This window comes from Mesoplodon mirus (assembly GCF_964341445.2).
Source record: "Mesoplodon mirus genome assembly, chromosome: 8".
Classification (NCBI taxonomy): domain Eukaryota; kingdom Metazoa; phylum Chordata; class Mammalia; order Artiodactyla; family Ziphiidae; genus Mesoplodon; species Mesoplodon mirus.
In genome coordinates, this window is record NC_138984.1 from 67,040,698 (window position 1) to 67,112,786 (window position 72,089).

Genomic DNA, 72,089 nt, shown 5'->3' on the forward strand with positions numbered 1-72,089 from the left:
CAGGATTCTGACTTTGCTGAAGCAGGATGCTGAGCCTAGGACAACAAGGCAGGGCAGAAGGGAAGTTTGGAGAGGACTGCTTTGATGAGACTACTGTAATTTTCTGTTTTCAAACCTTGCTGGGCTTTGTTGTTTTAGAGAACTGTCTCGAGAGCTCTACTTACAAAGGCAAGTGTCAGCAGACAGGTTTCCAGGGGGCTTGCCAAGTGAAAAATTATGTTCATATTACAATATCTGTCACATCCGTCTAGCCTCATGTGCAGAACTCTAAGCAAGGAAAGGGAGTAGATTTCATTTCTGTAATGTCACTGGAGGCAGACAATAGAATTTTTCACATGGTAGAATTTATTTTTTGTAATTGTAAAATTCTTTTTTAGTAATTATAATACTGGAAGCAACCATAAAACAAAAGGCCTGAGCTGTCTCTGAGAGTATATCACACCTCTCAGGACTCTCTACATGAAATCCAGAAAATAACATAATTTCCTCGGCATCCAGCCTTCCTCATGAAAGAAGTTCCAACGATTTGACTTTGGCCTTGTGCCTATTGGGTGGACATGTTGGGACATTTGTGTTGATCCCACAGACTAGACCAGGGCCATCTGCTCACGACTGCCATACTGACCCATGTGGCCCACCCATGAGGATTCCAAAATGACCCAGAGGTCACTCAAGTGTTCACCCTAGACTGTGACAGTCCATGGGTGCGTAATCCACAGGTTCTGCTCTCAGATGCTGGGTGCCAATTCCATGTGGTTAATGTACTGGTTGGTGTATCATCTGTTTCATTATTACATTCATTTATTCATTTAAGAAATATTACTGAGTGTTCTTTTCATGTCAGGAAGTGTGCTTGAGAAAGTGGAGAGTAGATTGAGGAGGAGTTGGGGGAGATATTTATTACCGTGTTACTTCCTCCCGGGAAGAAGATCCACTCAAGGCTCAAATAGTAGAAGAAGCATTTGGTGCTAGTGTCCCTAGGAAGACTACACATCTCTCCACCATAGAACATCCTCTTGTCTTATGGACTTTGGGTCACTGACTCTTAATTACATTGTGTTCTGTTTATTTATTGTGCCTTGATTGTTTTCTCATCTGCTTAGAAGAGGGTAATGAATCTTTTTCCAGGGAAATCTAGAGGAACTCTCTGCTAGACCACTTTAATGTTTTAATTCAACAATGCTGTACTGAATTCTAGAGATACAAAGAACTAGAATGCCTAGCTCTCAAGGACCTAGGAATTTAGAGGCTGAAATAGAAAAAAATATATATATATATATTTTTTTTTTTGCGGTACACGGGCCTCTCACTGTTGTGGGCTCTCCCATTGTGGAGCACAGGCTCCGGACGCGCAGGCTCAGTGGCCATGGCTCACGGGCCCAGCCGCTCCGCGGCATGTGGGATCTTCCCGGACCGGGGCACAAACCCGTGTCCCCTGCATCGGCAGACGGACTCTCAACCACTGCGCCACCAGGGAAGCCCAAAAAATAAATATTTAATTATGATACAGTCAAGGTATGTGTAATAACACAGCTTTTCTCAGAGTGGATCCCACAGACTTTCAAATCTATTCTCTAAGGTCTGTGAGTCTTGGCACTGGAGAGAGCCTACTGTACTTGAATCTCAGTTCTGCCACTCACTGGTCACGTCATCGAAAGCAAGATATTTTAGCTCCTGAGCCCTAGCATCCTCTCTGTAAAATGAGGGTGCTAGTTGCTAATTTTGTTGTGGAATTAAATGGGAAAAGACACATAATTAATTGATCATTTCCTGTTATACGGTGTACCTGGTGTCTTGTGTGCCTGATTTCAGCTGTGCATCCTCAGAATTACTACTCACTATAGCACAAAAAAAAAACACAGGCACGTAAAGGCAAACACAACCATGACTGATTTATGACAAAAGGGAAATAGAGAGGTAACTATACTGCATACCATTGGCAGAATACACCTAACATTGATTTATTCTCCTCTTTTCTTAGGAATGCCAAATTTCTGCTTAGGAATCCCTCCCATGCTAAACTAAATTCAACACATTCCACTCTAAATTTAAATAGATAAAGTCTAGCTCTAAAATATTTCCCAAATCCTTTGAGGAATGACCCATACCCTGTTTTCACCAGAAGACTCACTATGTATTTTTTATTAACCATGCAGTTGAGACTATTTTTCTGTTACTAAAAATTATAATAAAAATATATGATGGTTTGTTTTCAGATGTTTGCATCTGCTTTTGAGGAAAAGATTTGAATGTGGCAAATGTCACTTCGGCCTTTCCTAGTGGTCCAGTGGTTAAGACTCCATGCTTCCACTGCAGGGGGCATGGGTTCAATCCCTGGTTGGGGAAATAAGATCCTGTGTGCTGTGTGGCGTGGCTAAAAGAGAAAAAAAAAATCACTTCTTTTCAAATACAATAGCTTAAGCAATGAGTTGGTAACTTAATGTGGAAAATATAGCCACCCAAGTAAACCATGGTTACTGTTGAAGGACAACCAAAGGCAATGGAAAATAGAGCCAAAGCAGAGTGTGAACCTGACCCTCTGGGCCCCTTGGGGGTATCCCTAAAGTTCAGATACACCCATCACGTAACCAGAGTTTCCCTCCCAAGGGGGCCATGCTACTGCCAACATTTACCTTTAGAGTATATGGGTATTCTTTTCAAGAGCAATAAACAGTGTATCAGAAAGATCAAACATATCATTCAGCATCTGGTGGATGCTTCAGTGTGCAGAACTGAAAAAGCATGAAGTTGGATTAAATTAGTTATTTTGAATTAACAAATATGCCATATTTCTTCAATTCTAAGATGTCTTCCATTTTAAGACATACCAAGTGTTCAGACGCCAACTTACTTGGGAAAAAACATATACTTTAACAAGAATACAAACAGTATTTTGTGTAAAAAAACCAGCATAGATTTCTCCATACAATTGCATGCCATTTTAATCCTCATCATCAAAATCAATGTTGATCCCAAGCTCTCTTCGCCTTCAGAGTTGAGAGATCCTTCTAAGTCACTTTTCACCACTGACGGTGCTGCTTAGCATCATGTGACGTCTTAATGTTACACTGCACCTGCTGTGATTCACCATACCCTTCTGTCAGCTTTGAATGCATAGTCAGGGTTCCTGCCTACAATGCTTAAGTCCCATATCCCCCAACTACTTCATTTTCTATTTATTCTCAACCTCAGTTCATTCTCTACCTCCCTGATCATTTTAAAATATACTGCCTGTATCACAGAGTTTAGCTCTTAATTGGGTAATGTCTTGTGTTCTTAATGTTTTCATGAGATAACATAAGTAGAAATGCTTTCAAAACTCTAAAATGATTCATAAATATTCATTCTTATTGTTTAAATATGTGCCTCTTCTCCACCCCCCTCCTACGCTCCAAGTTGAAGTCCTTGCGAGAGTAGACTTTGTCTTCTGCCGCCTTTATGCCCTGCACAGCACCTGGAAGACCTCTAGCCTACACAACACATGCTCGTATTGTTTGTTCACTTACAGCAAAGGGCTTAACATGAAGGTGATGAACAGGTTGACATTTCTACTTAAAAAGTAGGTGGTGTTGGTTTGCCCAGGAACTGATTTTACCATGCTTAGTAGCCTATCCCCACACCTGATATGCCTTAGTTTATCCATATGGAGGAAGAGGAGAAAATTAAAATAACCACCATTTCATGATTGTTAGGATTATTCAAATCACCAGGCATAATGGATCCTAACTCAGCTCTGTAGTCCCTGTGTGGGCTTTGCTGTTGCACTCACCTAAGAGAACCATGTGAATTTAAGTACTCTGCAAAATGCTTATATGATGGAGCTCTCACCCATACTTGCTGTGAGTGGTCTTGTTTTCTGCCTCTTTCTTGCAATTAAAAACTGATTCTCAGAAAACGGTAGGATTAGTCAACAGTATTGACAGAAAAGAGAGAAAAAAATAAGCACAAGGGAAAACCTTCAAGAAAGAGATGTTTCAACATAATGTGGATAAATGGGTCCAACTTTTTCCCTGAAAACTGGTTCAAGAAACATTGAAAATCCATCCTTTACCTTCTAAAATTCTTTGCTTCTCCTAGAAACAGTAAACACCTCTTGAGGTTTGTCTCCAATTCAATAGTGCCATAAGAGAATGTGTCCTGGTTTTAAAAAAATACATATATATGTATATATATATATGTGTGTGTTTATATATATGCTACCTCACCCCATAATAGTACAGACACAGTTAGGTTTATAATTGTATTCATAAGGAGCTGAACAAGTTTAAGCAAAACATGACTGTTTACTGCCACCATTTTTCTATGGTCATTCTTGGTAGGTGGTAGGTATTTTTCTCTGAATTCGCTCAGGGTACTGTGTTCTTGTAATATATCTCGAGTAATAATGGCTTATCTTATAGCAATAGGATGTATTGCTTGGCACCATCTGTACCCACTGGATTCTCTAACTGTTGGTGACAGAATGCAAATCAGAAATATTTTGTACAAAGTATGTACTTTGAGAAGAGTGAGAATAGAAGAGGAAAGGCAGTGTGCTCACTAGGAGCATGTTGTCACCTACCAGTCAACTATGTATTCATTCAGCGTCTGCCACATGACCCATGCTCACGTGACATAAACACCAAGAACGTACGTTATTGAATTGAGTTGCTATTTACTGCAACCAACATCTCTTAAATTTAGTAAGAGCTGTTTAATTTTGTTCATTCATCTGTTTAGTTCACCTTCATTTATTATATAGATAAACATCATGTCAAGATCTCACTTACGTACGTTAGGACATTTTCAAATTGGTTTCTAAAGATTGCACTTACTTAAAAACACTTCTCTCTAGCTCTGCTTGGAATTACACACACACACACACACACACACACACACACACACACACAAAGAATCTAATTACCATCTTTGGTTTAGTAAGCCTTCATAGACTTTATTCAGTACAAAAGACACAACTACAGAGGTGAAATTCCTGTTGAATAAGTCAGTCAATGTCCTTTACCACATATTTATTGAGTACATTTTACGTGCTAGGAACAAGTCTAGATTTCAAAAAACAAAACAAAGTCTCTGCTTCCAAAAAGCTTGTATTTGTATATGAGGAGATAGACAATGGAAAAATAAAATGAAATATTAAAAAGTGTACCCTATGGTAATGTTAAGTGCCACAAATGAAATAAAATAATGTGAAAATAATGTGACCCACCTCCTAGAGAAATGGAAATAAAGACAAAAATAAACACATGGGACCTAATGAAACTTAAAAGCTTTTGCATAGCAAAGGAAACCATAAACAAGACCAAAAGACAACCCTCAGAATGGGAGAAAATATTTGCAAATGAAGCAACTGACAAAGGATTAATCTCCAAAATTTATAAGCAGCTCATGCAGCTCAATAACAAAAAAACAAACAACCCAATCCAAAAATGGGCAGAAGACCTAAATAGACATTTCTCCACAGAAGATATACAGACTGCCAACAAACACATGAAAGGATGCTCAACATCTTTACTCATTAGAGAAATGCAAATCAAAACTACAATGAGATATCATCTCACACCAGTCAGAATGGCCATCATCAAAAACTCTAGAAACAATAAATGCTGGAGAGGGTGTGGAAAAAAGGGAACACTCTTGCACTGCTGGTGGGAATGTGAATTGGTACAGCCGCTATGGAGAACGGTATGGAGGTTCCTTAAAAAACTACAAATAGAACTACCATATGACCCAGCAATCCCACTACTGGGCATATACCCTGAGAAAACCATAATTCAAAAAGAGACATGTACCAAAATGTTCATAGCAGCCCTATTTACAATAGCCCGGAGATGGAAACAACCTAAGTGTCCATCATCGGATGAATGGATAAAGAAGATGTGGCACATATATACAATGGAATATTACTCAGCCATAAAAAGAAATGAAATTGAGCTATTTGTAATGAGGTGGATAGACCTAGAGTCTGTCATACAGAGTGAAGTAAGTCAGAAAGAGAAAGACAAATACTGTATGCTAACACATATATATGGAATTTAAGAAAAAAAAATGTCATGAAGAACATAGGGGTAAGACAGGAATAAAGACACAGACCTACTAGAGAATGGACTTGAGGATATGGGGAGAGGGAAGGGTAAGCTGTGACAAAGTGAAAGAGCGGCATGGACATATATACACTACCAAACGTGAGGTAGATAGCTAGTGGGAAGCAGCCGCATAGCACAGGGAGATCAGCTCGGTACTTTGTGACCGCCTGGAGGGGTGGGATAAGGAGGGTGGGAGGGAGACGCAAAAGGGAGGGGATATGGAAACATATGTATATGTATAACTGATTAAATTTGTTATAAAGCAAAAAAATAAAATAAAATAAAATTAAGACAAAAAAAAAAAAGATTGCACTTACTTAAAAACACTTCTCTCTAGCTCTGCTTGGAATTACACACACACACACACACACACACACACACACACACACAAAGAATCTAATTACCATCTTTGGTTTAGTAAGCCTTCATAGACTTTATTCAGTACAAAAGACACAACTACAGAGGTGAAATTCCTGTTGAATAAGTCAGTCAATGTCCTTTACCACATATTTATTGAGTACATTTTACGTGCTAGGAACAAGTCTAGATTTCAAAAAACAAAACAAAGTCTCTGCTTCCAAAAAGCTTGTATTTGTATATGAGGAGATAGACAATGGAAAAATAAAATGAAATATTAAAAAGTGTACCCTATGGTAATGTTAAGTGCCACAAATGAAATAAAATAATGTGAAAGAAACTGGCTGGAAAGTGGGGGGCATGCAGAAGTTCTTATTTAGCCATATTGGTCTGTGAAATTTTCTCTGAGAAGGTCACATTTAATTTGATACCTGAATATGGTGAAGTCGCAATCATGTGCTGGGGAATAAATATTCCAAGCTACTGTGGCTGAAGAGTAACAGACATGAGAGAGAGTACAGGGGGATGGGCTTGAGAGGTAGGCAAGTGCCAGATGATGTAGGGTAAAAATAAATAAATAAAAGATTATTCTGATTACAATGAGGTGGAAAGACTGTGGTCATGAAAACTGTTACAGATGGCCAGGTTAGAGATGGTATTTTTGACTCTGGTTGTAGCAGGAGAGTTCAAATTCAAGGCAAATACTGTCCTTGGAGCAAGAAGTTATACTGGTGAATTAGATGTGGCATGGAAAGAAATTGACAAATTAGAGATAGGATCTTGACCCTAGTAGCTAGATGGATAGTATTACCATTTACTTAAATGTTGAAGCCTTGGTATGCTGAGGATTCTGGGATTTGTGTTGGAGATGAGGAACCACTAGCTATTGGCTCTATTTTAAGTTTTTGGTAACTAGTGGACTTCCAAGTGATGTGTAAAGTAGGCAGTTAAATATGATTCTGGAATTCAACAAAGAAGACAGCGTTAGAAATATTCATTTGAGAATTATAGAGATCATTTTCAAAGCCATGATGCTAGATTAAATCACTTAGGGAGTTAGTGTAGTTATAGAGGACATGTCTGGGGACAGCAGTGTTTAGACAGCTGGGAACCACCTTGAAGTTGAAGGAAAACAAGCCTTCCTCTAAGCCTAGAGAAGAATGTGTTGAAGAAGAGAACATCAAGAGCTGCTAAGAAATCAGATAAGAGGTAGACAAAAATTAACCAATAGCTTTAGCAAGATGTGGGTCCTTGGAGACCTTAATAAATTGAGCCATGACACTGGGATCGACCTGGATTGGATCGAGGAGAGAACGGGGGTAAAGAAGTGGAAACGGCAACTATAGATAGAACCGTATAGCTAGGAGTCTTGCTATGGAGGGAAGTGGAAAAGTGTGGTAATGGTTTGGAGTCACATCAGTGTTTTGTTTGTTTTAAGATGAGTGATGTTAGACTCATGATAGTGGGAATGATCCAGAAAGTGAGGAGAAAGAAATGATACCAAAGGAAAAAGGGAATGTTGGTAGAGCAAAGACCAAGAGAAATTTTGAGGCAAAAGGATCCAGAGCCTAAGTGGAGTGTTTGTTGTGGGTAAGAGCAGGGTCATCTTACCTGTTGTCATGGCAGGAAAGGCAGTACATGAGTGCAGGTAAAAAAAAAAACAGGCGACTTGGTGGCCCCTCCATAGCAAATTGTAATGGTGTGCTCTCTCAAATACAGCAGTTAATTCTTTTGTAAATATTTGCTAACTGTAGATGTTCTTTATTAAAAATCCAATACAGCAGATTTACAGTTGTTAGGAGAGTAGTAAAGAAAATACTCCATATTTTCTCTGATATATATAGCAACTAAAATTTCAATAATAATCCCATTGAAACTATTTTTGTCAAATACAGTGGTGGAAAAATAATTCAAAATAGAAAGTAAAAGCAAGAAGAATTCATCTGCTTGAAAAATATATGAAAATGATACCAAATAATGTTGATCTTCACAAGAAATTCCTTTGTTGTCAGCAGACACATTTTCAAGCCTTCCACATTTTAATTTTTTTAAATAGGGCAACTGTCAATTTTAATTACTCCATCCTGCTTTGCATAATAATTTACATATTTATCCACCAAGAATGCTCTGATAAAGGACAATATCCCATGAGAGATGAAAAGGCTTGATCCTTGAATCCCACTTTTGCATTCTTGAATAGCAAACCCTCTTTTTCAGCAGCAAAACTGTAGTATTGAGAAAGACAGTGGGCCAGGTCAGTGGTTTGCAGTTAATTTTTTACTGTGAAATTCTATTATACAAAATTGCTTGGAGCAACTCTTGTCAACACTGCCCCAGTTCAAACAGTTTTTGTTTTTTAACCATGAAAAATAATTCTTGTCTAAAGCAGGACGACCACAAAGAAGTTTTATCGGCTCCAAATAAGGAAAACTAAGCCAATTTTGAAAAAAAAAAATCGTTCACTATTTTCATTTACTAGTAATTTAAATGTTTACTGTTATCCTTTACTGAACAAATAAAGATTTTGGTCTTTAGACTTCAGGCCTATGCTGTGAGTTGCTTAGGGTTTTGGGAACTCTGGTTGAGGTTTTATTCTTATCTCAATCATAAAGTTCTCTGGGTATGACCTAACGTCTTAGCTCTCTCTTGATTTTCTGCTTCTCTGTGAGTGAGGTATATATATCCTGATAGTGGGATAAACTCACATTCAAACTGCTCTATAATACACTTTCCAGGGTATAGGCTCTTTGCATTGTTTTCTCAATTCCTTCAAGCATAGCACATCCAAAAAGACCACATGGAACCCCAAGAAGATGATCACAGGTAGGCCAGAGATCTTTGTCCAAAACTTGGATGTGACATTAAAGAGCTGGAAACACTTAAGGACCCCATGACATTAATTAAGTGAAATTCCACTGCTAACACTAGCGTTGATGGTTGAACTCCAATTACCAACTCCAGTTACCCCACTGTGGCTCCCACTGCCCATCCATCCTTCCTTCATACCTGACTTTTCACGTCCTCACAAGATAACCAGTTAGTTTGCATCCCCACAGGGCTCAGGCGTCATTTTTAAAATCTGATTAATAATTGAGTGCTTTTCGAAGAATGTTCCACCGAGGTGTAAAGTCTCATGGGTGAGTCTCAGGGTCACTGCTGGGAAGTATTTCTTCAGAGTAACTGAGAACACTCCAGTCCTATCTTTCCTTTGCCAACAGAGCATCTCCATTCCTCTTTATTATGTAAGTTTAGGGTTATACCATAGACTTTATTTTGAGAAAGGATTTTGCTTTGGAAAATCACAGAAATTACCCATATTAATGGAAGTGGAGGAATTAGTCTGTGAATCCTCCTAGGTAGAATTTTCACTATGACATTTTAGAGGCAATGCCTTAACCTTGTGGACCCAAGACAGAGTGGAAGTGAAGGATGGATATTCATGCACAGTTAGTCTCTATATTATTTTAAATCACATGGAGAGTCAGCCTGTCCACCTTAGAGTAAGAGAGGCAAATGTTGCTCCCATGGTAACAATAAGGAAAACGTTCTCTCTGGATATCTCAGAAAATAGCATTTTCCTCCTTTCCCATTTCTTTGGGTCCCTGTTTGGTTTTTGCAATCTTTGCTTTAATACAGTGTGAGGGGTAAAAATGGGAACTTGTATTTTTCTTGGAAAAAAAAACATAGTTAAATAAAAGCTTACTTACAGTGTCTCCTACTTCTCCTAGTGAGTCACAGAAATTATTAATGATGTTTCAGTCACTGAACACCCATACCATGAATCAAGAAAGAAAACCCTAAGATGCAAGGTCCTGTCCCTTCTGTAATGTAGTAGAAAGGAGCAATGGAGAAATAGAAGGAGCTGAAAACATACACAGAACTTTTGTCATCTTTAGGGTACTCTTTTGTTTAATTTTCACTCTTTCAGCAATTCTTTTCATACGTCATTAACCCAGATATTTGCCTTACAAAATCTCAACATCTCACTAGAGGGTAGGGAGTTACTTGTTTGTCCAGGTCGGGGAAGGAGAGAGGAGAGAGAGTGCAGGCTGATTTTCCCCAGCTCACTCTCACACCCCTCCCTTCCAGGGGCAGCTTCATTGATTATTCTGTAAGTCATCTTAAAGCAAGATTCTGGGTCCAGATTTTGGCTTTCACGTAGAAAAAGGAATTCCTATCCTTTGTGGCTTTACAGTTACAGAGCTCCCTACATCTCAATTTCAGTCTGGGGGAGTGGGAACAGAAGCCACGTCATTGGCCTTGGCTGATAACTACATCCAAAGAAAGAGTGGACCTTGCTGCCTGGTGGTGCCCCCAGGATGTAATGTTTTTCTCTGATGTAGCACTTATACAGTCGGGGATGTCTTGCAAAATGGAAGGAATTATCTGTCGGCTGTAATTACAGTGACTCATTGACACAAATGCTGAGATGTGGCATAAATAATGAGAGAACACACAGAAGACTCTTCATTATCAAATCCAGCCCTACGTTCTCATCACGCAGGAAGTGGCCATGGTCACAGACGCCGATGGTGAGAACCTGTGTTTTCCACAAAGCTCCTTGATTATTCCCCCGCCTGGAGGACTGAACAGTGGCTATCAGAGCCCTGACCTATTAGAGTAAACTGAAAAAGCAAACATGAACCACCCTCTAAGATTGCAAACTGGGTGGCGTCAAATGAAAACTGCCGTATGGATGGAATAAATAGGGCATGTTTAGGGAACGTGCCAAAGCCACAGAGCAAAAGGGAACCAAACCAAAGCGTGACTCCAGCAAAAGTTGGGCTGAGCTGCAAAGAGACAGTTACAAAAAACGCAGTCAAATCAATTTTCTCAGTGGTGTAGGTGGCAGCCACTAGGAGCAGACATAGTAGCTTTGAAGTTAGACACACCTGGGTGAGTACAAGGACTTGCTCATGCTCTCACAGCCCCAATTATCTTCTTTATAAAATGGGAGGATAGCAGCCCTTACCTTGCAGAATTTTTGTGAGACTAAAGAGATAATGAGCTTGAATGTAAAGGGTGAGCACAGTACCAGGTATGTACACACTCGGTGAATGAGGGTGTTTCTTGCTATTTTCCATTAAGAATGGGGTGTGGATATGGGTTGAGAGGTGCTTGGTGCAGAGGGGTCCCTAATTTTCTTCTCTTTCTCACACTCCCTCAATTTCCTTCTTCTTTCTTCCCGCCAGCAAGTACATACTCATCCATAGGCTAGAAGTGGAACTCTTATTGAGCGCATTGACAGAAGTAGTTAAAATAATGGATGCTTCGGAGGGAGAACAACATGAAGTTATCGACCACTTAATTATTTGTATAATTCATTCATGTTTACCCTGGGATCAGATACTTAGAGAGGAAATACACTGTAGTCTTAAAGAGCATGGCCTCAGGAGACTGTCTGGGTTCAAATCCCAGCTCCCACTTACTGTATACCTTGCGACTTGGGCACTTAATCTCTCTGCATTTCCAGTTCTCTCTCTCTGTAAAGTGGAGAAAATGATCCACATAATGCTATGAGAATTACATGGATTCATTTTGGCAAGTGCTAAATGCTACTTACTTACTTAGTAAGTGCTACTTAAATGTTTATTAAATAAATAAGTAAACACTAATAGACACAGTGTAGTAGGATGTCTCCACACATAGAGGATAACTAATTAAAATAAAAATTTTACCATTTTATTTTTTCTACAAGAAATGGGCAAGATTTAGAATTTCAGTTAAAGATCCTGATAGTCATAGTAAATACTTAGTTTAACTTTATATCTTTTAGAAGAAAAACCAGTAAGCCTTGTCTGGAGTACTACGAAAAAAGAAATACACACTTTACAATTTTTAAATCAAGAACACTGTGTTCACTATAGCCCAAGTGATGGTCACATACCTATTATATTATGAGGGTTTCTACTTCTTTTGTCCTTACTTCTTATAATATCACCAAATGTCAATTTATTACAGCAATACCTTTAATATCTATCTCATTTCTTTATATTTTTACAACATGATATGAGGACATTTAATGGGTTAAGCTTTTTTTTTTGCTGTACACGGGCCTTTCACTGTTGTGGCCTCTCCCGTTGCGGAGCACAGGCTCCAGACGCACAGGCTCAGCGACCATGACTCACGGGCCCAGCCGCTCCGTGGTATGTGGGATCTTCCCGGACCGGGGCACGAACCCGTGTCCCTTGCATCGGCAGGCAGACTCTCAACCACTGCGCCACCAGGGAAGCCCGGGGTTGAGGATTTTTAAGCCAAAAGTTCAGTTGTAATGCTGGCTTTTATTCCTGAAGTAACTATTTTTCATCATCATGAAGTAGCAACCTGTGTTTTTTAGTTCTAGGATAAGTTCAAGATTCCAAAAGACTTCATCACACAATTCTATATTTGTATTTTTCAGTTGCTTCACATTTGCTGCCAAAGATTCATTCATTTATCCATCCATTCATCAAACACTGAGAATCTATGATATGCTAGGATCTCTGCTAGAAATTGGGTACTAGAGTGAATAATTTTTCAGAATTTTTCTCAATAATATTCACTATGGTTAATGGTTATTTTATATTTTGGGAGCTGGAGAGAGAATCAAATAGAGTCATTAATGGATAAAGTTAATTAGCCTTGAGCAGTCATTTAAAAATCTTGAAATATTCACCTAATTGTGATTTCTCTCTCTGTAGTAAAAGTATGCCATAATGGAAACATTTCCCCTCTGGGAACAAGGAACTCTAGATCCACAAGAGATTAAGGATTTGGGGCAGGAAACACCAACCCCTCCCATGGGTAGAATGGGAATGATGACAAGCAGGCTCTCTCATACTTCTAGCCCTAGGTTCCTAGACTCATGTTTTCTACCTGTTAAAGGCCCAGCACCTTAAAATCGTCACTGATTTGGGGTATATGTCCTGTCCTGAAGGACACTATGCCATTCAAAGTATCATCTTCAAATTCACACTCTATGTGCATCTTCAAAGATATTTTTCACACTGTATCACGCTGGCAGCTTCCGAGTGATGCAGTATGTGATGGGACCAGTGGATTCCATAGTCAGTGTCTACATCTGTACCTCTTTACTGCTTTGTGGGTCCTTTCTTTTGAGGCAATATTTTGTGAGAACCGATGTCAGTAGCTCAAACAATCTCCAAGCCCTCAGATAGGGGTGCTGGCCAAGCTCCTGTGGGCAGGAAGGACAAATAAGTGATAATCTAGGTAAAAATAAATTGCTGCCTTCTGGCAGAGTGAAAGGAATTCAATGTAATCAACCTGCCACCAAGTAGCTGATTGTTCTTGATGGATGGTGCCATAACCAGAGTTTAACACTGGCCTCTGTTGCTGACAGGTTGAACATTAGACAGAGGCAAAGTCTATGTGAGCCCTACCGAGTGAGAGTCCACGGCATTGGCCTTATGTGTAGCCTCCATTTCTGCTACCGTGGCTACTCCATTCACAAGCTCATTGTGCCAGGACTGAGGAGAGAGACTGTCCACTTTGTGGTTCAGTGGCCCTTCTTTGGTGGATGTTTTTTGGTAGGTGTTAACAAGAGCTATAAAGATATTCACACTTCATGCCCACTCCCGTAAGTCTATCTACCCTACCTCAGACCTTCCTGTCCCCAGTCTTCTAATCTTTCTTCTTCTAGGACCTGGATCGAGGAGCCATATGTTTTCTTACCTTGGGCCACTTCTTTTTCCACGCAATGTCAGTGACAAGATCCACCATTGAAAACTGTTTATCATGAGGGTTTCCCTCACTGCTACCTTTCAAGGTCATCCCTAAGTGGGATCAGAAGCAGTTCACTTTCACCTTGCACATGCTATGTTGAACCATCTTCAAACCAAACTCTGCCACTTTCCTCCTCTATCAGCTACTCCTACAGGACTTCTTGTGTGACCAGGGTATCTGAGGGTAAGGAGCCAGTGCAATGGGGGTAGATGACTCTGTCACCTGCTCATGCAGCTTACTTGTGCCTTTTGGTCCTGCTCATGTTAATCATGAATGTACCATTTCTATCTTAAAATGAAGTGCTGCTGGCCCACTTCTTATGACTTGATGAATCTGGCAAAAGCCAACTCATGATATATGGCTCTGGCAGTATGGTCCCTTGATGTCTCATGACCAGATAATACCAGGACCTAATAACACATCAGGAATGGATTTTTAAATGGTATATAGTTCTGGGCTTCAGGTGGCATGGGCTTCTTCCAGAACCTTTGGGTTGCTTGCCATAAAACTCACAGAGCATCTTATCTCATACAAACACCTGCCTGTTAATAGGAAACAAGTGACAGGGCTGTGTGCATCCCAGAGGCAGAGCCCTTTCTCTTTCTGGGTCTACTACCCACTGAAATCTGGTCATTTTCCATGTCACTCTCTAAGTGGGTCACAGCAGTGTCCCCAACTGTGGATACAGTGTTGTGCCATTGTGTTGCATGTTTTTTTTTAAATTGGGTGTTATAAGATGCACTACTTTCTCCTTTACTTTGGAGGGAATATTCTAGCATGTTCCAGACCACTGAACTCTTAAAAATCTTCACTGAGTATTTGTAGGGATTATCTCCTGCTTTCTGGAGCATGATGGATCTTGTCAAGGTCTCCAGGTGCCTGCCACTTCATGCTCGTTTGGGCTGATTAAAATGGTGTGGACCAAAATGACATTATAATGTTATGTCTAGATGTGTCAATATAAATTGCTTCTAATGCTTTGCTGATATGGATAGAAGAATGTATTCACTAAATCAATGCTACATAAAATGCCCCTAAAGTCATTTTACTCTGTTCTAGCTAAGCTACCACATCTGGCACATCAGCTCTAAATGGGGCTACTATTTGTTTAAGTTTATGGTTGTCTACAGTGATCCTCCAGGATCCAACTGGTTTCTGTAGAGGCCAGAATTGTGGATTATATTGGGACATTATGGTAACCATCACGTCTACATTCTTTAAGTCTCTATAGGTGACAGTCATCTTTGTCATGTCCCTGGGATAAAACATTCCTTTGGATTTGCTATCTTGGTTGGGATGGGGTTACTTTCAGGACTTCCACTTAGTCTTCCCTACTTTAATAGCTCTTACAAGCCAACATAAGAGTTTTGCCATTACCAATATGTTGTTTCAAATTAAACATTTTGGAACAATGGAAATGTCTACCAGGTAAGTCTGTGGACCAAGTAGATTTACTCTTTGTAAATCTGGTGCCAGAACCCCATTTATTATCTGGCTGTCACAGGACCCCACTCTGACAGGGGCCAGGATGACCTTTTGGGTTCCTGAGTATCAGTATCTCTTGGGTATTGTGTTCAACTGTCCTCAAAATATCTGGGTATTTCCCTTGCCTACTATATGGTTATAGGACTAAATAGCTGTAAGTTCCTTTGTAAGAACTAGGAAATCCTTTCTATCTATACTTGCCTTAGTGTTTGGAATCCTTCTTCATTTATACTGAGCCTCTCCCTCAGTCAGTGGAGTCTGGATATTATAATTGGCTCAGGCCTGGAAGTTAAGCAAGAGATTTGTGACTTTTTCTTGGGGAGCCTGAGCTCAGCCTTCTGATCATTCATCCTTGATTCCTTTTGATTAAACAATTATAGATTGTTTAAACAATACCCTTGTTGGTGGCACATCTATCGATATTTTTGCCCCTTGGAGCACAATGTTTGATGAACCATCTCCATACTTTGTGGGTCAGGCCCAAGATCGCCATTCTGACCTTGCCATTTATTATGATAATTGTGACAATTATCTTCTGATAGTGAAGTATCGGAACCAGCTGTCCTCAATTATTTGTGTTCCAGTCATCTCAATGCTACTAGAGAGCCCAGTTCTGTAACATCATCTCCTATTGTCAGTCCTGGAATACTGCTGTGGAGACAGCCATAACTGAGTTTCTAAAGCATGTTGGTACCCCCCTCACCAGTCTATATTAAGAAAGAATAGGTCACTTCTAGGAGACTTAAGTGCTCAGAGAACTAAGATTTCAATATTCTGGAGTGCATCAAGCTCAGATTTTCCCAGTCCAAGTCTCAGAATTCTATTCCTTCTTAATCAGGACTTGGTATAGAATAATGGTTGGGTTTGAAAAGACAACCTTCTTTAGAGTTCTACTACATATGTAATTAAATCCTGAACCCTACCTTCACCTTTTTTTATCCTTTGACTTCAGGAGATGAGAGTCTCTCTAAGCTGTCCAGGAGGTTCTTGGGCTTTCACACTTCTGCTTAAATTTTGGTTAATCATTCCCAGTCTGCCATTGTCTTTCTCCAATTGATTGATAGCACTCAGCACCTGTAATTTGATTCCTTAATATATACAATCAGTACTTCCATAACTGACAAATACCTTAGATATTGAACCACTCAGTCCATTTCCTTCCACTAGTATCACATTCCAGCTCACAGTTGCACCACTATGGCAGGCAAAGGGCTATCAGTGATGGAGCTTTTATTGTCAGCCAGCTGGGAGGTGATGAAGCCCCCGAATCCCATTTTACACTGGTCTTTCTAGGAGCACACCTGGCATCAATTGTCTTAGATTGGATTCCTTGGAATAAGATTACTAGATAGAGACTTCATGCTGTGCTATCCTTTCAGAGTTGTCCTGAATCCAGGCATTTACTAGTTATTGGATGCGGGCTTACCCAGGCATAACCTTGGGAGAAGCATCTTCCATAGGCCAAAGACAATGCTTGATGAGGGACACAGCTGGGAGCAATCAACAACCTACATTCCTAGTGACTGAGGGAATGAGTGCCTTAGTCTTCAAGGGATGACAATTTGAAACTCATTTCAAACTTTCTATTTCTTCTCCCCTATTCCTTAATTTTTTTTAATTGGAAACAATTCGTACAGTGCACTCACACGTACACATGAGGTCATGCACACACACACACACACACGCAGCAAGCAAGTGACAAAGAGAAAGAAGAATTGTGCTACTTTATCGTTGACTATCTTATAAGAAATTTTATTCATTTTCATTTCTACTTTTGATTCTTTTTTCAATTCTTTCTCAGTTTTGATGATTAGAATTCCCAACCAATGAAAGTTATAATTTTATTCATAGTTTATAGACCTCTGATTAAATACCTGTATTAGGTGAAATATTTTTAATAGAGTTGTTTTCTGAGATAATCATAGATTCATATGCAGCTATAGGAAATAATACAGAGGTCCTGTGTTCCCTTTACCCAGGTTAACCAATGGTAACATCTTATAAAACTATAGTACAATATCACAACCAAGATATTGATATTAATAGTCAAGATACAGAACATTTCTACCACCAGAAGTATCCCTCACTTTGCCCTTTTGTAGCCCTACCCTCTTCCCTCCCCCCACGGACTCCTCCTTAACCCCTGGCAAACATGAATCTGTTCTCCATTCCTATAACTTTGTCATTTCAAGAATGTTATGTAAATGGTATCATATTTGGTTTGGCCTTTTTCACTCATCATAATTTTCTGAAGAATAATCCAGCTTATTGTATATCAATAGTCTCTTTTTTTAATCTCTTTTTTATTGCTATGTACAGTTCTATGGTATAAATATACCACAGTTTAATCATTTACCCACTGAAGGACTTTCATCTTGTTTCTAGTTTGGTGCTATTATGAATAAAGCTGCTATAAACATTCATGTACAAGTTTTTGTGTGACCATAAATTTTTATGTCTCTGAGATAAAAGGCCAGGAGTGGAACTGCTGAGTCTTAGGCAGTTGCATGTTTAGTTTTTTAAGAAACTGCAATATTCTTCAGAGGGACTGTTCCATTTTACATTCCCATAAGCAATGTATGAGTAACCAAGTTTTTCTGCATCCCTTGCCAGCATTTGGTTGAGTTTTCCAGTCCATGAACATAAACATGAATATGGTCAGACTCCTGATCTACTTAGATCTTTGATTTATTTCATCAGCATTTTGTAATTTTCAGCTATAATATCTGTGCATGTATTGTTATGTTTGCAGTTAAGTATTTCATTTTTTTAAAATGACTGTAAATAACAGTATATATTAAATTTTGGTGCCTACATACTCATTGCTAATATATAGAAATGTAAATAATTTTTGTATGTTAATCATACATCCCAAGACCTTGCTGAACTAATTTATTAGTTGTAGGAGGTATATATACAAGGTTTTAGGAAGGTATATACACACACACACACACACACACACACACACACATATATACACACACATATCTTGGGATTTGCTATGTCTGATCTATAAGCCTTTTATGTCCTTTTCTTACCTTCTTGCACTTGCTAGAATTTTAGTATTATTTTGAATAAGAGGGGTACAAGTGAACATCCTTGCCTTGTTTCTGATTTTAGGGGAAAGCATTCACTATTCACCATTAAGTGTAAAGTTACCTGTAGGATTCTTGCAGACGTTCTCTATTAAGTTGAAGTAGTTCTCTTCTATTCCTATTTTTCTGTGTGTTTTGAATTGTAGCACAAATGCCACAGATTCTTGCTGTTCTAACTGAGGTTTAGTAGATTTTCTTGAATGAATGTTTCTCTATTTCCTTTACTACAATTTCTTGAGACTTTAAATTATTTTCTAAAAAATTTCATTGGCTAAATTGTTGTTTTTCTAAGAGAGGGTTCACAGGCAGTCCCATCCTAGAATTGCATTTTGCTATGTTTTCTTGAGTGGGGAAGAAAGGGAAGGATTTATCACTTCATTCCTATAATAACACATGGAAATATATCACTAGAGTGAATATGTAATATCATGGGTGTGATGTGGTAAAATATTTAGGACTTCTAAGATAAACAATAAGAAGTTATTAAAGTTATTAAAGAAGTTATTATTTATTTCAAGCAAAGAAAGGGCAGAATTTTAACCACCATGACTATGGCAGTTCTTATAATTGCTTCAAGAATATGAGTTTGGGTGGAGACCTTCAAAATGGCAGAGAAGTAAGACGTGAAGATCACCTTCCTCCCCATAAATACATCAAAAATACACCTACACATGGAACAACTCCTACAGAACACCTACTGAACACTGACAGAAGACCGCAGACTTCCCAAAAGGCAAGAAAATCCCCACATACTTGGGTAGGACAAAAGAAAAAAGAAAAAACAGAGACAAAAGAATAGGGATGGGACCTGCACCTCTGGGAGGGAGCTGTGAAGGAGGAAAAATTTCCACACACTAAGAGGCCCCTTCACTGGTGGAGACAGGGGATGGGTGGGGTGGGGGGAGCTTTGGAGCCACGGAGGAGAGCGCAGCAACAGGGGTGCAGAGGGCAAAGTGGAGAGATGCCCACACAGAGGATCAGTGCCAACCAGCGCTCACCAGCCCAAGAGGCTTGTCTGCTCACCAGCTGGGATGGGCGGGGGCTGGGAGCTGAGGCTCAGGCTTCGGAGGTCACACCCCAGGGAGAGGACTGGGGTTGGCTGCGTGAAGACAGCAGAAGGGGGCTAGTGCACCACAGCTAGCTGGAAGGGAGTCTGGGAAAAATTCTGGACCTGCCAGAGACACAAGAGACCTCTGTTTTGGGGTGCACAAGGAGAGGGGATTCCTTCCCAGTGCGCTCACAGAAGGCAGAGCACAACCTAACTGAGCTCCAGAGACAGGCCTGAGATGCAGCGATCAGCTTGGACCCCAGAGACGGACATGAGCCACTAACGCTGCTGCTGCAGCCACCAAGAAGCCTGTGTGCAAACACAGGTCACTACCCACACCTCCCCTCCTGGGACCCTGTGCAGCATGCCACTGCCAGGGTCCCATGATCCAGGGACAACTTCCCCAGGAGAACACATGGCAAGCCTCAGGCTGTTGCAATGTCACATTGGCCTCTGCCACCTCAGGCTTACCCCGCATTCCAATTATGATTACCATACCCCTCCCTCTCCCCAGCCTGAGAGAGCAAGAGAGGCCTAATCAGCTGCTGCTTTAACCCCTCCTGTCTGGGTATGGAACAGATGCCTGAGGGTGGTCAACACGCAGAGGCAGGGCCAAAACCAAAGCTGAACCCCAGGAGCTGTGTGAACAAAAAATAGAAAGGGAAATCTCTCCGTGCAGCCTCAGGGGCAGCAGATTAAATCCCCACAATCAACTTGATAAACCCTGCATCTGAAGAATACCTGAATAGACAACTAATGCTCCCAAAAATGAGGCAGTGGACTTTGGGAGCAACTGTAGACTTGCGGTTTGCTTTCTGCATCTAACTTGTTTCTGGTTTTATGTTTCTTAGTTTAGTATTTAGTGCTTATTATCATTGGTGGATTTGTTTATTGGTTTGGTTGCTCTCTTCTTTTTATATATATATTTTTTTCTCCTTTTTCTCTTTTTGTAAGTGTGTACATATATACTTCTTTGTGAGATATTGTCTGTATAGGTTTGCTTTTACCATTTGTCCTAGGGTTCTGTCTGTTCGTTTTTTGAGGTTTTGTTGTTTTTTTTTTCTTTCTTTCTTCCTTTTCTTCTAAGCTGTGTGGCTGACAGGGTCTTGGTACTCCTGCCAGGTGTCAGACCTGAGCCTCCAAGATGGGAGGGCCAAGTGCAGGACATTGGACCACCAGAAAACCTCCCTGCCCCAAGTAATATCAATTGGGAAGAACTATCCCAGAGATCTTCATCTCAACACTAAGACCCAGCTCCACTGAACAGGCAGCAAGCTACAGCGCTGGACACCCCATGCTAAATAACTAGCAAGACAGACAAAAACCCACCCATTAGCAGAGAGGCTGCCTAAAGTCATACTAAGTTCACAGACACCCCAAAACACACCACCAGATGCAGCCCTGCCCACCAGAAAGACAAGATCCAGCCCCACCCACCAGAACAGAGACACCAGTCCCCTCCACCAGGAAGCTTACACAAGCCACTGAACCAACCTTACCCACTGGGGATAGATACCAAAAACAACAGGAACTACAAACCTGCAGCCTGTGAAAAGGAGACCTCAAACACAGTAAGTTAAACAAAATGAGAAGACAGAAAAATATGCAGAAGATGAAGAAGCAAGGTAAAAACCCACCAGATAAAACAAATGAAGAGGAAATAGGCAGTGTGCCTGAAAAAGAATTCAGAATAATGATAATAAAGATGATACAAAATCTTGGAAATAGAATGGAGAAAATACAAGAAATGTTTAACAAGGACCTAGAAGAGCTAAAGAGCAAACAAACAATTATGAACAACACAATAAATGAAATTAAAATTCTTTAGAAGGAATCAATAGCAAAATAACTGAGGCAGAAGAACAGATAAGTGACCCGGAAGATAAAAGAGTGGAAATAACTGCCGCAGAGCAGAATAAAGAAAAAAGAATGAAAAGAATTGAGGACAGTCTCAGAGACCTCTGGGACAACATTAAACGCCAGCATTCTAATTATAGGGGTCCCAGACGAAGAGAAAAAGAAAGGGTCTGAGAAAATATTTGAAGAAATTATATTTGAAAACTTCCTTAACATGGGAAAGGAATTAGTCAGTCAAGTCCAGGAAGCACAGAAAATCCCATACAGGATAAATCCAAGGAGAAACATGTCAAGACACATATGAATCAAACTATCAAATATTGAATTCAAAGAAAAAATATTAAAAGCAGCAAGGGAAAAGCAACAAATAACATACGAGGGAAACCCCATAAGGTTAACAGCTGATCTTTCAGCAGAAAATCTGCAAGCCAGAAGGGAGTGACAGAACACATTTAAAGTAATGAAAGGGAAAAAACCAAGATTACTCTACCCAGCAAGGATCTCATTCAGATTCAACAGAAAAATTAAAAACCATATAGACAAGCAAAAGTTAGGGAATTCAGCACCACAAAACCAGCTTTACAACAAATGCTAAAGGAACTTCTCTAGGCAAGAAACACAACAGAAGGAAAAGACCTACAATAACAAACCCAAACAATTAAGAAAATGGTAATAGAAACATACATATCGATAATTACCTTAAGTGTAAATGGATTAAAAGCTCCAACCAAAGGACAGACGGGCTGAATGGATACAAAACAAGACCCATATATATGCTGTCTACAAGAGACCCACTTCAGACCTAGGGACACATACAGACTGAAAGTGAGGGGATGGAAAAAGATATTCCATGCAAATGGAAATCAAAAGAAAGCTGGAGTAGCAATTCTCATATCAGACAAAATAGACTTTAAAATAAGGACTATTATAAGAGACAAAGAAGAACACTACATAATGTTCAAGGGATCAAACCAAGAAGATATAACAATTATAAATATTTATGCACCCAATATAGGAGCACTTCAATACATAAGGCAAATGCTAACAGCCATAAAAGGGGAAATCGACAGTAACACAATCATAGGAGGTGACTTGTCCACTTTCACCAATGGTCAGAACACCCAAAAAGAAAATAAATAAGGAAACACAAGCTTTAAAACACACATTAGACCAGATAGACTTAATTGATATTTATAGGACATTCCATCCAAAAACAACAGAATACACTTTCTTCTCTAGTGCTCATGGAACATTCTCCAGGATAGGTCATATCTTGTGTCACAAATCAAGCGTTGGTAAATTTAAGAAAATTGAAATTGCATCAAGTATTTTTTCTGACCACAATGCTATGAGACTAGACATCAATTACAGGAAAAAATCTGTAAAAAATAAAAACACATGGAGGCTAAACAATACACTACTAAATAACCAAGAGATCACTGGAGAAATCAAGGAGGAAATTAAAACATACCTAGAAACAAATGAAAATAAAATCACAACAACCCAAAACCTATGGGATGCAGCAAAAGCAGTTCTAAGAGGGAAGTTTATAGCAATAGAATCCTACATCAAGAAAGAAGAAAAATCTCAAATAAACAACCTAACCTTACACCTAAAGCAATGAGAGAAAGAAGAAGAACAACAACAAAAAAAACCCAAAGGTAGCTGAAGGAAAAAAATCATAAAGATCAGATCAGAAATAAATGAAAGAGAAATGAAGGAAACAATAGCAAAGATCAATAAAACTAAAAGCTTGTTCTTTGAGAAGATAAACAAAATTGATTAACCATTAGCCAGTCACATCAAGAAAAAAGGGAGAAGATTCAAATCAACAAAATTAGAAATGAAAAAGGAGAAGTAACGACTGACACTGAAGAAATACAATGGATTATGAGAGACTACTACAAGCAACTCTATGCCAATAAAATGGACAACCTGGAAGAAATGGACAAATCTTAGAAAAATACAACCTTCTGAGACTGAACCAGAAAGAAATAGAAAATATGAGCAGACCAATCACAAACACTGAAATTCAGACTGTGATTAAAAATCTTCCAACAAACAAAAGTCCAGGACCAGATGGCTTCACAGGTGAATTCTATCAAACATTTAGAGAAGAGCTAACACCTTTCCTTCTCAAACTCTTCCAAAATATAGCAGAGGGAGGAACACTCCCAAACTCATTCTATGAGGCCACCGTCACCCTAATACCAAAACCAGACAAAGGTGTCTCAAAGAAAGAAAACTACAGGCCAATATCACTGATGAACATAGATGCAAAAATCCTCAACAAAATACTAGCAAACAAAATCTAATAGTACTTTAAAAGGATCATACACCATGATCAAGTGGGATTAATCCCAGGAATGCAAGAATTCTTCAGTATATGCAAATCAATCAATGTGATACACCATATTAACAAACTGAAAGATAAAAACCATATGATAATCTCAATAGATGCAGAAAAAGCTTTCGACAAAATTCAACAGCCATTTATGATAAAAACTCTCCAGAAAGTGGGCATAGAGGGAACCTACCTTAACATAATAAAGGTCATATATGACAAACCCACAGCCAACATCATTCTCAATGGTGAAAATCTGAAACCGTTTCCTCTAAGGTCAGGAACAAGACAAGGTTGCCCACTTTCACCTCTAAATTCAACACAGTTTTGGAAGTTTTAGCCACAGCAATCAGAGAAGAAAAAGAAATAAAAGGAATACAAATCAGAAAAGAAGAAGTAAAGCTGTCACTGTTTGCAGATGACATGATATTCTACATAGAGAATCCTAAAGATGCTACCAGAAAACTACTAGAGCTAATCAATGAATTTGGTAAAGTAGCAGGATACAAAATTAATGCACAGAAATCTCTTGTATTCCTATACATTAATGATGAAAAATCTGAAAGAGAAATTAAGGAAACAATCCCATTTACCATTGCAACAAAAAGAATAAACCTTCCTAAGAAGACAAAAGACCTGTATGCAGAAAACTATAAGACACTGATGAAAGAAATTAAAGATGACAGAAACAGATGGAGAGATACATCATATTCTTGGATTGGAGAAATCAACATTGTGGAAATGACTATACCACCCAAAGCATACTATAGATCCAATGCAATCCCTATCAAGCTACCAATTGCATTTTTCACAGAACTAGAATTAAAAATTTTATAATTTGTATGGAAACACAAAAGACCCTGAATAGCCAAAGCATCTTGAGAAAGAAAAACAGCTGGAGGAATAAGTTTCCTTGACTTCAGACTATACTACAAAGCTACAGTAATCAAGACAGAATGATGCTGGAACAAAAACAGAAATATAGATCAATGGAACAGGATAGAAAGCCCAGAGATAAACCCACGCACATATGGTCACCTTATCTTTGATAAAGGAGGCAAGAATATACAATGGAGAAAAGACAGCCTCTTCAGTAAGTGGTGCTGGGAAAACTGAACAGCTACATGGAAAAGAATGAAATTAGAACACTTCCTAACACCATACACAAAAATAAACTCAAAATGGATTAAGGAACTAAATGTAAGGCCAGACACTATAAAACTCTTAGAGGAAAACATAGGCAGAACACTCTATGACATACATCACAGCAAGATCCTTTTTGACCCATCTCCTAGAGAAATGGAAATAAAGATAAAAATTAACAAATGGGACCTAATGAAACTTAAAAGCTTTTGCACAGCAAAGGAAACATAAACAAGATGAAAAGACAACCCTCAGAATGGGAGAAAATATTTGCAAATGAAGCAACTGACAAAGGATTAATCTCCAAAATATACAGGCAGCTCATGCAGCTCAGTATCAACAAAACGAAAAACCCAATCCAAAAATGGGCAGAAGACCTAAATAGGCATTTCTCCAAAGAAGGTATACAGATTGCCAACAAACCCATGAAAGGATGCTCAGCATTACTAATCATTAGAGAAATACAAATCAAAACTACAATGAGGTATCACTTCACACCAGTCAGAATGGCCATCATGAAATAATCTACAAACAATAAATGCTGGAGAGAGTGTGAAGAAAAGGGAACCCTCTTGCACTGTTGGTGGGAAGGTAAATTGATACAGCCAGTATGGAGAACAGTATGGAAGTTCCTTAAAAAACTAATAATAGAACTACCACATGACCCAGCAACCGCACTCCTGGGCGTATACCCTGAGAAAACCATAATTCAAAAAGAGTCACGTACCACAATGTTCATTGCAGCACTATTTACAACAGCCATGACGCAGAAACAACCTAAGTGTCCATCGACAGATGAATGGATAAAGAGATGTGGCACATGTATACAATGGAATGTTACTCAGCCATAAAAAGAAATGAAATTGAGTTATTTGTAGTGAGGTGGGTGGACCTAGAGTCAGTCATACAGAGTGAGGTAAGTCAGAAAGAGAAAAATAAATCCCATATGCTAACACATATATATGGAATCTTAAAAAAAAAAAAAAGTTCTGAAGAATCTAGGTGCAGGACAGGAATAAAGACACAGACATAGAGAATGGACTTGAGGACATGGGGAGGGGGAAGGGTAAGCTGGGCCAAAGTGAAAGAGTAGCACTGACATATATACACTACCAAATGTAAAATAGATAGCTAGTGGGAAGCAGCTGCATAGCTCAGGGAGATCAGCCCATTGCTTTGTGACCACCTAGAGGGGAGGGATAGGAAGGGTTGGAGGGAGGCCCAAGAGGGAGGGGATATGGGGATATATGTATACATATAGCCGATTCACTTTGTTATACAGCAGAAACTAACAAAATATTGTAAAGCAATTATACTCCAATAAAGATGTTAAAAAAAAAGAAATATGAGTTTGATAATGATAAGATTCGGAACAAGGGGATAGATTAACAGGCTACCAAAGTTGAATCAGATGTCTTATCAGCTCTCTCATTTGCAGCTTGTCCAGCAGGCAAAGCTATTTCAAATGTATCCAAAAAGACCTATATTAGAATGAAGACATTTAAATGGAAAGGAGGAGATGGGAGAAGATATTGTGAAAATTCTATATGTTTGACAATGGATTGGATGGGGAAAGAGAAGAGAAATAAAACATCAGTGGTTACAGTTAATTCTTAAGGCAACAAGCTTGTGCCATTTACAGAAATAGGAAATTTAGACAAAGGCTCTGGTTTGCCGGGGAAGCTAGTGGATTCGAATATTAGTCTTGATAAGGATGAAATGCCATTGCTTCATAAGGAAGGTCTGGATCCATCAGGCAGTTGCCAATTCATATCTAGATTTTTAGGAAAGCACTTATCGCTAATGAAGCTGTGAGTGTGAATTAAATTACTGAAATAGAATTTATAGACATAAGAGGGTTGGGAACTTCCTGGAAGGCCTGAAAATAAAGAAATAAACAGGAGAAAGGAAGCTGTGAAGGAAACTACAAAAGAGCAGTTAGTGGCAAAAAAGGAGACAAGAGGATAGTCTCCATCCCTTTTACAGCTCAATTAACTGTATGTTAATACATTCTTTAGACTCTTAATGCTTCTATAATTCTTTTCAAATCTCATACCCAAAGTCAGTTTGGCTCAGGATAGACTGAGCCAATGGCTACATCACTGAATTATTACACACACAAAAATTGTATTGCTTCTATAAGGTCTGGTAATCTGTTGCTATGCCTTTATATAGGAAATAAAATACAGCATTAATACACTGGGAAACTCCCAGTCTGCCTCCCTCCCGTGTGTTTCTATGTGTGCCCCTGTGCATACATAGAATGCTAAGATGCCTACATCTTTGCCTAAAGTTCAATGAATTTTTAGGTTAAATGAAAGGATACATTGAGCTTAATTATCAGGATATATGCCCAAATAAGCCTTTTTACTTTGGTGCCTAACATGTATTCTCAATTCTAGTTTTTAGTACTTCATGTTTTGGCTATCTATTTACTTCTATTGTCTTCCTTCATCTCCAGATATATCAAGTTCTACAGGTATGTCCAGTTTAGCACAGGTTACTCTCAAGGCAAGAGAATCATCACATTTCATAACCTGACATGACAATAAGAATAGGTAATATTTATTATGCATTTAGCAGATAACAAATGCCATACTAAGGGTTTTAATATATCAACTCTTTTTATCCTCACATACACTCTCAGTGGTAGGTACAGTTATTTTCTCCATGTTACGCATGAAGCAAAGGGGCATGTAGTGACTTGTTCTGGCTCACACATCAGGATTAGGGTCACAGAGTTTAACTCCAGAGCTAGACTTATCCTTTTCATTAAGCATCAAAATCTATAATTATCAGAGCCAACGTTTTCCTTATTTTTTTCAGTAGACCTTTGTTAAAAAAGTCAGAAAGCATCCTAACTTTCTCAGATCTTAAATACTTGGAGATTAAAATATAAATCAGATACTATTCCATTGAAAAGTGACTTCTATCAACTTGTCGAAACCGGCAGGTTCAACCAATACAAATAGTAGACAATACAATCTGAGAACTATTGCAGAAAAAGTAGTTTACAAATGGGTTTGGAATAAAGTATCATCTGAAAAGCAAGACTGTCTTTCATTAATGCCTTTTTGTTTTTTTGTAAAATAATTTTCACTCTTCATATTTCTGTTCCCTTCGCTGAAATCTTTCACTGGTTATTTAATCCCAAGAAAACTAGTCTCCAAGCCTCAACTGTTCAGCCAGTCCAACACTTGAATAAATATTATTGGGCTCAAAAGGCAAAGCAGTTGGATGTAAGAGATACTAGTACATGACTCAGAGTATGATTCCATATAGTATGATGGACAGGAGCCATTCAAATATCCCATCTCATTGTACATTTAAGACAGCAGTTTCACAAGAACAGATGGGGCCCCAGGGCTCAGGGCTTTTCATAAGAAAGGAACATGCACGCTCCAAGTTCAGGTTTGACAGATATCCTTGTTTAAATTAAACATTTTGCACAAGCTCCAGTTAAAGATCCAGCTGGTAATAGTAAGACTGGAAATGGTATTGGAAAAACTTGTTAGATTTTTAAATCAGCATTACAGCTGCCAATTGAAACGGAACAGTCATCCATTCACATGTTTAAGCCAGGGAAGGATATCCTGGAATAAGTGTTAATTGTTAGGAAAAAATATGTCTAAAGCACTTACAATTAGCACTTACAGTCTGGGTCTTTGCCCATGTTATTTAGTCAGTTGCTACAATAAACCTTTATGTATTTTTGCTGTGGAAACTTGGCCAAAATGCTGTGTTTTGCCTCTTATATACTCTTCGGTTTTGTGAACAAGAAGTGCACCAAGATAAACCTTGAAACATATTTAAATCCAATTCTTTGATTCACAGCAAAGAGGTCACAAACAGCAAACCTGGTAAAATAAAATGTACTTTATGGAAAAATGGATTCAAATAAATTAACCTATTCCATTGCAGGATGGAGGCCCTTCCTAAATTGTGACCTGGCAGTTACACAGGCAAACAAATTGTGAGAAAAGCCTACATTTTGGGGGCTAAACTGGGAGAATATGTATTTGTCTCTCTTCTCCTTGTTAATTATAAGACTGCTCAGATGGGAGGGGATGAATTTGCCTCCGTGATTCTTATTTCATTTTTAAGCCAATTTCCATAATGGGTGCAGAGAGCTGGTGGGTTGCTCTAATTTCCAGGGATATGAGAAAAGCTTTGCTATGTTACTGATCCATTCTCTCACTGTAACAAGATAGCCCAATACAGAAAGTAGGACAAGTAGAAGTTATTTTCATCTATAATATAAGAAGGAGCTTCAGGCCCCGCTCACTTGAAATCTGAGGTAGAATTAGACCCATTCATGAGAGTCATGTATTTAATCAGGTTGTAAAAATAATATTTACTAGAGGGCTGCTAGAAAGAGGCTATGAACGATTGGGCCCTTAATTAACATATGATTTTAAAGTTTTGCCCCTTGGGAACCATTTACTTTTGTAGCCATTTTCCAAATATTTCCATCCTCAGGAATTTGCCTTTAATTTTTGAGTTGGAAAAAAAATGCGAAACATCGAAACCAGGAATTCAATCACAGTTGGATAGATTGTGCACAGATGTCTCATACAATTTACTGAAGAGCTGAAAGACAAAAATGAAACCTAGGGAGAGAAACCAGTATGATCTCTTAATGGAATATGGAAGGGCAGAACTGGGCACTTTAAAGATACATAGTAGCTATTAGCTAATTGATTAATTAGCTGATTAGTTCTTATAGAGTCAAGGAATTTGAAAATGATGCTTAAATTCTTCTTCAAAAGCTCTTCTGTCTTGCTTGTCTGGACACAATTTATATTAAAAATAGTGAACATAATTTTAAAATATCATAGGCTAGTCCAACTCAAATAGATCAACTTAAGAAAAATATATTGTTTTTTAAATAGATCACTTATCTTCCCTAAGTTTTTGTGCTTCCTGTCTTTGATTTATTTTTAAATTTTTCCATTATCATGTTTCCAGCCTATACATATCAGGGCTAAGAAATAATCTTGTTTAAACATGTGCACACAAGTCAATTTCTCTCATCATATGGGAAACATTGAAGGTGGCATCGAGATTAGAAGTTACGATTAGGAATAGCTCAAACATAAAAGATAATCTGCCTTTTCTCTGTGTTTACCAATCTGTAGGAATGAATGAAATCACATTCACAGTAATAATTCAGTTATCACTGTCTTTACTAGTGTGAGACTTCTAGACCTCTGTTAAGTCCCTTCCATGTATTGTTAGGTGTCCTTGGGGGACACCTACTCACAAATATGAAGACTGGCCAAATTGCAGCCAATACTCCATTTCTTAGTGCCCTCAAAAAAATGAGCTAAAACTGAATAACTGTTTTTTGGTGATGTATAATGGTTTTTTTCCATTTTGTGTCACATTCTATTAACTATTCCTCAAATCAGTCCTACTTGCACTCCGGTATCTTACAGTATTTGGTGAAACAGCTCCATGAATTTTGCATTATTTTGTTTTCCCATATATCAGAGTTTATTCCTAGGATCAATATATGCAACCACCGCATTAGGCTACGTGTAGATTTACATGGGGGCCGCGATTCTATACTCAGAATCACAAAACTGACTTTGCAGCTGACTCGGTACCTTAGTGCCTAACTCCTTCTTCCCCTCAATATACTCTTACTCTCTAGGGAGATCCTCCAGCCCCTTGGCTTACAGCATCTGTTTGGTCCACAGTAGCAATTAATCAAACATGCCCAGATCTGTACCCAAACCAGCCTGAACTCAAACTGGAACCTCTGACAAAGAGACCATGAATTGTCATTATGTATACAAATTTGTTACCAAATACTCAGTGGGTTTATAAGAGGAAGACACTGATATTATATAAAAGATTTGCTTCTCTTTCTGAATCGATGGCCATTCAGCTAATCACCTTCTGAGTCTGCATCTCCCAGAGATGTCCAATTTGATGGGCCCTGGAGGAGAAATACCACAAGGAACTGTTACAGGAAGGGGGGACTCCTTCCAGGACCTGAGAGTGGGCTCTTGTCTAACAATCAGAAATGAATTGTCCAAGGAGACACACGTGCTGACAAAGCAGAAGACTTTATTGGGAAGGGACACCCAGGCAGAGAGCAGCCGGGTAAGGGAAACCAGGAGAACTGCTCTGCCACGTGGCTCACAGTCTCAGGTTTATGGTAATGGGGTTAGTTTCTGGGTTGTCTCTGGCCAATCATCTTGCCTGTACCATATTTGGTCTGACTCAGCATCCTTCCTGGTGGCGCACAAATCCCTCAGCCAAGATGGATTCCAGCACAGAGGTTTCTGGGAAGTTGGCAGGACATATTATGGGCTGGCATCTCCTTCCCCCTTTTGGCCCTTCCTGAATTCTTCCAGCTGGCGGTAGCTTGTCAGTTCCATGTTCCTTATCAGGACCTCTTGTGGGATAACTGTAAGTGGTTATTATCCTGCCTGGTTAGGGAGGGCAGTTTCAGTGAATGGTTCCCCAGAACCATGAACAATATTGCCCCTCACTAAAGCACCATAATGCTGTCTGGTGGAATTAGCTAAAGCCCACATTTAATAGAATCTGCTTTCATCTGGGTAACATTTCCCAGTCTTTCCATGGGGAGAAGAACTAGCAGTTGGTGTGCTGGTCTGCTAAGACACATGAAACAGGCACACTTTGAAGGTCAACTTTACAGTCTGTCATGTTGTGGGATGCGTGTAAGGAGGGGCATTTGTTTCATTCTCCCCTCATATCAACGAAAGCATCTAACCATGTCCCTTTGAGCAAAGGAAGAAAAAAAACTTGGAGAGCATCAGGGTCCCCTGGGTCACTTGACAGTGCATGAATTACCAACATATATGAAACTATTCATTACACAAAACTATAATTTGTATAGCCCCTTATTCAGCATGAATACTACCCATGTATGCCAAACATGCACAGTTGTAACTTCATTACAGTAAATATTCAAGGCAGGGATGTCTAACCTCTAATTTCCTTCTCTGTCATACACACAAACACACACACAGAAATTGCAAGAGAACATCCACATTTTCTTATTATGGACACTTTTGTTAAAAGCGGTAACCAAAATGTGGAAAATATGCAATGTTCACCACACAGGATATTCATAATAGTATGAGTGGAATGAAGGCTCCAAAGCAACACCTGAAGGCTAGGTGATCCCTTGAAAATGTCAGGAATTGCACATTTAAAAAAAAATGTTATAATGTAACAACAGAGCAAAGTGAAGGAAGAGAAATAGATGTGTTTATTTTAAATATCCTTTCACATTTTAGGCAATCCCATTATGGGAAATATCATGGGAGAATTATATTATTCCTCTTGATTATCCCACAAATTTGATCTTAATTAACTCAATGTTTTGAAAATTTCACAGAAAGAGAAAAGTGAAATAATGGTATAAATTTAATCTCTAATAAAGACCTGACTTCCCAATTATCTGAATTATCCTGGTATTAGAGGAAGAAGAAGGAAGAGAAAGAAGAGAAAAGAAATAAACAAAAAGAAAAAAATAACTAAAACCTCCCATCTTATTGGACTAAATAAAACCAAGAGAATTAATAAATGGCTTTTTTTAAGGTAAATTCTTATGTGCCTAAAAATAATATTTATTTTTGAGTTTTTTCCAGAGATTGTGGCATGGAAGACCACAGATGATGGGTACAAAAGAAATGCCACTTTTGGAGTGGTGGTGGTGGTGGTTGGCAAGCTTTCCAACTGTCTTTATGGAAAGACACAAAGGAAACGGTAAAGACAGCCAAAACGATTCAATTGCATAAACTCAGTGTCTGAATATGGAGCCCTGGCAACACAGCCCTTGTGTAGTGGGAAAATGCCAGGAATACTCTCTACTTCCTTTTCCCTCCTACCCAATCCTTACTCCAACTCTGAAGTGAGAATCATTATATTGCTTTGATTTTTCTTCAGCAAAGGAGAGAGAGAATGGGCTCCCAAGCAAGCTGAGCAAGTGGCTTATCCCTACACTTCTCCATAATGAAGGCCTATTCTTGAGGGAAAAGATTTTTCCAGAGCCTTATCCCACCTAGAAAGGCCTTTCCTCTCATTCCATCTGCCTCTAGCCTTCTTGTCTCAGCAAAAGTGTGGGGGAATGGAATATAGTCAAGAAATAGTCAATGGAACGTAGTCATGAAATCTATTTCTTTAAGGAAATATATTGGGAATACTGAAGCCAGGGAAATAAGGAAGTGAATATGTGGGGGCAGGGTATGCAACTGAAAACTCTTGTGAAAATCAGAGTCCAGAGACACAGGTTCACTAAAAGACTGAGATTTAATTGGAAGCTTACAGAACATTCCCCTCTCCCAGACCTTGCCACCACATCAACAAGACTCCAGTATAATTACAGTGGGTGACAGTTGAAAGCAGTAAGACACATAATCTCTCTGAAGGGAAATACTTAGAGAAGGCCAGAGTCAATGGGGGAGACCAATGCAAGGGTCTTGGAGGAATTTGAAGTCTCTGCCACCTACATGTTTGCTATAGCAAACATTAAACATAGTCCAATTCCTAGCCAGATTAACATAATACCTCACATTAAAGACCTATTTAATCATTTTCTACTACTTGGAGCAACATGTTTGGCTGTCAACAGATAATTAAAAAGTATGACAAAAATCAAGGAAAAAAACACATTCTGAAAAGACAAAGCAACCATTACAACCAGACTTACATGTAACACAGAGGTTGGAATTACTGGACAGAAAATTTAAAATAACTCTGACTAATATGTTAAGGGCTCTAATGGAAAAAGTAGACAACATGTAAGAACAGATAGGGAATATAAGCAGAGAGATGGAAACTCTTAGAAAGGACAAAAAGATATTGCTAGAAATCAAAAAGACTGCAACAGAAATGGAAAATGCCTCTGATGGGCTTATCAGTAGACTTGGTTGATAAAAGAATCAATGAGTTTTAAGATAGGTCAATAGAAACTTTCCAAACTAAAATACAAAAAGAAAAAAAAAATTTTTAATTGGAACATTCAAGAACTGTAAAAAATTTCAAAAGTTGTAAAATGTGCATAATTGGAACACCAGAAGAAGAAAGAATGGAGCAAAAGAAATATTCGAAATATTAAAGGATAAGAATTTTCCAAAATTAATGACAGACATCAAACCACAGATCCACAGATCCAAGAAACTAAGCATTAAGCAGGATAAAATCCATACCTAAGCATACAATATTCAAATTGCAGGGAACTAAAGACAAAGAAAGGAATGGGTATGACTCAGACAGGAATGGATAAATATATACCATACTAACAGTAATTAAAAGAAATCTGAAGTAGCTATGCTAATTCTAGACAAAGCTGACTTCAGAACAAGAAACATTTTCAGGGATAAGAAGGGACATTACATAACAATAAGGAAAACGTTACATAGTTATAATGTCCAAAAAGACAATAACTCTAAATGTGTATAAGTCTAACTAGAGAACATCAAGATACATGAAGCAGAAACTTAAAGAACTGAATGGAGAAATAGACAAATCCACCATTATAGTTAGAGCGTTAAACATCCCTCTGTCAGTAATTGATATGTCAAGAAGGAAGAAAATCAATAATAACATAGTTGACCTGAACAGCACTATCAACAAATTTGATGTAATTAACATTTATGTAATATCCATCCAAAAGAGGCATAATGAATATTTCTCTCAAATTCACCTGCAACATTTACCAGGACCACATTCTGGTCCATAAAATATACCTTAGCAAATTTAAAAGAATAGAAATCTTAAAAATGAAACTAAAATAGAAATCAATAACTGAAAGATAGCTGGAAAACTCCAAAATGTTTGGAAGTTTAAAAACATACTTTTAAATAGCAGATGGATCAAAAAATAAATCTCAAGATAAATTTTTTAATGTTTTTAATTAAATAAAAATGAAGATAGAGGATATCAAAATTTGTGGAGTAAAGCAAAAGCAATGCATAGTGGGAAATTCATAACAATAGCTTTAAATACATCAAATAACTTAGATGAAGTGATCAATTCCTTGGTCAAAACTCATACAAGGGGAAACAGATAATCTGAATAGTGCTGGAAAAATCAAAAATATAGAGATGGTTAACAGATCCTTTGTTGCATTTATCAAAACTCATAGATTTCATAGTGCATCAAGTGAGTCTTAATGTATGCAAATAAAAAATCATTTAGGAGGCTGAAAGACCACAGGGTGGAATGCAGATTGTAAAATATAAATCTAACTGTATTACAAAGATATGAATTAGGGTCACTGAAGGAGGAGGAAGAAAATGATACTGACCTAAGTAACTCTGGGAATGGGTAGAGTCTGTTAGAATAAAGGTAAAAGGAAGAGTATATAAGTGTTGTAGTTGATAAAGTTGTTTCTCATAGAAATTGGATAGTGAATGGCAGGAGTGGCGGAGAGTGTCTCACTGTTGCAGTGAGAGGTGATAGTAAATAAGTGGAGGAGTCTAGAATAATCCATGTGGTGGTACTGGTTAGATTTGGAAACATCATATGAGCTCATGCTTAGCTTAAAATAGATACACATGGTTACATAAAGAGATATTTATAGATTTGTGTACATACAGGGATTAGCACACTCATGTATCTCCTTGCTCTGTCAGCTGAGATGGCCTACAAGCAATAACACACCAGTAGCAACAAGCACACCTAGGGCTTACATGTTGGTTTCTAATACCATTTTCCAGTAAGAAGAACCAGGACTCCTTGAAGAAACGGCTGATTATAGGACTGGGGCAGGAAATACAAAGGAGCCTGGAGCATTCTGTTGTGTCAGAAAGTAAGAAAGTGCTCACACACACACAAACACTCATACACAAAAACACACACAGAAACACACACTATGGTAATATTTCAAGGAGACAAATGGCCAACCGAAGAACCTCTCAACTGCCAAAGTTGGAATAAATTGAGCAAGAAAATAGTTTTGGATTATGACCCAAAGTATAGAATAAATGTCTATGAGTCAATACTGATATAAATAAATGACAAAAAAATGAAAAGATAAATCTTCCATTCAGAAGAATTCCATATAATTTATGCAGATATTCTACTCCCACAGAAGTAGAGCACACTTCCCCACTCAAGTGTGGGTTGTGCCTAGTGACTTCCTTGCAAAGAGGACAGAGGGGAAATAAAGAGGATAACTTGACAGTGGAGAAACCTAACAAATACTATCTTAGACAGGTGGTCAAGGTGAGTGCTGACAGTAATGTTATGTTGGTAGTACATACCATTAACATGATAGGATAAGAATAACACTTTACCTCTGTGCCAAGAGACATTCTAGGAAATTCTTGGCCAGCACTCCTCAAAATTGTCAAGGTCATTAAAAACAAGGAAAGTCTGAGAAATTGTCACAGCCAAGAGGAGCCTATGGAAACATGAAAACTAATGCAATGTGGCATATTAGATGGGATATTGGAACAGAAAAAGGACACTGGATAAAAACTAAGGAAATCTGAATAAAGTATGGACTTCAGTTAATGATATTGTGGCAACGTTGGTTCATTAATTGTGACAAATGTACCAATGCAAGATGGTAGCAATAGGGGGAACTGGATGTGAGGTATATGGAAACTCTCTGTACAGATTATCTTTACAATTTTTTCTGCGAATCTAAAACTTCTTTAAAACAAAGTTTAGGGCTTCCCTGGTGGCGCAGTGGTTGAGAGTCCGCCTGCCGATGCAGGGGACACGGGTTTGTGCCCCGGTCGGGGAAGATCCCACATGCCACGGAGTGGCTGGGCCCGTGAGCCATGGCCGCTGAGCCTGCGCGTCTGGAGCCTGTACTCCACAGCGGGAGAGGCCACAGCAGTGAGAGCCCTGAGTACCACAAAACAAAAACAAAAACAAAAAACCCACTATTAACACTTTGGAGTATTGTTTTTTTGACTTATATGTTTTTCCCAAAATTATAACCATAACGTATGTACCATTTTGAACTTCTTTTTCCACATAAAAGTATATTTTGAAGGTCAATTCATTATAAAAATAGACAACTTTATTTTAATTTTTATATGTGATAAAGTCTTCTGTTATGCTTTTGTAGTATAATTCATTTAACCAGTTCCCCTATTGAAAGATATTTAAGATACAGGTTTTCCTTCAGACTCTTTGTAAGCATATTAATGAATTTTCATAGGCTGAAATCCTGGAAGTGGATTTGTTCAATTAGAGGGTAGGTTCTTTTTAAAGACTCTATATATATATTGATAAATTTCCCTGAAGAATGGCTGTGCAATTTTTTATGCCTCCCAGCAGTATAGGAGTGTGGAATTTTCGTTATATTCCTCCAAAATTTAGGATTATGTGCTTAAAATTAAAATAAATATTTGCCAATCTAAAAGAAAAGAATTGTTACCTTATTGTCATTTTAATTTACATTTCTTTGCTCATGAGGTTGAAAATATATCCACTGGTCATTTTCGTTTTTTGGGGGAATAATCTCTTCATAGCCTTTGTTAATAAGAGTAACACTTTGTTATATTGTGCTAGGACACAAAATATGCCAGTATTTTTCTCAGTTTGGTTTAAAATTTCTTTATGTTTTCTTTTTTTGTTCCCTTCTCTCCCTTTCTTTCCTTCCTTCCTTTCTTTTCCTTCCCATTTCTTTCTTTCTTTTAAAATTTTTTATTTATTTATTTATGGCTGTGTTGGGTCTTCGTTTCTGTGCGAGGGCTTTCTCTAGTTGTGGCAAGTGGGGGCCACTCCTCATCACGGTGCGCGGGCCTCTCACTATCGCGGCCTCTCTTGTTGCAGGGCACAGGCTCCAGACGCGCAGGCTCAGTAATTGTGGCTCACGGGGCCAGCTGCTCTGCGGCATGTGGGATCTTCCCAGACCAGGGCTCGAACCCATATGTCCTGCATTGGCAGGCGGACTCTCAACCACTGCGCCACCAGGGAAGCCCCCCATTTTTTTCTTTCTTTCTTTCTTTCTTTCTTTCTTTCTTTCTTTCTTTCTTTCTTTCTTTTTTTCTTTCATAAAGTCAATTACATCAAGGACTTGCTTTATGGTTATATTTTAGAATTCATGCTTCTGAGAGCCCCTCAATCCTAAGAATATAAATATTCACTTAAATATTATTTATAAATTTAACCCCCTAACCCATTTATGTTGTTATTTGTTGTGAGGTAAAGATATAGCTTATTTTTTTCCGAGAAAGTATTAACTAACAACCCTAACACTCCTTATTCAACCATACATCCTTTTCCTACTGATTTAAAATGTCACTATTATCATACTTTTAATACTTGAATGCATTTGTTTCTATTACTTGGTCTTCTAATGTGTTCCTTTGATTTCAATGCCTATTCCAGCACATTCAATACTTTTAATTTGTTGTTTTTATTTTGATGACTAAGTTGATAACATCCTGGATCTTTTTTGCTGCTTAGCAAAGTTCAATAAGCTTGAGAATGTACAGATTTCAGGAAGTCTTTTCTTCTTTGCCTACCTCCTGGGAGAAAGGGGGGCGTGGAATTCACTAATCAGAGGAGAGGTTTCAGTGTCAAATGCTCTGGCCTTGTCTTTGTGAAAGAGGAGACCGTTTCATGACCAATGATTATCTATATGTTAATTCCATTTAAAAGACAAGCAATTTAGTGACCTGTATGTTCAGATGTTAACACATGTTAAGTGCAATTGGTTCTCCTGTTTTAGGTTGTAAGCTTAACACTAAAGAGGTCAAGAAGGATTAGTCTCCACACCAGTCTGTCCCCATCCCATTGCAGTAGCACAGGACAGCCTCACAATATAGGTCAAAAGCTTTCTCACTCATTCAAATGAATGCCACCTCTCCATTTAAGCATCTATGCTTCACTGCTACCAAAGCAAGCTCCCTGGGTGGAAAAATGCTTTTTACCAGGACCCTCCATTCCCTTTTAACGTTTCTGATAACTCTATTGCACCATCAAAAAGAAAACTTGATTGCTAACAGAAGTACTTTCTTTCTTTGGGGTTGGATCATCAGTTAGAGTTCTATTCGTGGCTTTGCTTGATAAGATTAAAAAAATTCCAGAGATTTAAAAAATTAAGCAGTCCCAAGTGATCCACTGGATCATGGTAAGGTTGGACTCATAGGTGAGAACATTTCCCTTTTTTTTTTATTTTTTAATCTTACCTTTATATTTGCTCTATGTTTTCCAGGAAAGCAGTAATTTATATTTCAGTTTGATGCTTTTATTCTTGACATTTACATGTTTCTCTACAAATAAAATGATTTAGTGGCTAAGAAGCATGGACTCCAAAGCCAAATTCCCTGGATTCAAATTCTGGATTTACTACTGGTATGAATAATTATGTAGAACTGGGAAAGACAAAAGGATCACAATGATTTTTCAGCATCATACTGGAGCTTTGTTGAAAAGGCCCAACCAAGGATTATTTAATTAAGTAGAGGATGTACTTTGTTTGATTTACAACTTAGATCAGCTACTGTCAAACATTTTGCACTCAAGACCCTTTACTTTTTTTTTTTTTTTTTTTGCCCATGCCCTGCGGCTTGCAGGATTTCAGTTCCCTGACCAGGGACTGAACCCGGGCCACAGCAGTGAAAGCCCAGAATCCTAACCACTAGGCCACCAGGGAACTCACAAGATCCTTTACATTTTAATGAATTACTGAGGAAGGCAAATAACTTTTTGTTTGTGTGGGTGAATTCATCGATACTTATCCTATTAGAAATTAAAAGTGAAAAATTTTTGAAGTGTTTATTTTTCAGTTCATGTAAAATAAAATTTCAGGGTTTACACAAATGTCTAAGATGAACCTAACATTCCCCAACAGACCGTAGCCATCTTGCACTTCCTTCAATATAGAAAGCGAAGTAAAGCCAAGGGACTGCAAAATCACTGTACATGGTGAATTTTTCCCAAGGGCAAATGCTCTGTAAAATGAGCCACAGACCTAGCTGAGTTGACTCAATGGGGTTTTGTTTTTGGACAGCTCTCTCCTGTAAGTCCTGCTTTGCTCCTGTTGACTCAGATATTTGCCAGTTATTGGGTGAGTGCAAAACATCTGACTACAATAGAAATAAGCCTTCCGTGGAGTCACACAGACCCAGGCAGAATTTAGCCAAGAACACAGTGAACATGAAACCTGAAGAGTGTTCACGAACAACCCCCTGAGCCCAGGCTGCAATGTTTACTTATATTGATATTCATTAAAATAGTTGGAATGTGAACCAGGGACAAACTACTATCTTAAAGCTTCCAGGAGTTGTTTGTTTTGGTTTGGTTTTTTCTTATTGCTTGAGGTGGAGTGAAGTTAGAGACTTAAAGCAGGCGAAGGAATATTTCCATTCTGTGGTTGAAATAGAATTTGTCCTAGGTTAGATCTTTCCTTCTTTCCAGGAGGCATCACTTTAGCCAGTCTTTTTAGTCATGGAGATGCAGAGTCATTGTACCTGGGGAAACAAACCCAAAGGCAGAGACTGCAGGCTGAGATGTTATTCCATAATTGATGCAGACTGCTGTCTTGGCCTTTGCTGGGGTGTGTCTGACTATGTCTAGATGCTCTTTCTCTTTCTGAGGCCAGATGGACAGCACTCCTGGACATGATAAAAGAAAGCACTAGGGGACAATTCAATCTTATTTCCTAAAAAAAATGATAAATAGATCATTCAATTTTTCCTTTAACATGGTTGACTTTTTTTTTATCGACAGCTTAGAAAAGTTTTGACTTCATGACTCTAGATTGGTAATGCCATGTAAGTTTTTCAGATTGTTGCTGAATTTGGGAAAAACTCTATTCAGTTTCACTCATGGACAAGTTGAAAGATATCACAGCACTTCAAATTTTCTCGTGAAATGATTAATCTTAAACACTCTTCGAATTGATATATTCATTAACTAGTTTGTCACCAATGTCCTTGTTTTTGAGCTTATTGAGCTTTTGTGCTTGTTTTGTGCTTGTTGAACATGAAGGAAATGTTCATGTTGTCTTTGCTGATGTCTTTTCATCATATCTAAAATTTGAAGCTTTTTAAAACCTATTCATATGGTTCGCTCCTCATCACTAATGGAATTATCAAATAATCCAAGGACTTCTTCAATTCTTCTTTTCAAAATTTATCATTTCCTCTTAATGAATTACTCCCTTTGTTATGATTTGAAGAAATATTTTGTTATATCTTACTTTCTGAAGTCAGAATAATTTCTTTTGATTTTATTGTTCCTACATATTGCTTGTATTTCACATTTCATTAACTGTTTTCCTCTAATTTCTTTGAAAGAAATGTCCTTGAGTTTAGGGACAAAGATCAGCCTAAAGTATGTCTACGTTCCTGGGATTTCCTGGAGTAACATCTCCTACCTCCCAAGGGCAGGGTGCCTTCTTGCTCCAGTGGCAAAATTTAAATCATAAAGTGAGTTCTCAGATGCTCAATCTGCCAGCTACGTTTCTGTGAGCACATTTTGCTCGCCTTCATTGTTTAAGGCTGTAATGTTTTATTTATTTTAGGACACGTTACACATTTCTACGCAAAAGTGAATCTGGCACACTTTTTCTCAGTATGCAGAAATGAGGGTTTGCTAGAGAAATCTGCAAAGGAAAATATCTCTAACAATGCCCACGTCCATTTGTGGGAACAGAATTAAAATAGAAATAAAGTGATGTGCATCATTTCTGCTCCCTTTTTTCTCTTTTCCTGGAGCATGGAAGGAAGTGCAGCCTCTTCCATGGTTTCAGACTCTGGAGAAACTTTTATATAATCACTAATTCTGACAGTTTTCCATGAATCTCTGAGAAAAACACAGGAAAAGCTTCAGAGTGGGTCCTTGGGGAAACTGAACTTGGGTAGACGCCTGAGACTTCATGTGACTCAGTGGAGACACATGTGGCTCATTTATGCACAGAATTTCTTCCTTCCTGTGTGTTTTCTTACATGTCAGCTTCAGAAAGTTCCTTCCACAAAGCTTTGACAAAGTTCTGGAATCATGCAGAAGTATCCCTGGAAGACAGATGACACCATACTCCTCATCTTTCCATGGAGGAGAGGCTATCTTCAAATCTTCTTTGGGCAATGACAACCAGGAAGATGAGCATTTGGATGCTGTGCTAATATAACATATTTCCTTATGTAAAACATCTGTCTTTAGGGCCCCAAATTAAATTTTCTCTTTTATTACTCATTCATGATGAACCTAAAAGACTTTAATGAGATCTGTTTAGCATCTGCTAAAATCGTGTCCATCGACAACATTCTTATCTCTTTGGACCAAATGCAACCCTCAGATGACTGCATGGTTTTACCAACAGCTCCTTTGGATTTATCACCCTTTTATTGCTCTGATTTCTGGATTCAGATAGCTTGCTCAGTTTTCACATTTGACAAGCTTCCTGTCTCAGTTTCACTCGTTTCCACATCTGTTTCTCACTTTTTTCCAGAAACAGATGTAGCCATTCCCAAAATTGATTTGCTAAATACAATTTACAGGGTCCATGTTTTCATGGATAAACTCTTCAGGGGTCTGTAAATCTTTGTGAAATCTTTATGAAATAGTATTTTCATCCCAATGCTTGCTTTTCAAACACTTTTTGGAGCTTTGTTTGTTTTTTTTTCCTGACATACAGAAAAGATTTTTAGGGAAAAAAAATTGGGTCCACTAGTACAACAGAGTTATTTGGGTGAGGAACTTCATTTTGAATATTAACAGCAGGCACAGATCTGGGCATCCAAAAGGCTGAGTTTGGAGACAGAACAGCAAGTGGAATGGAAGGAAGGCTAAGGGGAGCTGATCCAGGTGTAAGAATGCTTAGGAAAAGGACAACTGGTCAGGCCAAATATGACTTATCTCAATTACAGGTGCTGCTGTGGGTACAGGTACAAACACTCAAAATCTATCAGGTGGATGGCCCTCCTGCTTGCCTAAACTTCTTTCAGTGCGAAAGTTGGGTTTTGGCCACTGGCCAATGGTGAAGGGTTCTAGACCTTGAGGGACCAGGCAAGAGCAGGGCAGGACCTGAAGCCTCAGCTCAAATTAGATACTCAGACCAAGGCCCAAGGAAATAGCATGGTTCGAAAACAAGTTGCAGAGAAGTGGGGAAATACAAAGACAAAATGGCAGTGGAGGTACAGAAATCGGCACAGATTAATAGAAACACTCCAAGCAGCCAGGCTGAGCTACCAATTTCTTACTAATCCTTTCTTACATCTGCAGAGATAAGTTCACATAAAAAGAGGGTTGGATCCTTTCTCAAAAATACTCTAATAAATACATCACAGTGGAAAAATTCATATGCTTAAGGAGCTCAATGCTCTTCTCTTGTCTCCTCCCCTCCTTCTAATAATATTGGCTTTTGCACTAGAGCTCCCCGGTCCCTGTTCTCACGGCAACTCGCAGAAGAGAATGAAAGTGCAGGGTGGACAAGGCGATAGAGAAGCAAGAAAAAACATGTCCTGAGGCAGTGCGTGGCGCCCCCTTTAGCCCCTGCCACACCCCCAAACAGTATTCCTGTTCTGCACGGAAAGGGGATTTCCTCCTCCTCCCTCCCCCGCTCCCACCTGATTTCTCCACATCTGGAATCCTAAGCCAGCCAAGGAGGTATGGAAACAAAATTTAAGATGTGCTGAGTTGCTTCCCAGAGGGAAATGGAAGCTGTAGCCCAAAACTAGAGGAAACGAGGCTTTTCCAAGCCGAGGTGGGAACTGCGATGAGGTAAGAAGAGCACACCTTTGGGGAGTTCTTTTGGGTTCCTTGTTCACCCAAATTTGCTTTGTGTGCAGGAGGGTGAGGGCCTGAACCCTTCTCGGCTTCTGTGCCGTTTCCACATGTTTACAACTGCTGAGCGTCCACGCAGAGTTCCTGCGATGTGTGTTAACGCCTACCCTGGCTGCGAGAGCCCAGAGCAGATGGCCAGCATGTGTTTCCAGTGGGCTGGGGTATGTTCTCGTCAGACTGCGTCCACAGGAGAGTCGTAAAATACTTCGCCCTGTCTTTCCTTTTAGTTCCTCCCTACACATGCATGTGGGATTTGTGAGCTGAGTGTGTGAAACAGGAGTGAAATGAAATCTGCCCCTAGAGTTGATGCAGGAGGTTCTTATTTGGGAGGAGAGGCAAAGGGAAATTTCTAGAGTCTTCGGATGGAGCAGTGACTCAATAGTTCATTGAATTGAATTCTTGTGGGTCCATAAAAAATGGCCTCCATAGTCTAATCTTTCAAAATATGTTTGACTTACAATTATTGACAAATCCAAGAAGCATAGAGGATTTGGTCTCTTTCTTTTTCTCCCTTCCTTCCTCCCTTCCTTCCTTCCTTCCTCTCTTTCTTCCTTTCTTTCTCTTTCTTTCTTTCTTTCTTTCTCTCTTTCTTTCCTTCCTTCTCTCTTTCTTTCTTTCCTTCTCTCTTTCTTTCTCATCTCTCTCTCTCACCCTCCCTCCCTCCCTTCTCCCTTCCTGTTTTTCTTTCTTTTTTGGTTTCTTTCTTTTAAGAAGACCCAGAGACCCTTCTGCTCCAGACCCCTTTCAAGTTCCTTATGTTTCAGGAATGTACTGGAAGCAGTGAAATGTTATTTAGCATCTGCTTCTGCATAGGAAAAGAATGATTTAATCACTAATGCAGATCTCCAACGAGCAGTGTCTTGTTGATTTGCAGCAGCTAACTCTCTGTTCCATCATGAACCAATCAAGCTCTCAGTTAATATGTGAAACGTGGTGCAAAATAAAACATATCTTTTTTAAAGTTGGTTTTGAAATGCTGCTGAGACAACCAATGATTATTGTGCACCCACTATGTACAAGGCCTAATGTATGCAAGATGCCAAACCTTCCTTGTTTTTGTGGATCAACTTTTCCAAGACTTTGTTAGCCCATTGCCCTGCCCACCCTCCCCCCCACCCCCCACCCAGGATAATATTCTGCGTGCTACCCCAGGCACAGAGAGCATGACTGTTTCATTTAGAGTGGCCTTCTGAGTAGCTGATGCAATTAAAGAAAACAGTCTTAAGGATCTAAACACTGCAGCCATGTCCCCTCTGTTCCCATGCCCCATTGCCATTTATATCTGTATATACTGTGTTCTATTCTGGAGTAACTTGAAACAAGATCTTTAAAACTTAATTATTTTGTGCTTTTTCTCAAAAAAGAATGTAAATGATTTTTACTCTGTTAATAAAGGAGGGTTTTGTAAAGCATATATGTTTTCAGTACGAAAGGAGAGTGAGGTTCAAGTAAAACAATTTAAATGTAAAAGATAGAATGTGTATAAAGGCTTCTCTTCAAATAGGAATAGAAGGGAATTTTTGTCTGTTTTATGAAGCAGTAAGAAGTTGTAGCTTTGAGAAGATAGATGAATTTTCTATTGCAAGGGTATCAAAAAGATGATAATATTGGTATTTCTCAACAGGAAATGTTTTGTAGAAATATTTCAATTTAATTTAAACTTAGATGAAGAAATTATTCACCTCTCTCTCTCTCTCTAGCCCCCATCTTTCTTTCTCTCTCTATAATATATATCATATATATTATCTAATAATATATATGTATATATAATTTAATAATGGTTCAATGTAGTAGCTAGTTTGGCACAGATTTAGTTATATACACAAAATGTGCTATAGCATTACTTTTTGCTCAACTTAATCTGTTTCAAAATTTAAAATCAGCACCATTTTACTAAAGCTTTTCCTGCCCAAGAGAAAAGAAAAAATTTTTTTCTCTCATAGGCTTAATTTTCCATGTCTGCCACCACCTCCACCAACAGCAAATGAATTGAAGGGTGGAAATTTCATAGTTTCCTATCTGGTTGATTTATCTCCATAGACAAACATACCTCAAGTCTTTGGTTTTGGGGGTCAATGAATATTTGGAATCAAAATAGTATCTTTACAGTCTTTGGCTATAGATTAATTAGGACTTGTCAATCCACAATATTTCTTTACCCAGATTAGGGGAAAATATCTAGAGTAAGGGCCAGCAAACTTTTCTGTAAAGAGCCAGTAGCAAAGATTTTCAGCTTTGCAGGCCATGCTATCTCTGTGGCTACTACTGGACTCTGCACACAGCTCTGTCTATGTGCAAATCTGCCATAGACAGTGAATACCCAAATGGCCATGTCTGTGTTCCAATAAAACTTTATTTACAAAAACAGGCGGCAGGTCAGGTTTGCCCCCCACTCCCACCCCCCCATCCCCCCGCCCCAGACTCTATTTGCTCATCCCTGCTCTAAGCCAACAGATCTACCTCATTCTCAGGATTTCACCTCACCCTATTGAAGAAAGCTTTCCACACTTCTTATTCTTTCCATTCTACTGTTTCATTTAAGATGAGTCTCCACGTACAGACTGAAGTGGACATTAGGGCATGAGCTACACCAACGCTTCCCAAAGTATGTTCCACAGATACCAACTCCTGAAAGACATATAATGAAAAACAGAACTAAATGAATTTTGGAATCACTATATACTATTTTCCCTACAGATTCAGTGGAAGCCTACAGTAAAGAAACCTGTTTACCTCGGAGTTTCTCACACTTGGAACCCTTTTTGAACATATGTCTATAAGCATCTTGTACAAGTACAGTTCTGTGGGGCATGCACTGGGAATGGTGACCTAGATATAGCAAAGGCCTTCAAAATCTTTTGTATTGTTTATTGGATATTTTCAATTAAACTGAAAATATTTTTGAATTATCCCAATACCTTTTAATAGCCATTTTTTAATGATTTTTTTCAAAATATCTTGGACTTCTAAAATTTTGAAAGCAGCATGCAAATTTTGTCATATATATAGTTGCCTTATCATTAAAGTTTAAAGGAGTTTAACATAAAGGCTGCCTAACATATTACTTTCATCTCTGAGACTGCTTACACTGTTTACTACAAGTGAAGATGGAGGGGACAGTTCTCCTTTTTCATTATGGGAAGGATTTATCTGACCCCATCTCACACAGACCAACACAACAGTAACTTCAATTAGGCCAACTTATGTGCAAAGCTCTGTGCTTAATATAATAGAGGCATAAGGTTAGTTAATGTGCACAAAATGAGTAACTATTAGCAGTGTTTTACAGATGAGGAAAATGATGATTAAAAGGTTATCAGTAACTTGCCCAAAGTCAGACAGCTCTAGTCAATAGCAGCACTGACATTTGAGCTACCTGTCATTTTTTTCCTAATGGAATACCCTCACTGGAAAATTATTTCATCTCTAACTAAGGTCAGTGAAATGATTTTCATATTTACATATGACTAGAAAATTTATCTAAGAAAAAGCACTAGTTTCAACTTCCCCAAATGGGATTATTTTGAGATCTGAAATCATCCAAATTATCCTCAAAAAGTGCTTTCAGTTATAAGAAAAGAAAAAAAGTTAGTTATACTTTAATAAATTTATCACATTAATATAAGTCAAAGTTATGAATATTGTAATTTTATAAGCCAGATACATACCTGATGATTTATAAAAATCCTTTGTATATTAAAGTTTTTATTTCATTTCTGTCTTTTTTATGATATTTGAAAATAATTTTTATTTTTCAACAGGATAAAAAAAGGTTTACCATTGTTTTATAAATGTTTCATCACATATAGGCAATTTTTTTTTGTTTTCATTAGATACTTGATCAGGAACACAATCTCGATTAGAATACTATTTTTATAAAGACATAAGATCTGCTCAGGAGTGATTCATTTTATAACATTATACCCAAGAGCACATCAGGGTGAAAACAGAGGAGGAATTATTGAGAAGAAATATGTATGACTGTTTCAGTTTATATACATATATTAGAAGAGGGGGAAAAAAAGAGAAATGTAAAGGTTGCTGTATTAGTTTCCAAAGGCTGTCATAACAAATTAGGTCAAACTAGATGGCTTACATCAACTGAAATATATTCTCTCACAGTTCTAGAAGTTAGAAGTCCGAAATCAAGGTGTCAGCAGGGCTTTGCTGCCTCTGGAGGCTCCAGGGAAGAATCCTTCCTGCCTCTTCCAGTTTCTGGTAGTTGCCAGCAATCCTCGGCATGCTCTGGTTTGTGGCAGCATAACTCCACGTTCTGTCTTCATACTCACATGGCCATCTTCCTTTTGTGTGTATCTGTGTCCAAATTTCCCTTTCCTAATAAGGGCACCAGTCATTGGATTAGGACCTACTCTAATGACCTCATCTTAACTTGATTACATCTGCAAAGACCCTATCTCCAAATTAGGTCACTTCACAGGTCCCAAGAGTTAGAAATTCAACATATCTTTTGCGGGGGACACAATTCAATCCAGTTCGGTTGCCACTGTAAAGGAAATAACTAGGGGTTTGAATATCAAGCAATTATCCTTCTCAGACAATATGAATTCATGTATCTATATTTAGCATTTGTTTTGAAGAATAATAATTCGCTCACTTATGTAGTCTTCTGTGACTCTGACCTGACCAAGTCACACTAAATAAGTGAGCCTGGATATGCAGCTAAAAATGCAAAACTCATGCCGTGAGCAGACAACTTGAGAAATTCTCTCACTTTTTACTTGCTGATCAGTAAAAACAGCTCTAAATAACTAAGGATAATTCATCTGTTACTTGACTTTTTAATTGAACAAGTAATTCATGAACATTTCAAAACTTTCAAACATAACAGAATGAAATTCAGCAAAAATTATACTGCCCAACCCTGAACTTCTGTTTTAGTTTCTCAAGTAACTTGCCTTGAGGTAATCAGTTTCTTCTGCATGCATAAGTGTGTGTGTGTGTGTGTGTGTGTGTGTGTATGTACATAGAGTACATAAAATCCTTTTTTCTTTTTTACTATATTTAAGCTGTACCCATTGTTCTGCACCTTATTTTTCTCCTTGGTAATTACTTAATGTCAGTAGATATAAATCCACCTCATTTATTTAATCACACATTATATTCCATTACATGGATAATCTATAAGTTATGTACCTTATATTTTTAAATTGAAAGATTGTTTTCCATTTTTGTTTGGTTGGCTCTTGTTTGTTTTTTTAGCTAGTTTGTTTTTAGTTAAAATGTTGCAACAAATATCCTTGTGAAATGGAGCAAGACCCTATGGTCCTTGCCCTCCACACCATGACCTAAGCCTGCCTTTTGTCTGTGGAAAAAATTTAGCCAAAGAATAAGTTTAATCAGAGAAGTGAGAAAATGCAGAAACAAAGGAAAACAGTTAAAGGAGACCAAATAATAGTTTAGTCATTAAGCATAGCCAAGGACATTTAGTTCCTCCTTAAGGGCTATAGATAATCTTCTGAGCCCTATCCTGTGAGCTGTCTTATAGATACTGAAACACCCACCAGGTGGGAGAAGTGAACTACATGATGACCAGGCTGTAGCCATGACATAAGCTGCCACAATTCCAAGAATTGGCCTCAAAGAAATAGAAACAAACCAACCCTGGAACTGAAGATTAACTGTACCTAAAACAATCGAGATGATGCTGGTCAGACCACCAATGACCAATTTCAAGATGACTGTCAGAGCTGACTGTGCTGTTTCTGCACGTAGCCCCCTCCCTCTGTCTATAAAAGCTCTTGCCCCCTCATTGTCAGGGTGGAAGTCGGCCTTTGGACAGGCATGTGCCCTGCCCCTCCCCGGCTCCCCCACCACGGTTGCCGGCCTCCGAAATAAAGCAAACTTTCCTTTCCTACCAACACTTGTCTCTCGAGAACTGGCTTTCGAGAGGTGAGCAGCCGGACCTGGGTTCGGTAACAGATTTTGGCATGGTGAGCCAGCAGGGTAACACTTGTACATGCTTAAAAATATGTGCAAGTGTGTCTATGGGATAAATTTCTAAAAGTAAAATTTCTGGGACAAAGGATGTATAAATTTTTAATTTAATAAATATTAACAAATTGTCTTTCAATGGGATCATTAAAATTTCACTTCAAGCAACAATGTAGGTTTCTATGTCCCAACTGTCATATCAACTCAAATGGTGTCTAATACTTTAATCTTTGCCAATGTGACAGGTGAAAAATTAAATCTCATTTGTCATTTTATCTTGTATTTTCTTAATTATGAATGTGGTTGCCCCTTTTTTCATCTATTTAAGAGCAATTTTGGCGGCAAAATTAGGTCAAACTAGATGGCTTACATCAACTGAAATATATTCTCTCACAGTTCTAGAAGTTAGAAGTCTTCTAGACTTCTATTTAAGCAAATGGCCAAAACTGAAATAAATTGAGCAAAAAAAGAGTTTTGGATTATAACCCAAAGTGTAGAATAATTGTCCATGACTCAACAGTGCTATAAAAAAATGACAAAAAAATGAAAAGACAAATCTCCCATTCAGAAGAATTCCATATAATTTATGTAGATGGTCCCCTCTCACAGAAATAGAGCACAGGGACTTCCCTGGTGGCGCAGTGGTTAAGAATCTGCCTGCCAATGCAGGCGTCACAGGTTCAATCCCTGGCCCGGGAAGATCGCACATGCTACAGAGCAACTAAGCCCGTGTGCCACAACTACTGAGCCTGCACGCTGCAACTGCTGAAGCCTGAGTGCCTAGAGCCCATGCTCTACATCAAGAGAAGTCACCACAATGAGAAGCCCGCACACCACAACGAAGAGGAGCCCCTGCTTGCCACAACTAGAGAGAAAGCCCATGCACAGCAAAAAAGACCCAACAAAGCCAAAAAAAACCCAGCAGAACACAGTTGTTAGTCTTTTAAAATTATTTGATGAATTTTTAATAAAGATTAAGAAAACTAATCTTTAAAATATGTTTAATTTTCCCAATCTATACTATTATTGCTTCTGGTTTGTGACAGCTTTGAGAAAGTTTTCTCCTACTCTAAAATTACATATTTAAAAAATTATTCCATATTTTTTCTATTATTTTTATGAATCATTTAATTATGCTCAACTCTTTGATCCCTGTGGCTTGATTTTAGAACCAGAAATGAAGAGAGAATACAATTTTTCCCTCATATGGTGAACTGTTTATTGAATAACCCCTTTTTTCCTTCACATATTGGAAATGTTTCCTAGATTATATTAGATTCTTACATGTTTTGTGGTCGCCATTTTGTTTTATTAATCTCTTAGTCTATTCATTAATCAATGCAGACTATTTTAATGGCTCTAACTTTATAATATGTTTTAATTTTGGTAGATCTATTCCCCTTCATTATTCAAAAATATATTTTAATATAAAATTTTTTAATTAAAAAAATGTTTTTGCCAGATTTTTCTAGTAATGAGTACAAGCTTATTTTTGCAGTATATAAACTTAAGACTCATCTTTTCTAGAATGCAAAAAACAAATCTGGTAAAAAAATAAAGAAGCTGTTAAACATATGTATTATTTTAGAAATAACTAATGTATTTATAATAACATAAAAAAGATAAGCTAGCCAGACAGTGTTGTTCTATTTACTCAAATTTTCTTAAGTTTCACAGCTGCTGTTACTGTCTTTTCTTTAGATCATGCCTATTTGTTAAATTTTTTTTTTATAAATGTAATATATTTTATTTCCTTCTTAGTTCTTCAATTGTTTTACTTAACACAGCATAACTTACATTTAAATACTTTCATAAACTTAGTAAGTTAAACTTATAAATGAGGTAAGCCTAATTTCTCCTAAATGTTCCCCAAAAGTACTTAACATAAATTTTCATGTAAAATCACAGATCTAAATTATTCCATAATACACTTAAAATTGGAATTGCATGCTTATCACCCTCATTAGCCATATTGTCTTAAATTACAAGTACATAAAAATAATCAATAAATATGTACATATCCCTTAACAAAAAATACTACTATTACAGTTTTGAGTCTCTTAGACATTTCTACTCTTAATTCTAAATGTCACTGGAGTTGAAAGATGCTTACCCACTACAGAAGACAATTATCCAAGTTAACCAAGGTAATATTTAGCCAAAAATTTCAGCTGGTATGAGATCTGGAGCTGCAGACATACTTCTCACACCAAATATTATACAGTCCCATTTAGTATCACGGGGGCTGCCCTCTTAGCATTTTTTTTTTAAATATTTTTTTTTTTACTTTTTTTTTTTTAATTTTTTGCCTTATAACAAATTTAATCAGTTATACATATACATATGTTTCCATATCCCCTCCCTTTTGCGTCTCCCTCCCACCCTCCCTATCCCACCCCTCCAGGCGGTCACAAAGCACCGAGCTGATCTCCCTGTGCTATGTGGCTGCTTCCCATTAGCTATCTACCTTACGTTTGGTAGTGTATATATGTCCATGCCGCTCTTTCACTTTGTCACAGCTTACCCTTCCCCCTCCCCATATCCTCAAGTCCATTCTCTAGTAGGTCTGTGTCTTTATTCCTGTCTTACCCCTATGTTCTTCATGACATTTTTTTTTCTTAAATTCCATATATATGTGTTAGCATACAGTATTTGTCTTTCTCTTTCTGACTTACTTCACTCTGTATGACAGACTCTAGGTCTATCCACCTCATTACAAATAGCTGATTTTAATTCTTTTTATGGCTGAGTAATATTCCATTGTATATATGTGCCACATCTTCTTTATCCATTCATCCGATGATGGACACTTAGGTTGTTTCCATCTCCGGGCTATTGTAAATAGGGCTGCTATGAACATTTTGGTACATGTCTCTTTTTGAATTATGGTTTTCTCAGGGTATATGCCCAGTAGTGGGATTGCTGGGTCATATGGTAGTTCTATTTGTAGTTTTTTAAGGAACCTCCATACCGTTCTCCATAGCGGCTGTACCAATTCACATTCCCACCAGCAGTGCAAGAGTGTTCCCTTTTCTCCACACCCTCTCCAGCATTTATTGTTTCTAGATTTTTTGATGATGGCCATTCTGACTGGTGTGAGATGATATCTCATTGTAGTTTTGATTTGCATTTCTCTAATGAGTAAAGATGTTGAGCATCCTTTCATGTGTTTGTTGGCAGTCTGTATATCTTCTGTGGAGAAATGTCTATTTAGGTCTTCTGCCCATTTTTGGATTGGGTTGTTTGTTTTTTTGTTATTGAGCTGCATGAGCTGCTTATAAATTTTGGAGATTAATCCTTTGTCAGTTGCTTCATTTGCAAATATTTTCTCCCATTCGGAGGGTTGTCTTTTGGTCTTGTTTATGGTTTCCTTTGCTGTGCAAAAGCTTTTAAGTTTCATTAGGTCCCATGTGTTTATTTTTGTCTTTATTTCCATTTCTCTAGGAGGTGGGTCAAAAAGGATCTTGCTGTGATTTATGTCATAGAGTGTTCTGCCTATGTGTTCCTCTAAGAGTTTGATAGTGTCTGGCCTTACATTTAGGTCTTTAATCCATTTTGAGCTTATTTTTGTGTATGGTGTTAGGGAGTGATCTAATCTCATACTTTTACATGTCCCTATCCAGTTTTCCCAGCACCACTTATTGAAGAGACTGTCCTTTCTCCACTGTACATTCCTGCCTCCTTTATCAAAGATAAGGTGACCATATGTGCGTGGGTTTAACTCTGGGCTTTCTATCCTGTTCCATTGATCTATCTTTCTGTTTTTGTGCCAGTACCATACTGTCTTGATTACTGTAGCTTTGTAGTATAGTCTGAAGTCAGGGAGCCTGATTCCTCCAGCTCCATTTTTCGTTCTCAAGATTGCTTTGGCTATTCGGGGTCTTTTGTGTTTCCATACAAATTGTGAAATTTTTTGTTCTAGTTCTGTGAAAAATGCCAGTGGTAGTTTGATAGGGGTTGCATTGAATCTGTAGATTGCTTTGGGTAGTAGAGTCATTTTCACAATGTTGATTCTTCCAATCCAAGAACATGGTACATCTCTCCATCTATTTGTATCATCTTTAATTTCTTTCATCAGTGTCTTATAATTTTCTGCATACAGGTCTTTTGTCTCCTTAGGTAGGTTTATTCCTAGATATTTTATTCTTTTTGTTGCAATGGTAAATGGGAGTGTTTCCTTGATTTCACTTTCAGATTTTTCATCATTAGTATATAGGAATGCCAGAGATTTCTGTGCATTAATTTTGTATCCTGCAACTTGACCAAATTCATTGATTAACTCTAGTAGTTTTCTGGTAGCATCTTTAGGATTCTCTATGTATAGTATCATGTCATCTGCAAACAGTGACAGCTTTACTTCTTCTTTTCCGATTTGGATTCCTTTTATTTCCTTTTCTTCTCTGATTGCTGTGGCTAAAACTTCCAAAACTAGGTTGAATAAGAGTGGTGAGAGTGGGCAGCCTTGTCTTGTTCCTGATCTTAGTGGAAATGGTTTCAGTTTTTCACCATTGAGGACGATGCTGGCTGTGGGTTTGTCATATATGGCCTTTATTATGTTGAGGAAAGTTCCCTCTATGCCTACTTTCTGCAGGGTTTTTATCATAAATGGGTGTTGAATTTTGTCGAAATCTTTCTCTGCATCTATTGAGATGATCATATGGTTTTTCTTCTTCAATTTGTTAATATGGTGTATCACGTTGATTGATTTGCGTATATTGAAGAATCCTTGCATTCCTGGAATAAACCCCACTTGATCATGGTGTATGATCCTTTTAATGTGCTGTTGGATTCTGTTTGCTAGTATTTTGTTGAGGATTTTTGCATCTATGTTCATCAGTGATATTGGCCTGTAGTTTTCTTTCTTTGTGACATCCTTGTCTGGTTTTGGTATCAAGGTGATGGTGGCCTCGTAGAATGAGTTTGGGAGTGTTCCTCCCTCTGCTATATTTTGGAAGAGTTTCAGAAGGATAGGTGTTAGCTCTTCTCTAAATGCTTGATAGAATTCGCCTGTGAAGCCATCTGGTCCTGGGCTTTTGTTTGTTGGAAGATTTTTTATCACAGTCTCAATTTCAGTGCTTGTGATTGGTCTGTTCATATTTTCTATTTCTTCCTGATTCAGTCTTGGCAGGTTGTGCATTTCTAAGAATTTGTCCATTTCTTCCAGGTTGTCCATTTTATTGGCATAGAGTTGCTTATAGTAATCTCTCATGATCTTTTGTATTTCTGCAGTGTCAGTTGTTACTTCTCCTTTTTCATTTCTAATTCTATTGATTTGAGTCTTCTCCCTTTTTTTCTTGATGAGTCTGGCTAATGGTTTATCAATTTTGTTTATCTTCTCAAAGAACCAGCTTTTAGTTTTATTGATCTTTGCTATCGTTTCCTTCATTTCTTTTTCATTTATTTCTGATCTGATTTTTATGATTTCTTTCCTTCTGCTAACTTTGGGATGTTTTTGTTCTTCTTTCTCTAACCTTGCTTTAGGTGCAAGGTTAGGTTGTTTATTCGAGATGTTTCCTGTTTCTTAAGGTGGGATTGTATTGCTATAAACTTCCCCCTTAGAACTGCTTTTGCTGCATCCCATAGGTTTTGGGTCGTCGTGTCTCCATTGTCATTTGTTTCTAGGTATTTTTTAATTTCCTCTTTGATTTCTTCAGTGATCACTTCGTTATTGAGTAGTGTATTGTTTAGCCTCCATGTGTTTGTATTTTTTACAGATCTTTTCCTGTAATTGATGTCTAGTCTCATAGCATTGTGGTCAGAAAAGATACTTGATACAATTTCAATTTTCTTAAATTTACCAAGGCTTGATTTGTGACCCAAGATATGATCTATCCTGGAGAATGTTCCATGAGCACTTGAGAAAAATGTGTATTCTGTTGTTTTTGGATGGAATGTCCTATAAATATCAACTAAGTCCATCTTGTTTAATGTATCATTTAAAGCTTGTGTTTCCTTATTGATTTTCATTTTGGATGATCTGTCCATTGGTGAAAGTGGGGTGTTAAAGTCCCCTACTATGAGTGTGTTACTGTCGATTTCTCCTTTTATGGCTGTTAGTATTTGCCTTATGTATTGAGGTGCTCCTATGTTTGGTGCATAAATATTTACAATTGTTATATCTTCTTCTTGGATCGATCCCTTGATCATTATGTAGTGTCCTTCTTTGTCTCTTCTAGTAGTCTTTACTTTAAAGTCTATTTTGTCTGATATGAGAATTGCTACTCCAGCTTTCTTTTGGTTTCCATTTGCATGGAATATCTTTTTCCATCCCCTTACTTTCAGTCTGTATGTGTCTCTAGGTCTGAAGTGGGTCTCTTGTAGACAGCATATATATGGGTCTTGTTTTTGTATCCATTCAGCCAATCTGTGTCTTTTGGTGGGAGCATTTAGTCCATTTACATTTAAGGTAATTATTGATATGTATGTTCCTGTTCCCATTTTCTTAATTGTTTTGGGTTCGTTATTGTAGGTCTTTTACTTCTGTTGTGTTTCTTGCCTAGAGAAGTTCCTTTAGCATTTGTTGTAAAGCTGGTTTGGTGGTGCTGAACTCTCTCAGCTTTTGCTTGTCTGTAAACGTTTTAATTTCTCCATCAAATCTGAATGAGATCCTTGCTGGGTAGAGTAATCTTGGTTGCAGGTTTTTCGCCTTCATCACTTTAATTATGTCCTGCCACTCCCTTCTGGCTTGTAGAGTTTCTGCTGAGAGATCAGCTGTTATCCTAATGGGGATTCCCTTGTGTGTTATTTGTTGTTTTTGCCTTGCTGCTTTTAATATGATTTCTTTGTGTTTAATTTTTGACAGTTTGATTAATATGTGTCTTGGCGTATTTCTCCTTGGATTTATTCTGTATGGGACTCTCTGTGCCTCCTGGACTTGATTAACTATTTCCTTTCCCATATTAGGGAAGTTTTCAACTATAATCTCTTCAAATATTTTCTCAGTCCCTTTCTTTTTCTCTTCTTCTTCTGGAACCCCTATAATTCGAATGTTGGTGCGTTTAATGTTGTCCCAGAGGTCTCTGAGACTGTCCTCTGTTCTTTTCATTCTTTTTTCTTTATTTTGCTCTGCATCAGTTATTTCCACTATTTTATCTTCCACCTCACTTATCCGTTCTTCTGCCTCAGTTATTCTGCTATTGATCCCATCTAGAGTATTTTTTATTTCATGTATTGTGTTTTTAATCGATGCTTGATTCATCTTTAGTTCTTCTAGGTCCTTGTTAACTGTTTCTTGCATTTTGTCTATTCTATTTCCAAGATTTTGGATCTGGGAAATAGAATCTTGGATCATCTTTACCATCATTATTCTGAATTCTTTTTCAGGTAGACTGCCTATTACCTCTTCATTTGTTAGATCTGGTGGGTTTTTATCTTGCTCCTTCTCCTGCTGTGTGTTTTTCTGTCTTCTCATTTTGCTTATGTTACTGTGTTTGGGGTCTCCTTTTTGCAGGCTGCAGGTTCGTAGTTCCCGTTGTTTTTGGTGTCTGTCCCCAGTGGCTAAGGTTGGTTTAGTGGGTTGTGTAGGCTTCCTGGTGGAGGGGACTAGTGCCTGTGTTCTAGTGGATGAGGCTGGATCTTGTCTTTCTGGTGGGCAGGTCCACGTCTGGTGGTGTGTTTTGGGGTGTCTGCAGACTTTTTATGAGTTTAGGCCACCTCTCTGCTAATGGGTGGCGTTGTGTTCCTGTCTTGCTAGTTGTTTGGCTTAGGGTGTTCAGCACTGTAGCTTGCTGGTCGTTGAGTGAAGCTGGGTGCTGGTGTTGAGATGGAGATCTCTGGAAGATTTTCGCCGTTTGATATTATGTGGAGCTGGGAGGTCTCTTGTGGACCAGTGTCCTGAAGTTGGCTCTCCCACCTCAGAGGCACAGCACTGACTCCGGGCTCCTCAATTTGGGATGATGTGTTGTCTATTCATGTATTCCACAGATGCAGGGTACATCAAGTTGATTGTGGAGCTTTAATCTGCTGCTTCTGAGGCTGCTGGGAGAGGTTTCCCTTTCTCTTCTTTGTTCTCACAGCTCCTGGGTCTCAGCTTTGGATTTGGCCCCGCCTCTGCGTGTAGGTCGCCGGAGGGCGTCTGTTCTTCGCTCAGACAGGACAGGGTTAAAGGAGCAGCCTCTTCGGGGACTCTGGCTCACTCAGGCCGGGCGGGAGGGAGGGGCACGGAGTGCGGGGCGAGCCTGCAGCGGCAAAGGTCGGCGTGACGTTGCACCAGCCCGAGGCGCGCCGTGCGTTCTCCCAGGGAAGCCGCCCCTGGATCCCGGGACCCCGGCAGTGGCGGGCTGCACAGGCTCCCGGAAGGGCGGTGTGGGCAGTGACCTGTGCTCGCACACAGGCTTCTTGGCGGCAGCAGCAGCAGCCCCAGCGTCCCACGCCCGTCACTGGGCTCCGCGCTTTCAGTCGCGACTCGCGCCCGTCTGTAGAGCCCCTTTAAGCAGCGCTCTTAATCCCCTCTCCTCGCGCAGCAGGAAACCAAGAGGGAAGAAAAAGTCTCTTGCCTCTTCGGCAGCTCCAGAGTTTTCCCGGACTCCCTCCCGGCTAGCTGTGGCACATTAGCCCCCTTCAGGCTGAGTTCTCGCCGCCAGCCCCAGTCCTCTCCCTGCGCTCTGACCGAAGCCCGAGCCTCAGCTTCCAGCGCTGCGCGCCCCAGCGGGCGAGCAGACAAGCTTCTCGGGCTGGTGAGTGCCGCTCGGCACTGATCCTGTGTAGGGATCTCTCCGCTTTGCCCTACCCAGGTATGTGGGGGGTTTCTTGCCTTTTGGGAGGTCTGGGGTCTTCTGCCAGCGTTCAGTAGGTGTTCTGTAGGAGTTGTTCCACGTGTAGCTGTATTTCTGGTGTATCCGTGGGGAGGAAGGTGATCTCCGCGTCTTACTCTTCCGCCATCTTACCCGGAAGTCCTATTTGTTAAATTTATTCCTATATGTATTTATTAAGTTTTGGTGCTACTGTAAACAAAATAATTTCTCACCATTAAAGTTTTATACTGATTATTTTTATTATGCATAAAAATTATGTCTAAGGCTTTATTAAATTTGTAATAATCAATGCACTTAATGTTTTATTGCATGTCATAGTTTTTAGTTGCTTCTCTTTGCTTTCTAAATATTCTATCATAGCAGGTATAGATAATGATAATTTTCTCTCCTCTTTTCTAATTTGTTTATACTACTATTTTTTTTTCTATTTTTGAATTGTATTGACTGATATTTCCAGAACAGGTCTTTTTTTTTTTTTTGGCCAGGCTGAGGCTTGCGGGATCTTAGTTCCCCCACCAGGGCTCAAACCCATGCTCCCTGCAGTGGAAGTGCAGAGTCCTCACTACTGGACCACCAGGGAATTCCCCCAGAACAGTTTTGATAAAAATAGGAATAGTGAGGGGCTTCCCTGGTGGTGCAGTGGTTGAGAGTCTGCCTGCCGATGCAGGGGACATGGGTTCATGCCCCGGTCCGGGAAGATCCCACATGCCGTGGAGTGGCTAGGCCCGTGAGCCATGGCCACTGAGCCTGTGCGTCCGGAGCCTGTGCTCCGCAACGGAAGAGGCCACAACACGGAGAGGCCCGTGTACCTCAAAAAAAAAAAAGAAATATTTATTAAGCGCTTCCTCTGGACTTGTTAATAAATGCCATATCAAATTCTGCCTCTCAGTCGGTAGAAAAAAATTTTCATTCACTGATGGGATTTTAGGACCAGATTTCTGCAGGGCAGTAGGGAGACAATGTAGCAGAGTGGAAAGGATTGGACACTGAAAAAAAGGTAAACCTTGGATTGAAGCTGGTCTCCATTATTTACCAGTTATGTGATCTTGGACAACTCACTTAACCTCACTGAGAAAAAATACTGGAAGAGGGTTTGGAAGGATTGGGGGTAGCATGTAAACTCCTGATACATAGAAGTTTCTCAGTAATGGTGTCATTATATTGTAACTTCCTGCCCCAGGGCTTAGAGCCTGTGGGACAATTGAGTTCCCATTCATATTAATTAATGCCTGAGTTACACTTGCTGGACGCATTCACCCTGACCTCTCTTAATACCTCCCACAGTTATTGCTGGAAATCCCCAGGATGATGGCATTGAACCTGAGCTAAGAAACAAGCCCACACCTGTTCTTCCATCTCATCAATATCTCTCACCACTGCTCTTTCTGCCAGTGATTTCCAAGGGAACATGACGTACTCCATCAAGACCACCCTCCACTGATAATTTTCTAAGCCCTCTGGATGCCAAAAGTGCAATGTGGCATGAAAGGATAGACGGGAAGAATAGGGTAGCAGTCAGGACTTTTGAGGTTGCAACTGTAGAGAAGGAAAAAGTTTTCCTCAACCTCCTTAGGGTCCCTGCCTAGGTCTGAAAATTAAAATGACAAAGACTGATTAACAGGAGAAAAGCATACAAATTTTATTGAATTTTTACTTGTACCTGGGAGCCTTCGCAAGAGAATAAAGATCTGCAGAAGTGAACAGAGCAAGAAACTTTTATACTTTTGGACAAAGGAACAATAAATTTGTGAAGAATTGACAAGATAAAGGGATTTGGGCTGAGGGTAGTAAATAGTGAAGAAGTAACTAGAAAAGGCAAGCAATGGGGGGAGGGAGGTGCGGGGGGGAGGTCAGAGTGACTTTCCCACTTTTGCAGTTTTTCAAAAATTTCTTCAGCTTAAGATATTTTATATGCCAAATGTCCATGCTTTAGGATAGAATGTCCTGAACCCTGTCATAACTAAAGAAAACTGACACAAACTTAATGATGTGAAAAAGAATGTATTAGCCAATGTAACAGAAGTCATCAGTGTGTTTGGCTTCAGAGACAATGTGCACAAAGAATAAGAGTGCCAGTAAGACTTTGTCTATTTGCGTCCTTATCCCTGCTTTCCTCTCTGTAGACTTCACTCTCAGATAGGCATTTTCCATATGGTGGGCCCCATAGTTTTCAGGATTAAATCATCTAAGACACATGCCCCCCCAAAAATCTTCTCTTTACCTCTTGTCCCAACAAAAGACTTATGAATCCCATCAACACCGTTTGGTTGGCTTGTGAATGGATCAATATGACCAAGAAGAGACACGGGTTTGAATCATATGCCCTCTCCTGCATCTGGGGATTGGAGTCAACCCCACCCAAATTCCACAGATTATGACTGGAGGAAGGGAAGTTCTTTAAGATGCCTTTACCAGAGGGTTGAAATGAGGCTGGACAGGAACAAATAATAAATGTCCACCTCAAATGGTCCTCGTAACACTGTTTTGGATTTTCTCTCCAAGCCTTGAGCTGTACTGCTTCATGACAGTACAAAGTCTGGCAGAGTCTTTTATGATCACCACTTCTCCCATCTGTGGCCCTAAACCCTCTTTTTTTTTTTTTTTTTAAACATCTTTATTGGAGTAAAATTGCTTTACAATAGTGTGTTAGTTTCTGCTTTATAACAAAGTGAATCAGTTATACATATGTTCCCATATCTCTTCCCTCTTGTGTCTCCCTCCCTCCCACCCTCCCTATCCCACCCCTCTAGGTGGTCACAAAGCACCGAGCAAGTCCATATCCAGTCCTTAGGCTAACAGGGACATAGATGTTATCCTAACCAATCTCCCACCATTGCTCCCCTCTCTTCTGTTTCCTAGGCTTTCTTGTACACAAAACTCTTCCTTAAGCCACAAAATGTAAATCCCCTGTGCATATCAGCCAAAAGTTATAGACATAAAAGAGTGCCAATCGCCTACCAGTTCTGCAAATATCAATCCAGTTGGGGCTCATTTAGCTCTGCTTCATTATCATCCTATTATTATTATTGGTATTATTTCAGATAGTGGATTTTCCCAGACACACATTCTGTCTTATTGTATGTTAGATCAGTCCTGGAGGCTTACCTCCATGCCTAATCTTACCTACAATATCTCAGCAACATCTAGAGACCCTGAAGGAGTGAGGACAAGTGCTTCTAGAGGCACAGGTGGTATAATTAGTAATATAAAGACAAAAGCATCCTTTACTGCATGCTAACCTCCTGGATAAGAGGTTGCTATATGGATGCCCTATGTAAGAGGAGTGCAACATCATGGAAGTGGCTTAAAACATCTAATATTTGCTTTATCGCCTCTGTATCAGGCTTCCATTTCACTGTGGAAGCAGAAACTAAAGCAGCTTGCCAGGCCCCTATCTGACCTTCAGAAATAGAAGGGAAGCAATATCAGCGACATTTACCTTGCACCTGCCCCCTAAAATATAGTATGATGTATTACAGAGGCTAAGTATAAGAGAGACCAGGATGGAGAATTCTCTCCCTTCTGCATTCTCAGAGATAACATGCCTGAGCCAAAGAGGAGAATTGAGCTCAGTCTGTAGAACATTTAATAAGGACTACATTTTAGTCCTAAGTAAATGAACTCTATTCCATTTACTTAGAAAAAGCCTTAATCCGCAATGTGTTTGCTTTCATAGCAATGTTCTTTTCGCTGACCATGGTACATGAACCAGAAACTTTATACACTGCAAACTCAAATCCTGAAAGAGTGTGACTAGTGATGGCAACAGAATTTAATATGAGCTCCTCATTCAATAGACTCCATTTACCTTATGCCTCAAATAGGAACCTTCCCTCAACTGGTAGAAAATTGGAAATGCCCTTCTCAATGGGGCTGTTTCATAAGGAGTAGAGAAAGGACACAACTAAGTTTCTCTGCTGTGTCTAATTCTACCATAATTATAAAGGCACAGTCAAGTGTATTTATACATTTAAAAATTACTAGAATCGGGACAATAAATAATGAGATTATGACATTTGACCCAATGATCTTTTCCATCTGCATCTCAGTATACAGACATTGATTCTAGGTCTTGTTATAAAATATGAAATCAATTTAAATTTGTTCCATAGGGATAGAGGAAAAAACAGAATATAGAAGAAACAGACCCTGGAGTGATCTGCTAGGTTAGAGAACTCTAAGACCTCTAAAGGGTCTTTTGCTTTATTAGCGTTTTCTCAATAAATAATTTGAATAACAATTTATGCTCAACCTGAAATTAATTACTAATATATTAGAACTTATTAATACAGAATACTGAAAGTATTTTACTTTTGATGGTATGAGTAACTCTAAAACTGTAAATATGTAGTTAAGAAAATGTTGATGTGTATTGTAAGGTATAACAAGTGAAGCTAAATTCTTGGCCATGTCTTCTGCTTCGTTATAAGAGGAAAATCTCAGAGCCTTTTAGAATTGGCCCCTTAATTTTTTTTTAATTATTATTTTTTGTGGTATGCGGGCCTCTCCCGTTGCGGAACACAAGCTCCGGATGCACAGGCCCAGCGGCCATGGCTCACGGGCCCAGCCGCTCTGCAGCACGTGGGATCCTCCCGGACCGGAGCACGAACCTGCGTCCACTGCATCGGCAGGTGGAGTCTCAACCACTGCACCACCAGGGAAGCCCGGACCCTTAATTTTTGACATAATACCTTAATCATATTAACTTAGAGATCTCAATCCCTTGAATGCTTTTTATAATGTAATGAGGCTGAAAATATCATATGTGTAGTTTGTTTCTTTTTCTGGTCACCTGTATATGTATGTATGTGCATGAGGGCATATGAAAAAGTGGTAATATTTTTTTTGGTCAAGTAAGATTCATTTTTCTAACAGATGATTAATTGCCAGTTTCATAGAAATCTGTTTAGGCAGTGTAACTGGAGTCAAAATCAAATTTTTAGTCGGTTGACCCAGAGCCCAAAAGTTTCAGTCTTTTGGTGAAATGCCCATGTTAAATGGCCATTTAATGGAAATTCATGGCTGAAAGCCCTAGGGATTAGGCAAAGCAATGAGATTGACAGCATGACACTCTCATATACATAAAAGAGGCAGAATAAAAGGATACATGTGGTTGGCTTTCCATTCCAAACAGAATTTTAGTCTCAAGTGGAAGGACGACCAGTGCATTCCAGGAGATGAAAGGAACTATCAGGAGATGAAAGGAACTATCACCTCACTCTCCTAAATGAAGTCACCGTTTAATAGACACAGATAAGACATCACCAAACACACAAACTCACTCTCCAGCAGAGGAAAGGATTCAGGTTCTGGCCCAAGAAAACAATTGCACATAGCCTCTTATTTTCATTTAATTTTACATGACTTGTCTGATTTATACACTGTAACACTGTACCCAATGATCAGGACCCAGGACCCAGGACCAGATGGCTTCACAGGTGCATTCTATAAAATATTTAGAGAAGACATACACCTATCTTTCTCAAACACTTCCAAAATATAGCAGAGGGAGGAACACTCCCAAACTCATTCAACGAGGCCACCATCACCCTGATACCAAAACCAGACAAAGGTGTCTCAAAAAAAGTAAATCACAGACCGATATCATTGATGAACATAGATGCAAAAATTCTCAACAAAATACTAGCAAGCAAAATCCAACAACACATTAAAAGGATCATAGACCATGATCAACTATGCAAGAATTCTTCAGTATACACAAATCAATCAATGTGATACACCATATTAACAAATTGAAGAATAAAAACCATATGATCATCTCAACATATGCAGAAAAAGCTTTGACAAAATTCAACACTCATTTATGATAAAGACTCTCCAGAAAGTGGGCATAGAGGGAACCTAACTCAACATAATAAAGGCCATATATGACAAACCCACAGAAAACATCATTCTCAATGGTGAAAAACTGAAAGCATTTCCTCTAAGATCAGGAACGAGACAAGGAGGTCATTCTCACCACTATTATTCAACATAGTTTTGGAAGTCCTAGCCACAGCAATCAGAGAAGAAAAAGAAATAAAAGGAATACAAATTGGAAAAGAAGAAGTAAAACTGTCACTGTTTGCAGATGACATGATACTATACATAGAGAATCCTAAAAATGCCATCAGAAAACTACTAGAGCTAATCAATGAATTTGGTAAAGTTGCAGGATACAAAATTACTGCACAGAAATCTCTTGCATTCCTATACGTTACTGATGAAAAATCGGAAAGAGAAATTATGGAAACACCCCCATTTACCATTGCAACAAATAGAATAAAATACCTAGGAATAAACCTACCTAAGGAGACAAAAGACCTGTATGCAGAAGACTACAATCACTGATGTAAGAAATTAAAGCTGATACCAACAGATGGAGAGATATATCATGTTCTTGGATTGGAAGAATGAATATTGTGAAAATGACTATACTACCCAAAACAATCTACAGAGTCAATGCAATCCCTATCAAATTACCAATGGCAATTTTTACAGAACTAGGACAAATCATCTTCAAATTTGTATGGAGACACAAAAGACCCCGAATGGCCAAAGCAGTCTTGAAGGAATAAAAACAGAGCTGGAGGAATCAGACTCCCTGACTTCAGACTATACTACAAAGCTATAGTAATCAAGACAATATGGTACTGGCACAAAAACAGAAATATAGATCAATGAAGCAAGGTAGAAAGCCCAGAGATAAACCCACACACCTATGGTCAACTAACCTATGACAAAGGAGGCAAAGATATACAATGAAGAAAGGACAGTCTCTTCAATAAGTGTTGCTGGGAAAACTGGACAGCTACATGTAACAGAATGAAATTAGAACACTCCCTAACACCGTATAGAAAAATTAACTCAAAATGGATTCGAGACCTAAATGTAAGACCGGACACTATAAAACTCTTAGAGGAAAACATAGGAAGAACACTCTTTGACATAAATCACAGCAAGATCTTTTTTGATCCACCTCCTAGAATAATGGAAATAAAAACAAAAATAAACAAATGGGACCTAATGAAACTTCAAAGCTTTTGCACAGCAAAGGGAACCATAAACAAGACAAAAAGACAACCCTCAGAATGGGAGAAAATATTTGCAAACGAATCAATGGACAAAGGATTAATCTCCAAAATATATAAACAGCTCATGCAGCTCAATACTAAAGAAACAAACAACCCAATCCAAAAATGGGCAGAAGACCTAAATAGACATTTCTCCAAGGAAGACATACAGATGGCCAAGAAGCACATGAAAAGCTGCTCAACATCACTAATTATTAGAGAAATGCAAATCAAAGCTACAACGGGAGACGCCACAAGAGTGAGAGGCCCGTGTACTGCAAAATAAATAAATAAATAAATAAATAAATAAATACTACAATGAGGTATCACCTCACACCAGTTAGAATGGGCATCATAAGAAAATCTACAAACAACAAATGCTGGAAAGGGTGTGAAGAAAAGGGAACCCTCTTGCACTGTTGGTGAGAATGTAAATTGACACAGCCACTATGGAGAACATTATGGAGGTTCCTTAAAAAACTAAAAATAGAATTACCATATGATCCAGCAATCCCACTACTGGGCATATACCCAGAGAAAACGATAGTTCAAAAAGTCACATGCACCCCAATGTTCATTGCAGCACTATTTACAATAGCCAGGTCATGGAAGCAACCTAAATGCCCATTGACAGATGAATGGATAAAGAACATGTGGTACATATATACAATGGAATATTACTCAGCCATAAAAAGGAATGAAATTGGGTCATTTGTAGAGACGTGGATGGATCTAGAGACTGTCATACAGAGTGAAGTAAGTCAGAGAGAGAAAAACAAATATTGTATATCAACGCATGTACATGGAACCTAGAAAAATGGTACAGATGAACCGGTTTGTAGGGCAAAAGTTGAGACACAGATGTAGAGAACAAATGTACGGACACCAAGGGGGGAAAACCACGGTGGGGTGGGGATGGTGGTGTGCTGAATTGGGCGATTGGGATTGACATTTATACACTGATGTGTATAAAATTGATGACTAATAAGAACCTGCTGTATAAAAAAAAAAAATGTAGGAGATAGGCTGTCCAGGCATCAGATTACTTTTTCTTTTTTAAAACTCTGCAGTGGATTCCAGTATGCACTGGATTAAACATAGTACCCCACACTGTGAGACACACAAAGATAGGTTCAGAACCAGCTCTTTTCTCCATTTGCTAATACCCAAGTGCGTGAAATACCCATAGTGTATTGTAAATGTTTAAAAACTGGCTATCTGAACAGAAAGACCTAATTTGTAGCATTTGCTGATTTTCATGATGTAAATACTTTCATCATGGCCAATTTCAAGCTAACAACATGACTCATTGAATGCAGAGCTGGGAAGAGATGTGAAAATGCACACCATTACACAGTATTTCTACCACGCAAAGATAACAGACATAAATACCTCAACAGCATAAATAATAACAAAATACGGTAAAATAATTAGGAAATATGAGTTTTGACTATTTGTTGCTTAGATTTTTAATATAATTTGTTTAATTGTAAGTTATGTTAATATTTAGTAATGGCTCTGTTTAACAACCAGCTTACAAAACCTTTCAAAGTTTAAAAATTAGTTCTTACTCTGTGACATATATCACAGCAAGATCCTTTTTGACCCACCTCCTAGAGAAATGGAAATAAAAACAAAAATAGACAAATGGGACCTAATGAAACTTTTTGCACAGCAAAGGAAACATAAACAAGATGAAAAGACAACCCTCAGAATGGGAGAAAATATTTGCAAATGAAGCAACTGAGTGGATTAATCTCCAAAATATACAGGCAGCTCATGCAGCTCAATATCAAGAAAACAAACAACCCAATTCAAAAATGGGCAGAAGACCCAAATAGACATTTCTCCAAAGAAGGTATAAGGACAGCCAACAAACACATGAAAGAATGCTCAACATCACCAATCATTAGAGAAATGCACATCAATGGGGTATCAGCTCACACCAGTCAGAATGGCCATCATCAAAAAATCTACAAACAACAAATGCTGGAGAGGGTGTGGAGAAAAGGGAACCCTCTTGCACCGTTGGTGGGAATGTAAATTGATACAGCCACTATGGAGAACAGTATGGAGGTCCCTTAAGAAACTAAAAATAGAACTACCATACGACCCAGCAATACCACTACTGGGCATATACCCTGAGAAAACCATAATTCAAAAAGACTCATGTACCACAAGTTTCATTGCAGCACTATTTACAATGGCCAGGTCATGGAAGCAACCTAAGTGTCCAACGACAGATGAACGGATAAAGAGATGTGGCACATATATACAATGGAATATTACTCAGCCATAAAAAGAAACAATATTGAGTTATTTGTAGTGAGGTGGATGGACCTAGAATCTGTTATACAGAGTGAAGTAAGTCAGAAAGAGAAAAACAAATACTGTATGCTAACACATATATATGGAATCTAAAAAAAAAAAAGCAAACGTTCTGAAGAACCTAGGGACAAGACAGGAATAAAGACGCAGACGTAGAGAATGGACTTGAGGACACGGTGAGGGGAAAGGTAAGCTGGGACAAAGTGAGAGAGTGACATGGACATATATACATTACCAAATGTAAAATAGATAGCTAGTGGGAAGCAGCTGCATAGCACAGGAGATCAGCTCGGTGCTTTGTGAAGACCTAGAGGGGTTGGATAGGGAGGGTGGGAGGGAAATGCAAGAGGGAGGAGATACGGAGATATATGTATAGCTGATTCACTTTGTTATACAGCAGAAACTAACACACCATTGTAAAGCAATTATACTCCAATAAAGATGTTAAAAAAAAAAAAGGTCTACAAATAACAAATGCTGGAGAGGGTGTAGAGAGAAGGGAACACTCCTACACTGTTGGTGGGATTGTAAGTTGGTATAGCCACTACGGAAAACAGTATGGAAGTTCCTCAGAAAACTAAAAATAGAATTACCATATGATCCAGCAATCCCACTCCTGGGAATATACCCAGATAAAATTGTAATTCAAAAAGATACATGCACCCCTATGTTCATAGCAGCACTGTAAAAAAAAAAACAACATTAGTTCTTGAGAGCCTGTACAAACCACCACCTCTAATACATTATGATATGTGAACTACAATAGAATACCGGAAAAAAATAAACACTATTGAAGCTTATTTTCTCCTTTGTTCCTGAAAGCCACTTAGTGGAGGTGGTGGAGGGCATATTATACCCTTTTGTGTGATGAGGATATCAAGTTTCACAGAGATTTCAATTTGTCCCCTCCTGAGTAAGCCACAGAGCTGAACCAGACCACCATCATCTGTCTCCCATTCACCGTCTCACCCACACACCTTTTTAGAATCATCTTAGAAAGAAGGAAAATGAATTGGGGGACTTTTTTTCAGAAGATTTTAATTATTGATGTACCTATATTTAAAACTTGTCCAAGTGACACCTTACTGATCATTGAAGTGATTTCCTTTTAAAGATGAAGTTTAGAATAACATTTCACACAGAAACTCTCTGCACCATCAACTAATAAATATTCACTAGGCACTTACTTTGTACTCTGCTAGTGATGTGAAGATGGCAAAAGGAATGTAAGTTTTGCTTCCTACACTCAAGGAGCCTTCAATCTTATATATCGAATTACTATGTTGTATGCCTGAAACTAACATAACACTGTAAATCAACTATACTTCAATTTTTAAAAGCCCAAGGGGGGCTTCCCTGGTGGCGCAGTGGTTGAGAGTCCACCTGACGATGCAGGGGACACGGGTTCGTGCCCCGGTCCGGGAAGAGCCCACATGCCACGGAGCGGCTGGGCCCGTGAGCCACGGCCGCTGAGCCTGCGTGTCCGGAGCCTGTGCTCCGCAACGGGAGAGGCCACAACAGTGAGAGGCCCGCGTACCGCAAAAAAAAAAAAAAAAAAAAAAAAAAAAATCCAACGGAACTTTGTTCTTGTGCTCCTCCATGAATGTGACTCAGCTAACTTCCTCATGTCTGTTCTCGTGTATGTGTGTGTCTACTTCAGCTTCTCTCCCAACCTCTTTATTCTAGGCTCTGAACTTCCAGTTCTGTTCCATTTCTGAGAAGACTTTGGATTGGCTAGTTGATAACTGAAAGCTTTGGCCACTGTCAGGACTTTAGATTGGCTGCCCTTGGTTGAGCTCTGACAGCAGATTCTATTCCCTCACTGACCTTCGTAGCAGAGATTATGGCAGAGCTTTCTCCTTACCTTGGCAGGCAGGCAGGTATTATTGACATATCTAGTTCAGATAGAATAATTACAGAAATGCAAAAAGAAAGGTGCGAGATTTCTGACGTTGAAAGTTCAGCCAGTGGTTGTATTAGATCAGAACACATGGCCATTCAGAGCAACAAATTACTTGCCTGACACCACATAGTAACTGAACATTAAACTCCAAAACTCCAGTGTATGCAAAAGCATCAAACCACTTTTATTATTTTAGCAACAAAGTTGCTTCTAAAAAACAATCTTTATACTAATATACTGCCTTGACAAAGATTCCCAAAATTCCCTTTCTGTTTTATGAGTTGTATATCTCTTTGCTTTCTTGATCAGTGGCTATTTTGTGTTTCAAAGTGTGAGCTCAAAAAGTCGAGAACATTGTTTGGCTCAATTTCATTTATTGTTCACTGTGGTTCCACGTCACAGTGAAAGCCAACGGATGATTCTTTCCTGCCTTTTTAAAAAAATCATATCTGAAGATGCCTACAGCTTTCATAACTTTTCCAAAAAGACTTTCCCTAAAGGAAACTGGGAGGTTTGGTTTTATGTTATTTAGGTCATTTAATCAGAAAGCAAATGATCTGTCTTTGATCATGCCCTTGCCAGAAGATCCCTAACTCATTAGTGTGCTATTAATGAGGCTGGATTTTAAAGCAGGTGTTGTTAAGTGCAATCAGAGCAGCTTTATTAAGCCGCAAATTGTCTTGCGATGACAAAGGAAGTCAGATTGGTCCATGCTCAGTTAACCTTTGTCTATATGCATGACTTGGCTGATTAAACAGCAATTGATAATGACCTTCAGTCTGGCAAAGCTGGAAAAAGGTGATGCCTGATGCTGGCATTCATTGTATGTGATGTGAGTGACAGGCAGGCAATCTCTTTAATTTAGAAATCTATAATGCAATTTCAAAATTAACTAATATCACAGTGCAATGAGCAACTAATTTATGTGTATTAAACTGATATTTTGATGTGTGTGTTATTTCAGAGGAGAAGCATTATTGCAAAGAGAGAGAGAGTTAACATCAAGTCAAAGTAGTTTTGACTAGCCATGCTTAGTATCTGCAGAAAGAAGACTGTGCAAGATAAAGGACAGTTGTTTTTTGGAGATTATTAATTTATTTAACAAGCATACTGGGCTCCTAATATGTTGAAGACCCTGGCCTGGTGAATTAAACACAGGAGCTGCATCTCAGGAGCTCACAATGGGGTGATAGACAGGAACATTAATTTTATTACAATTTATTCAGTGCAACAACAGTTTATCATTAGCGCGTGAAAAGAATGCTGTCATTCTCAGAACCTCAGCTGACTCCAAAATGTGGAGGGAGAATCAGGGCCGTGGGGGAAATTGTAATTTATTGAGTGCCTATTATATGCTAGGTACTTTGTTCACATTACCCCTCTGAATCCATGTAACAATTCTTAGGTAAATATGTAATTTCATAGATGAGAAAACAGTTCATTCTGTTGCCCAAGGTCAGTCAAGTAGTAAGTAAGTAGCACAGCCTGGAGCTGTTTGTCTCTAAAACCCACAGCATTCTGGGGAAACACTCAAGATAAATGGAATAAGAGTCAACAGCAAATTATGTACCATTCGTGGTGTGTGTGTGTGCGTGCCTGGTTCTAGTTTCCTTGTTGCCTGGTTTGGGAAACATAATACATGGGTCACATTGTTTCGAGATCAGTATTAAACAATAGCTTCTGTCTTGTGGTTTTATAAATTTCCCTGTATTTTTTGCAAGTTCATCTTCATGAACGGACGTGTAATGACTTCACCATTTGTCACAGCATACATCCTTTGCATTAAGAAGGCTTTACAAAATATACCCTACTAAAATATAAATAGTCCAGAGATGGTTGTAACTTGAAATTTTGCTAACACTTACACTGCCCAGCTTGGGGTTAAGGACATTATTTTCTGGGGTGTGTTAAGATGTGTGCCAAGAAAAAAGTCTAGCCAGGCTCAAATAGGTTTGTTTAACTGTTAAACAAAATTAGAGAGGTTTCTTTCTTGCTGCAGGACCTTTCAGAGCCTTTAATATGCTAATGGGTATTGTGACTTTCCAAGGATAGGATTTGGTATCTGGGCACTTCCCAAGTTTTCTTGACCATGAGGCTCTTTGTTCTTTGAGCACCAATTAACACTCACAAGAGTTAGTGTGTGCAGAACAGAGGGAGCACCTGCTTTATAAAAAATTAGCAGCCAAGTAACCGCACAGAGAAGGCAGA